Source organism: Calonectris borealis, chromosome 3, assembly GCF_964195595.1.
Source record: "Calonectris borealis chromosome 3, bCalBor7.hap1.2, whole genome shotgun sequence".
NCBI lineage: Eukaryota > Metazoa > Chordata > Aves > Procellariiformes > Procellariidae > Calonectris > Calonectris borealis.
This window is the reverse complement of record NC_134314.1, coordinates 100,878,012-100,940,572: the sequence shown is the minus strand read 5'-3', so window position 1 is coordinate 100,940,572 and position 62,561 is coordinate 100,878,012. Positions and strand designations below refer to the sequence as shown.

Below are 62,561 nucleotides of genomic sequence, written 5' to 3'. Positions count from 1 at the left end.
ACTCAACCTGGCCACTGTCGTGAGAGACAACAAAAAATGCTTTTATAAGTATGTTAATGATAAAAGGAGAGCCAAGGAGAATCTCCATTCCCCTATTGGATGCGGGGGGGAACGTTGCCACCAAGGACGAGGAAAAGGCTGAGGTACTCAACGCCTTCTTTGCCTCAGTCTTTAGTAGTCAGAGCAGTTATCCTCAGGGTACTCAGCCCCCTGAGCTGGAAGACAGGGACGACGAGCAGGATAAACCCCCCATAATTCAAGAGGATGAAGTTCATGACCTGCTATGCCACCTGGACGTTCACAAGTCTATGGGGCCGGATGGGATCCACCCGAGGGTACTGAGGGAGCTGGCGGAGGAGCTTGCCGAGCCACTCTCCATCATTTACCAGCAGTCCTGGTTAACTGGGGAGGTCCCGGACGACTGGAGGCTCGCCAATGTGACGCCCATCTACGAGAAGGGCCGGAGGGAGGATCCGGGGAACTACAGACCGGTCAGCCTGACCTCGGTGCCGGGGAAGAACATGGAGCGGTTCATTTTGAGGGCGCTCACGAGCCATGTCCGGGACAACCAGGGGATCAGGCCCAGCCAGCACGGGTTCATCGAAGGCGGGTCCTGCTTGACCAACCTGATCTCCTTCTATGACCAGGTGACCCGCCTAGTGGATGAGGGAAAGGCAGTGGATGTGGTCTACTTGGACTTCAGTAAGGCCTTTGACACTGTCTCCCACAGCATTCTCCTAGAGAAGCTGGCGGCTCACGGCCTAGACAGGTGCACTCTTTGCTGGGTAAAAAACTGGCTGGACGGCCGAGCCCAGAGAGTTGTGGTGAACGGAGTTAAATCCAGTTGGCGGCCGGTCACGAGCGGTGTTCCCCAGGGCTCAGTACTGGGGCCGGTCCTGTTCAATATCTTCATCAATGATCTGGACGAGGTGATCGAGTGCTCCCTCAGTAAGTTTGCAGACGACACCAAGCTGGGCAGGAGAGTTGGTCTGCTGGAGGGTAGGAAGGCTCTGCAGAGGGACCTGGACAGGCTGGATCGATGAGCCGAGGCCAACTGTATGAGGTTCAACATGGCCAAGTGCCGGGTCCTGCACTTGGGCCACAACAACCCCAGGCAATGCTACAGGCTTGGGGAAGAGTGGCTGGAAAGCTGCCCAGAGGAAAAGGACCTGGGGGTACTGGTTGACAGCCGGCTGAACATGAGCCGGCAGTGTGCTCAGGTGGCCAAGAAGGCCAACGGCATCCTGGCCTGTATCAGAAATAGTGTGGCCAGCAGGAGCAGGGAGGTGATCGTGCCCCTGTACTCGGCACTGGTGAGGCCGCACCTCGAATCCTGTGTTCAGTTTTGGGCCCCTCACTACAAGAAGGACATGGAGGTGCTGGAGCGTGTCCAGAGAAGGGCAACGAAGCTGGTGAAGGGTCTGGAGCACAAGTCTTATGAGGAGCGGCTGAGGGAACTGGGGTTGTTTAGCCTGGAGAAGAGGAGGCTGAGGGGAGACCTCATCGTGCTCTACAACTACCTGAAAGGAGGTTGTAGCGAGGTGGGTGTTGGTCTCTTCTCCCAAGTAACTAGCGATAGGACAAGAGGAAATGGCCTCAAGTTGCACCAAGGGAGGTTTAGATTGAACATTAGGAAAAATTTCTTTACTGAAAGAGTGGTCAGGCCTTGGAACAGGCTGCCCAGGGAAGTGGTTGAGTCACCATCCCTGGAGGTATTTAAAAGACGTGTAGATGAGGCCCTTAGGGACATGGTGTAGTGGGCATGGTGTGTTGGGTTGATGGTTGGACTCGATGATCTTAGAGGTCTTTTCCAACCTGTATGATTCTATGATTCTATGTTTTTAGAACCCAAATAATTTTGCCCTAACTTCAGTGTAATTTATCTCCCAAATCAGGGACATAATTTTTTATTTAGCTCTGTAATGGCCATGTACATGCACCTATTTAGCAACTCTAAAAATACAAAGCAGTATTCAAATCTTCCAGCATGTGGTTCTGACGTAACTTACAATGAATTACTGGGCCAAAGATCTTGGAGTTGTCTTTAACCTAGAGCAACAGCAATTTACAAAGAATTGTTATACGGTTTGCAGCCCCCAACCAGAGATCTGTCTGCAGAAGGGAATCTGATGTGTGCGTTGGGATTGATTTGCCTAATGACTTTGCCATCTCAGGGCTTGTTTCTGGAAAGGTGCTGAATAGAAACTGTCTGACTTCATGTGTGTGTGTATATATTACCCTAGCTTTCAAGCTTCAGTCAAAATTCTAGTAACATAAAAGGGAGAGTTTTTATGCACTTCCACACTTTCTGGACAACCACTGAAAATATTGCTGTCTGGATCCAGCATAAGATCTTTCTGTACCTAAGACCTGTAAGTCAGTTATTTACTCTGAGCTGCAGGGCAGATGTTAACTTTTTCTTCATTATTACTTTAAAATCAACAGTTTTACTTTGGGTCCAACCAGCTATTATTCTGCATACTTTGGTGTTGAAGAGTAGCTCTACAAGTACTTGTGTATTCAATCAGAAACAGACCAGGAGGTGATGACCTTCATTAGCCTAAAGTGTTCACTCAAGTGCACTCTGGATTATTAATTGAAAATAAAATAAATAAAAAGAAACCCCAAAGCCCTGAAATGTCTGCATTATGAACACAAACTGGTTTTGTAGGAATTTGTTAAATAGCTTAAGTAATTTTTCTTCCTTTACTTATATGCAATGATGGTGGGAGGGTTACTTTCTGTGCATCTGTTCTATAAAATAAATGTGGCTGGAGAGCTGAAATCAGAGTACAATGCATGTTTTTTGACAACAGAATGAAAGCATTTATTATCTTCATGAAACAAGATAAGATTTGTTTACAGGTGTGAATAAATGCTGTGTGGGTTTGAGGAAATTTACTACAACACACCTGATTTTACCAGTTTACTGATCCACCTAGACTAGTTTTCTGCTTCTGGGTAGGGTTTGTTACTTCAAAGGAACAAGCAAGATCTAAAAATAAAGCAAGCATGGAGGAAAAGAGTTCCTCTCTTGACTTTTACAAGCTGTCAATTTATGCATTGCAAGATGAAATGTAGTTAGCATTAGATCATTATCTTGCCTTAACTGTTCTGTGCTATTTAAAAAAAAAAAAAAATTGGAGAATCTTGAGCTCTGCTGTTGATCTGTGATATGTTTACTACATGATCTGTGAGGGTCATTGTTTTCCTCTTGTAGTTTTCTCAGACCCATAAACATATGTGATTTGCATAAAGTTGCTTTTTATAGGTCTTATTTCAATATTATAGAAACAGCTGGTAAAGACTTAAGCTTTGTTAACTGTACCAGGATTATTTCTTTTTTTAAGTATTATGATTACTTTGAGCAATAATAATTGTTTTGAACTGTTGCTGATGTATAATGTGACCTTGCTAATCAACATATTCTTGTTATTGTACCATGTTTCAACACATAATAAGGAGGAATATAGTGAGACACTATCAATTTATTTCCATAATTCATTTAAGTCAGCATAGTTCAAAATAAGAACATAAGTACCCTATCAGGTCAGACCTGTCTAGCCCAGTGGCAATAGAAGAGACTAATTACTTTAAATATTTTTGATCTATATTGCTAATTTACGTGAACTGAAAGACTGACTGTAAGATGCAAGATACTTTCTCAATTTGAAGTACTATAATAATGCTTATATCATTCATTGTACCATTTAAATGCTATAATAATAGAAATCAAAATAAATCAATAGCTAAAAAGGAATGATTTATCTTTCTCTTCACAAAACCTACCAGTTTTCTCACTGGGATTAAACATTTTAAAGGCACTGAACAACCACAGCCTCTCTTGATACTTTACTCAACAACTGGCAGGATTGGGCTGCATCACCTTTTCCCATTTGAAGTGAAGGGGAAAGCTCCTGCTGACTTCCAGGATAGGTGAGATTCAGGCTTGGAATAACTCTCTGTGGATCCTTGTAGGTAGACTCAAACTCCTTTGTGTGTGTTTCTAAGCTTTCAAGTCAACTCCAGCTTGTGATTCCAGAAAATCACGAATGTGTTTAAGGTAATAATTCATTTATGAAGCATGGTGCAGGCATGGCTTCTGGTCTGTGCAGGAATGGCTTTATTGTAATACTGCTTAGAATATATTTTTATAAAGGCTTTGCTTTTGAGTCTCGGAGAAACAGTGAGCAACATATAGATCGTCTATGCAAGACTGTAATAATGAAGGTAGCACAAGCCTGCCAAAATGTAGTAAGTTTATTACGTATCAGGTGACACAATATCTGTACGATTCAGATGGAAAACAGGTGCCCAAATCAGGGTGCAGGTGCACCTTGTATAGAAAGAGCTGTAAAAAAAAGTCATGTATATGCATAGAACATGGTTTTATGCTGGTGTGTTGTTGTGGACATGCATGTCAACAGGAGTGCATTAGGGCACTTTGCAGACAATGTGCCTAACTAAGTCTTTGCCACTGAGCCTGAAATCCTTCTTTATGAGGCAAGATTAGCATTGGAGTCCCCTGTGATCCCAACAACTCTGGTGCCAAAGTATCTACTGAGCTGACCACACGTACACAGAAACAGCGCCTAACAGCTAAAAGGACTCCATCTTGCATCTGGCCAACTTCCTCATAGGCAGAGGAGCATGGGTGCATCTAATTACAAACGTACCATTGTTGGGACAGTTTACAATATGTATAATACAGAGGAAGAATAAAGCACCCAAAAAAGACTTGCTGACTGATCAGGAGCCCCCTGGAACTATTTGAAGACTTGGAAAAAGAGAAGTTGCAGGTTTCTAAATCACAGTGGTTAAGCACCTTGGAAGGAGTAAATGACAAGTTGTCTCTGTGCTCTCATTTGTGCTTTGGCTACCAAATAATTATTGAATTGGGGCAGGGGGGAGGAGGAACAGAACAACGGAAACAATTCTCAAAAGAGACACTAGAACATGAAATTATCTTCTCCCAGTACTTGGTCTCTAGGCCTTTTTATAAATCTTCTCATACTGGTTTGATCCTGATTCTTAGGCATACTTATGAGACTGGACACCTCTTACCAAATTTTTAGATGACAGCAGCTCCTCAGAAGAAGTTAACTGATGATCTGACTGAGCTCTGGCTTAATGCTCCTGGTCTGGTTCTTGCTCTGATTTGAGGCACCTAGCACAGGACTGGTAGAATTCAGGTGTTCAAGCACAAGTTATCATAATAGGACTTCATCACAAATATAGTTTGAGTGGAGCCTTTATTTTAAATCCTTAAGTCTCTAAAGCTGGGAAGTATCTGATCCAGAGGTGCCTTAATTTTTATTCTGAAATTTCCATGGCTCACAGTGCCTCTGGATGGATGAAGAGCTGTTGATTATTCTGGACATTGTTCTATGTGTTGCTATGCTTTATACACTTACCATTCAGTGTGAAATATAGAAACATTTCTGTGATATGAAGTAAATCCATAAGTAGAAATGCAGTGGTTACCCCCAAACTGGTGGACTGAACATATAACACTTTGGTACCCTAAATCCCTCGACCATAGATGTTCACTCAGGGAGCAGGCAATTCTGCAGACACAGACACGCCAACACCGGTGATAATCAGATAAATGACTCCCTTGTTCAAAGGGAGTGTTATAGCTCCTTTTCATGTGTGATGCCTTAAGGACTGGGCTCAATCTCTCAAATTATGTCCCCTGTTATTAGGAGGATGTAGGAAAGTTCTGCTGTATGCTTTACTAGAAAAACTAGTGAACTTAAATGTAAGTTATAGATTAAAGCCAAGCCATCTGAGTCTTTCTCATCAGAAGAATGAACACTTGAATAAAGCATGTATGACATCTCAGTTTAATGAGCTTTGTAGGTGATAGATACATTAAAGAAATATTTTCTGAATTTAATTAGAATTACAGAAAAAATCAAGAAATGGTAACTTTTTGCTTTCTCAAACATGTAATTGATAATACCTGCAAACATTTAAGCAACCTGTTTTCTGATGTTAGTAACGTGAAGGACAGTATGTGTTTAAAGAAAGAGGGGAAAAAAAAAAAAACCAAACAAAAAAGCAACCACCCAAACAAAAACCCAAAACAACCAAAACAAAAACCCCTCTCTGGAGAATTCATGGAATAAAAGCAGGAAAAGATAATTTGACATTTGTTATTTCTCCAAGAAACCTCATTGTTCAAAAAGAAGCAGCATTTAGTAGAAACTGATTATAATTTTTCTGCTCCCTTGTCCCTCAACACACTTCTTAGGCTGCTCTGACTTGAGATTTCTGCTGCACAGGAACACCCATGACCTGGATGCTCCTGTGTTAGTCATATTGCTGTGCTATGTTCTTGATAGCATAATGCAGTGTCCAGCATGGTACGTGTGGCACGTTACTGATAACTGTGATTGATAATGCATTGTTGGATTTGGTAAACTGATAATAAGTTACCTGAAGCAAGTACATGGTGATTTAAGTAATGCTTGATGTTGTTGCAGGTACTGCTTCCCCCTTTACTAATGCACCTTCCTCTCTTTCACAAAGCACTGAGATCCTCGAGCAGTGCAGCAGATAGTTTGTTTTGCTTTTTAAAGTGCATTTTAGCCAAAGATCTCGGAAGATCTGTGAGCTACTGCCAATTAAAGGTCCCCTACTGTGGGCTGGGTAACTAATGTTATACCCAATTTATTACAAATGACAAAACTGAGACAAAGAAATGAAGACTGTTACCTAAGCAGGCATAACAGGATCTGTCCTATCTCCTTTTCTACAATCTTGTGGCAGACACTTGCATTTGAAAAGCCTTTAACTTATTCTAGATAGTATCATATATATTATTATATAAGTAATCTTGCTACTTGGATTTTCTTTCAGATAAGAACTGTTTTCATTTTCTTTCAGATAAGAACTATTGTTCTGTTTGTTTTTTTAAAAAATTACTGATTGTAGATTTTGCTGAAACTTTAACTACATGGGGAAAAAAGTTTTAATTGGGCACAGCACTTGACTCCACTTAATTCAGTGTAATCATTGTGTTAGACTATTCAAATTTCCAGGCATTCCAACTAAAAGATCATTAAGATAAGTAGGTTAAGACTTAGTTATCATCAAAGTCAACGGGCACAGGAGCTAGGTATAAGGCTGCTTGCGTTTTGGATCCTGAGCAATGCAGAGCGCAACACATTCTTCTGCTCTCTTCCAGTAGTACCTGGGGAAAATAGAAAGAGAGATGATCCATTGTGTATGGGGGGGAACCACACACTCAAACCACAACTAAAACATTGATGCTACTGAAAAGTAGGAGAAAACAAACAAGTTCTGTTCTGATTACACTTGTTTTCTTTCCATATTGGTATATCTTGTGATATTTCAGGAATTACTCTTCACCATCACTAATATAAGCCAAACATCATGACATGGTGGGGAAGAATGTATATCTACTTATGGATGAACCAAGGGGAAGGCGTCTATTCTGATCTTGGTGATGTGAGGATTGGGACAGAATCACCTCAGTACACATATTATTTTAACAAAATAAGTATCTACAAATTCAATAGTATTTCTTTTGTGGTCATCACTTTTGTATTACCTGTTTCTGTGCCAGTTGCAGAGATCATAGGATCATAGAATGGTTTGGGTTGGAAGGGACCTTAAAGATCATCTCCTTCCAACCCCCTGCCATGGGCAGGGACATCTTCCATTAGACCAGGTTGCTCAAAGCCCCATCCAACCTGGCCTTGAACACTTCCAGGGATGGGACATCTACCACCTCTCTGGGCAACCTGTTCCAGTGCCTCACCACCCTCATAGTGAAGAATTTCTTCCTTCTAGCTAATCTAAATCTACCCTCTTTCAGTTCAAAGCCATTACCCCTTGTCCTATCACTACATGCCCTTGTAAAACAGTCCCTCTCCAGCTTTCTTGTAGGCCCCCTTCAGGTACTGGGAGGCTGCTATAAGATCTCTTTGGAACCTTCTCCAGGCTGAACAACCCCAACTCTCTCAGCCTGTCTTCATAGGAGAGGTGCTCCAGCCCTCTGATTGTCTTGGTGACCCTCCTCTGGTCTTGCTCCAACAGGCCCATGTCCTTCTTATGTTGGGGGCCCCAGAGCTGAAGGCGGTACTCCAGGTGGGGTCTCATGAGAGCGGAGTAGAGGGGGACAATCACCTCCCTCGACCTGCTGGCCACGCTTCTTTTGATGCAGCCCAGGCTATGGTTGGCTTTCTGGGCTGCAGGCGCACATTGCCAGGTCATGTTGAGCTTCTCATCAACCAACACCCCCAAGTCCTTCTCCTCAGGGCTGCTGTCAATCCATTCTCCACCCAGCCTGTATTTGTGCTTGGGATTGCCCCGACCCAGGTGCAGGACCTTGCACTTGGCCTTGTTGAACTTCACGATGTTTGCACAGGCCTACCTCTCAAGCCTGTCAAGGTCCCTCTGGATGGTATCCCTTCCCTCCAGCATGTCAACCGCACCACTCAGCTTGATGTCATCAGCAAACTTGCTGAGGGTGCACTCAATCCCACTGTCCATGTCACTGACAAAGGTGTTAAACAGTGCTGGTCCCAATACTGATGCCTGAGGAATGCCACTCATTGTCCACTTGGACATCGAGCCGTTGACCGCAACTCTTTGAGTGCGACCACCAGCCAATTCCTTATTCACCAAGTGGTCCATCTGTCAAATTCATGTCTCTCCAATTTAGAGACAAGGGTGTCGTGCAGGACAGTGTCAAATGCTTTGCACAAATCCAGGTAGATGACGTCAGTTGCTCTTCCCTTATCCACCAAATGGATGGCCAGAGATCAATCAGTGTGCAACAGTGACACATACAATAAAAGGTGCCTGCTGTACAGATCTGATAAACGTCTTAATCCAATATGAACTGTGCTGGCAGATCTCTGCATGTGCATCATGCTCATTGATTGGACTGCAGGACTGGGAATTAATTTAAGACAAGCGGTTTCACAGGGTGGAAGAAATGGTGAAGGGAGGAGGTAGCTATGTGTTGGAATCACAGGTGCAGAGAACAGTTCTGTGCACAGCTGGACGGTTTCAGCTCTTTCAGCAAACGTTTTCAGTGCTGTAAAAAAGGTGCAAATGTCAGCACTACTATATATTAGATTTCTCCTGTAGGAAAGAAGGCCATTTTTATCATCTGCCTATAATCTTCTGCACTGCATTACCAGTGAGTGTACATCATCCTTCATCTTCTGCATGGTGGGCACTTTATCAGCTTATGGCACTCTTCACAAGAGTTGGCAAGTTCTTTCCCTTTCCATTCTCTCTGGAAACTATTTTCACTGTTCTTTTCCCTTTACATATATCACGTGTGTCAGGATTATAAAACAGCCATATGCATCCTACTCCAGGAAGAGAGCTGTGTTCTTACTCTGAACCCCAAATATTGCTGCATTGATGTTGATTAAGCCTGGTCTGAAGCTTAGAGGATCTGCTGTGATCAGTGATTGTGTATTTGTGCTGTCTACCTTTATGCATGGTCTTTTGCATGCTGCTTTTTCTTGGTAGTGCTTATATCTTTTTTATTTTTCCCACCTTTAATTGTAAGAGGTGAATTGGCTTTGTTTCCTCCTGAAGACACTTCTGCCCTGAGGAATAATGGAGGCTATTGCAAATCCTGCATTCACAGATGCTGTGTTTCTGCACCAGCTGATGCCCAGCCTGGTGTGGACCAAATACACAGAGTTTATGTTGTTGGAAGCTGGGCAATCATGCATTGAACCACTGTTCATCTTTACTCACGTAGACTGGGCACGGACAAGCAGGCTGTCACCAGCAGACAGAGTCAGGGTTTTACCATCCATGGTAACAGTAGATGTGCCCTCCTGAAGGCAAAGAACAGATAATCAGCTTTTAATTTTCCTTGTCCTGTCACTAGCAGAGAGAAAATGCTGCAGGTAAGTATAGAAATCTTTCCCACTGAAAGAGCACTTTAAACCTGCTCTGTTTCATGAGGCCCAGCGAAATATTTAGCTGATCCTCCCTGTCTGATATTATTAGCATCAATAAAAACATGCCTCATGGTTCATTGTTCCCCATCATAAAGCAGCAACCCACTGCCTGACTCTTGGGGGTTCACTGCTACCAATCTAACCTAGCAGCCTGCAAGTTGGTACAGCTCTGGAAATTACCGACATAACCTCCTGGAGTACTTCAAACTCCTCTTCTACTCTTCTGATTCCTAAGTCTTGAAAAGTAGTTCACAAGTCAGCAGGGAGCTGACAGAAATCGCTAATAGGAGTCCATCCACACTGGAATGGACTCATCATTATCTTGTCAAGCAGAGGAGTCAGGTTCTTGCCAGCAAGCAAGGGCTTGATTGCATAGGCTGTTGTAAGCTGCAGTGTAAACAAATGTCTTTCAAGATTATTATGTCTTTAATTAGTATTTGATAGCCTCTGCGAATTTCAACAGAACAGGAACCGATAGAAATATCTGCCTCCCAAGCTAGGTGAGTTGTGTAAATGAAAACTAGCTTTTCTCTGTTTTTTCCCCTTGGACTACAAGTGTTTCCTAGAAGCTAGTTGAATGAAGGACAGCTGGGTCACCTACCACTGTGCTTTAGTATAAACAAGTTCTCAGTTAGATTTTTATTAGCTTAGTCTACTTGATTTCAGTTTGACTTCAGTATGAGGACAAATGCTTCAAGACAGAAGTAATAGGTGATGCTTTTTTATCACTCAGAGGCTTTCTGAAGTATTTACAGGCTATACTCTAGGTAGGGTATATTAAAATCCCCACCAAGACCTGATGAAGGATGCCAATATCTCTGTCCTCAACATGTAAGATAAGACTATTTTTAGGGTGGCAGTACTTTACAGTTATTTTTCATCATAGTTTAAAGCTGAAGGATGGTGCCTGTTGATGATCTTTTCTACAAGAAGGAAGGTAATAATTTTAATTTCTGTTGCTGGTGCTAGAAGGCTTTACTATTGTTCTCTCTGCTCTGAACTGAAACGTGAACTCATCGGTTAACAAGTGTGAATTGTCACCTACCAGCTGCCATATCCAGATATCTGAAGTCTTTTTACTTTTCTCAGTTGTTCCTGGTCCATAAGCTATAACCTTTTAAAAAAAAAAAAAAAAAAAAAGAAACAGGGAAAAAAAGTAATAGATTCATCTCAGTGACCAATGTGTACACATTCATCTTCCTACAGCATTTAAAACATTCTGGTTTTATAGAAAAGTGTTCATAGACGATGACGTTATTTTTACAGACATTAAAATTCACATTACGTTTGGTATTCTCATATTGATTCCTACTGATAAAAAGGGAACTGATCACACCTGCCACTCCTTATGCTTCTCTGCATCCTCACTTATCTATTCCTTCTGCCTCCTCCCACTCTCAGCTTTGCATCTATATCCTTCCTGCTTCTGTTCTTGGAACAGGCACTTCCTCCTCATGAACTCCGGGCCCTGTCAAGAGCCTGTTAAGTAGAAAAGATTCTTCCATTAACATTAAAAAAGCTGCAGACCGGACCTTATTTTTCTCATTATCTGCCCTTTCTGTGTTCTTCCTGACAGTCCCACACTCTCTGTCACTTTGCTGTCAAATTTGTTGGATTCTTCAGGCCGTGACCACAGGTAACCCGGGAAAAGAATATGTTTTGTAAACTGTCGTGCATACAGCACAGCTATCAAATGGTGACAGCTTCATTTACACCCAGACTAGACTGTGTTTGACTAAACTGAGAAGTGCAATGCTTTAGTACAGCCCAGGCTCTCTGGTGCTGTCCAGTTTTCCTTGTTTCCACTTCATGTAGATTGAGGGGGAGGGAAAAAAAGTGTATTTACACACCCAGATTAGACTTGGCACCAAGAATGCTGTTCAGACATATAAGGAAGCCGAACACACGTGTGAGTAGCATTTGCATCACGCTGGTGTTTCTGATTTGGGAAATATGGGGGGGTAGGAGGTGGAGAGAGCGAGCTGTTTTAATCCCAAAGGAAATGAATGGAAATAAAGTTCAGGTTGATTCCGTGAACGGCAGCAGGAAGCCGTTCTAAGCTAGGAAGCCCCTGCCCTAAGCTAGTCAAATCGGTGGAGGAAGACAGGCACTTCCGAAGGGCAGGGCAGTTCCGCAGGGGTGCGTAACTTCTCTGCTGACTACATACTGTTCCCAGGCCTGGATTCACTCTGTCTGAACAGTAGGCACCTATTATCTGTACCTTTAAAAATATCCCTCTCTTTCAGAGAAATTAGAACTCCCTACCTCTGTTTCAAAGTTCTCTCCAAACATACTCAAGGATTTCTTCTGTTTTATTTCGCTGCGATGATCATTTAACCAGCCTTGGAAGTAAAACGGCTCCATAACAGAACTGGAATTTAGTGGGAAAGGTGTTTCTTTCAGGAGTTCATCTGTAAGCAAGGCAGAGGGCTATCAGTGACGCTTGCTCCCCTTGATCTTTGCAAACATTTTACCGTTGTTTACAGCTTGAAGGGTTCAGTTTTCAGATGTTATCTAGTCAAAAGTCAGTTGTAACAGCAAACAGTCCTATGGTCATTATCAGGACTTCTTTCTTGAGGTTGCAAGATGCATGTATTATTTGTGTATCTTTGTGGAGCTGCTTCTTTGAAGCTGTTGTCAGAACTGTTGTGCATCCACGCTTGTTAAAAATGCATTCAAACAGTGTGCAATAGACTACCTAGTTCTCGCTGGCATATTCTTCATTCTCTTTCAGACCAGTTTTTGCACTGGTACAATTTGATGTATCATTTCTGAGCCTTTGCTGAGTCACCCCTTGCATATTCCCATATGTGGAATTAGGCCCATAGAACCAGCTTACATCTTTCACTTAGTTAGTACTGGCTTTTAAATTTCTTCTCCCCTATGTGTTTTTAAATACACTGACCACAGTAGAGCAAACCGGTTATCACAACCCTAAATTTAATAAAATGCCTTTTTTATGGTGTTCCTGGAGTTGTAGCTGGATTTAATTTCCAGTAATTCTCCTTCATAACTGATTTGATTTAAAATAGCTGGAGGACCAAATGCAGTTTCAGTGAGCTGGTGAAATTCGAGATTTGTGCTGTGTGTTGCTGGTATATGAAATTAGCTTTAGTTATTTACCAGCTCACAGTGAAGTGCAGAGGCAGTGCAATCGCCTTGGTGATCCGAAGTCGCTTGTTCTGAGCGTGCCATGGGGGAACGCTCATGGAGTAATTTCAAGTAATAATGCCAACTGGAGGCAGGAAAAACTCACTGGATTGCTGTCTCCCAAATGCATTGAGGTAATCGTCTCACAGCCAAATCTTAGTCTCGGTACTAGTAATAGAGTAGGTCTCTTTAAAATATTAGTGTATTCATTATGCAATGTTCTTCTGGTTCTTTTTTAAAGCTGTATTTCACTGCTTTGCAGTGTCTTGAATGTATCATTTCAATTTTTCATGGAAGGCCATTTTGTATGCAGTCTTTGAACACTATGTCAGAAGGTCAGTGCATCCAAGGGACAGCAGTGTGCTGAATAAGCTACTGCTGTTTAACGGATCATAATAAGCACTGAGTATCTACATCCATCTCCAGACAAGCTGGATGGGATGCTAAGCCTTTGATTGTAGAAGCAGGTTTTGCCATTCAAATTTCTTCTCCATTATATTAAATTGAATGGAAGAAGTCAACATATTTCTGCAAATGATTTGTCTCAGCAATGCCTCTTTCAGGAAATACTGAAAGCAATCTGAAGAAATCTGCAGCAAAAGGAGGTATTTTTTGTTTGAAAGCTTCTTGGCTTCAAGCTTTTTTAAAAAAAAGCATCCTACTTTTACATTATTTAACTCAAATACTTAACATGCTTTTATTGAAAAGCAAACTCCCCAAAGAAATTAAGAAGCATCAGAAGGAAAAAGAAAATCTTTACATTAGAGTTACTGTAATCTGGGCCTGGAAACATTAACAAGATCTAGCCTGAACATTCTATATTTTATTGTTTGATAACACTAAAAAGTAGTGTTAAGGTCATTGGTGATTTATTTTCACACTGCAATATGTCTAATTTTTTTTTTTCCTTAATTTTCATAGGTTCATCAAACTTGCTTTGGAGGTAATTAGGAATACTTATACACTTTGTCCTTAAATTATGCATATGGTCAACCATAGCTGTATTGGAAAGTTGTTTTTTGGCTAGGGCAAGATACAAAATAAAGGTCTAAAATATTGTGATATATATTCACACAAAGCAGAGGAGAAGACAGACATTTTATCAGAAGGTACGCAGTGCAGTTAGTATTCCAATAGATTTTTAAATATTTTGTTTCATTAATGATACCTTCTCAATAATACCTTCTAAAATAATATGAAGATGATAGAGGTTTTTTCTGTTACCAGAATAAAACTGATCACTCTTGAATTTAGAAAAATTATTTTGGAATACAGGAAATGGAATACAAAGTTACCCATTGGTAGGGCTTTCTACTAAAATGCATGTCCTGGTTGAGATAGTTTAAAAACAAACAAACAAGGGAAAAAAAACAAACAAACAAAACAACCCCCAAAAAAGGGTATATAGCACCCGGTAGGGTAAGAGACACACACCCGAGAAGCCATGGGTATCCTGCTCAGCTCAAGGGGATACATCTCCACAGGTTAAGAATTCCAGCCTCAAACTAACAACTAAGTTCAGACTTCATATGCTGGAGAATGGATAGCAAAAGGCTGGGTCTCTAGGGCAGGCACTGTGATGATTTAGGCAAGCAGAACTATGAATGCTCCCCATGAGTTGCAAGGAATTTGGGGTACAAAAAAGCCAAAGTACTTGTTTGTGTTCTGACCAAGAAGCAAGACAAAACTAACAATGAAAAGTAACTATAAACTTCCAAGTTTGTAGTTCATCTTCTGTCACTTATTCCCTGTAAACATAATTTTGCTAGTTTTCCTCTTTCTAGTGATCTCTGACTCCAGCTGTCCTGATCAACAGGGACAACACGCCCAGGACAACAGTAAAGAGTGACCTATGCATACTTAGGTCGAATGTAAAGTGTAAGACATCCTACACTTACAATGGAGCCCTGTGATGTACAGGCACTTTCTGACAGTTTCATTTACTTCCAAGTAAAGGTGGACTTTTTTTTTTAATTTAGACTTTAACTTCTTCAGGACAAGAGCTGTCTTTTGACACTTGTCTTGTCAGCTGGCCCTGGTCTGTGATGGGGTTTTAGCTTATTACTGATTTTGATGTTAATGACGCTTGCCCGGTGATAGCATAACGGCCTTTGAAAACCAAGTCTGCACGAAATGAACCTTTAGATAATTTGATTACCTATTACTGCAGAATAAATAAGAGAGCATTGTGATGATGAAGTACATGACATATGTCTGACATTATTAATAGCCTACCTGACTGAGCCCTCATTTAACCCTGATACTTATCCCTTGCATGATGCTGAAAGCTGCAGGTGCCCTAGCGCTTGTGAACTTGAGCTAACGAGCTACAACGAGGAGGATCCAATATTTTGCGATCCCACACATATCAGAGTTGAAGCCTGGTACTTCTAAAGGAACTGAGTGTTTCTTATCAGGCTAATGGCTTATATTTATATATTGTTGCATATATTTCTGCTTAGCCTGTACATTAGCTTTCAACAATACCTCAGGAAGTGTGAGTTGTGTGTTTCCAGAGTTCTTGTGTTCTAGTAATACTGTGAGACAAGGAGACAACATGTTTAATGATGGTAAAGATAAAAATACACCAGCAAAATGCAGGAAGACTGTGATTCTAAGCTAGTCAGCTAGAAGTCTTGTGTATGTATCTCCAAGTAATATATCACTAAGAGGAACATCAAATCTAATATTTTATTACATGTTCAGGAGATCCATTTAAATAGTTCAAAAGTAAAGTCCATTTTTGTAGATCATTGCTATTAAATATTCATATCACAGCAAAGTGTTCTTTATGGGTTTTATAGCTCTTTTCAGCTTTAAATTAGAATGTGATGATACCATGCTAAGCTGAAAATACATCATGTTTACCGAATGAGTTTGTAAATATTTAAAAAAGGAAATTACAGGTTTTAGAGGAAGTTGATTTCAGTTAAACAAGAGACACTGTGCTGAGACTGAGAATATGAAGCTGTGCAAAAATGGAGGGAACAGATTGCAAGAAAACAGCCAGTGAACGCACAGGTAGTTACAGCCTCAACAGAGACTATCTAAGGAGGAGTTTGAACTTGCTGAGGGTACTGTACTTCTGATAGCCGTAAAGAGGACAGGTAAAAGAGGACTGCCACTGGCCTACCAGGTATATGTGGGTGTATTTGCTTACCCCAAACTCACATGTTACATGGAAGCTCCCCCTTCCCTACCCCAGAGACGTGCCTAAGCTTTCTTATCAAGACATCAGACCATCTCATTCTCCTGGAGTGTTTCTTGGCCCCTATTATCCCCAAGCTCTTCCCATAGCTCTCTTGCAAACCTTGTTTCTTTGAGATTTGTTGCAAAGGAAAAGAGCAATAAAGCACATGAAATACAATATATTGAAATAGTGTGAACTATCAAACTGATTACGTGTTGGCTTTATGAAAAACTGTATTTTTCAGTAACATGCCATCCTTCACTTCGAGGCAGCACATTCTAGATGGTACAATCTTTAAATCACCTTGTATGTTCTTACTAATTATGAGAGCCCCTCCATCCTAAGGCACTGTGCTGCCTCAGAAACAGTCAGTGCCTGCATGCTGTGACCCCATCTCCATGCAAGGATGTGAGAAAGTCCCTTTACAGAGGTGTCACCCTCTGTAAACGCAGAAGACATCCTTATCCAAAGTGGAGTTAGATCCTCTTTGTTTTGTTATCCTTTAACTGAGCATAAAACGGTCCAGACTAGGGATAAGGAGCTCACAGGTTATTTTAGAATTATGTATTCATTTATTTCTCTCCATTTTCTGATCATCCCTTCCATCTCTTAAAGAATACTGTATCATGATGAATTGTTCTGATGTGACAGTTTTGCAGCATTTCATGTTTAATTGCCAATGCCAGCAATAATACATACCCTGGGGTGTTTTTCCCATATGTGCCTATCTAATTCCTATGAAGTCTGCTTTATTCTCAATGTTAACAGAGATGTCAATGAGACTAGTAGGAGTTTAATACCTCTGCAAATAAAACCTGTGGACTGAGGGTCGTAATTTCAGGCATCTGGGTTTGAAAAAACAAGTAGTTAGCTCATTCCATATAAAAACCCAAAGTGAAAGCACTGGCAGTGACTGATTACCTTGGGTTAGTTGGTTCATTTCACTGTTGTTGAGTATAGATGCAGAAACAGTTAGCTGAAAATACAACACTCACTTGGTGTCATCATATATTTCCCTGTGTAACTGTATTTGGTTTTGTAGCATGCCCTGAGAACTGGCATGACTGCTAATTTATGACTTGTCCCTGTAATTATTTCTAGGCACATTTTTCTTTGTGTCATTAAATCTATGCGGGAAACTAAACAACAATTTTTTTTTTCCTAATTGAAACAAAGAAGTTTGAAGGCTTTGAAAAATATTTTTGTAATAAAGAAATATAGCCTCTTCAAAAGGAGATATCACCAGCTAGAAAGAAGGAAATAAATTAGAACAACAAAATTGCAAGACTTAGGCCATAATTCTGTTTAAAGGCTCTTCATGATATAGCTAGGTCATTGTAATTAAGAATGATAAACTGTATTGAGAAATACTGACCACTGTTCCAATCCTAAAATCAGGAATCTTAATTTTTGTTTCTGAATCACCTTTTTACATGACTGTGGGCATTTCATTAATCGTCTTTGTGCGTAACTTCTGCTTCCGTAGAAGAAGAATAGTATATTTTATTATAACAAGTGTTGAGACCTCACTACATTTGTGAGACAAGGATTTGTACAGCATGTGTGAGCTATTACTACTAAATAACCTTAGAAACACCAGTGAAAATGTCTGACTGACTCCATTAGTGAGTTTTCAGTTGTTGCTGTTTGAGAGCATTTAAGAGCGTAAGGAAGAAAGAAGCTACCTTATTAGAGAAGACATACCTGCTGTGAAACTGCGCTGAGCTTTAGAGCTCTTAAAAATATTAGATTTTTTTTGCACTAAAGTCTGAACAGAAAGGAAAACAACTTTATAGGGCATTTCTTCCAATTTCCCTGGTAGTTTTATTATATACATTATGTACTAAAGGTCAGTAGCGGCTTGGTTCCCATGGTGAAGCATTAGGAGAGCTCCTGGAGATTACAGTTTATGTTCTCTCTCTCTTTGAGGAAGCTCAGCTGAGAATATTGTGGTAGAAGCAAACTTCTTCCTGGAGACTTTTTTTGGTTTTTTTTTTGTGTGGTGCCTGTTGTCATTAGCAGTTCTGGGCTCTGGGAGCCTAATGAACTTCTGGGAGCGTTCCTGGCTCCAGAGAACGTGTAGCCTGCAGTCCTGGGTTTCAGATGATATGTTGTAGTTTGGGATTAAAAAGTTTAGTAGAAGTTTTTATATGGCAAACTATAGCAGCCATACTCCAGACATTGTAATTCTACTTTGTTTGTGTATTAAATGTTGCTGACTTAGGTTGGTTTGTCTGAGCTCTTCATCTCCAGCACTGGCTATGTACTCCTTGGAGACCGGTGTGGTGTGGAAAGTTCTTAAATATGAAGGGAGGGGAAATGTATGAAGCCAGTGAGAGGTTGCATGGTTATACAGGATTGGAGGTATATATTAGGTGATTCTATTCCCTCCTTCCACCTATGTACCCTTTGCAGTTCAGGTGGGCTTCAGGAGAGGGATGAATATGATTCGGAAGTTACTTAAAGGATTTAGGTATGACGGGATAAGGATGAACAGTGTATTTATGTGGGCATCTTTGCCAGAATGGAGACAATGAGGATGATATGAAAAAGGAGTAGATTCAAGTTGTTGATAAAAGTTATAGAGACAGTGTGTCAGAGAATTGTACAATTATGGTGGGTCCAGACAGTTTAAAATGATTGACTGCCTGTATCGGTTTGAATACTGTCCTGTCCTGGAGACCTCCTGGTGGCTGTTTGCAAAATAAATTCCCTAGAGGAACACTCCTTAATATCTAAATGCTCATATGCTGTTTCTTTTAATACAAGTACTCAGAGCAGAAAGAAGTAACATATTACAGAAGAGAAGGAGCAATCTACCTAGGTATGTTGGAAGTCCTTAAAAGATGAGAGAAAAGAGAATCAAATATTCAGTTTTCTAAATAGCTTCATAGCAAATATTTCCAAAACCATCATTCTTATTTTAAAAAAAACCCACAGTGATAGTATCTTTAGAATTATTTCAATGTACCTACAACAGAAAGGCACAAATATTTATACAGTTATTTTATGTTCAGAAGAATGGCCCTATATTTGCTCTAGTGTAAATGAAGACAGACTTTCTTCCTCTTGTTTTTTTTTATTTTTCTGAGGTAGGTTTAATTGAATTGCCCACTAGCCATTTATCTCTATTCTTTAGCTTTTTCTTATTTTCAGTTATTAACCCTCTTCTCTTTTGATCTGCTTGTTTTTATACACCAGTGAAACAAGACTGAACAGCAAATACTGTCTACAGAGGTTGCACTGGATTAGCTACAGAGGATGACAGTACAGAAGCTGATTTTTATAGAACAGAGCTCACACTTATAACTTGTTTAATAGCACTACTGAAACCACAAAACATTTGTTTATAGACCATGCCCTAGGCTGTATGCTATTCCTACTCCAGCTGACTGAAGAAAGCACCCAATCTTTCATACTTAGGTTTTGTCTGCTCTGAATCACAAGCATAGAACTGTGCTGTATTCTAACAAAACTAACCAGATTTTAAGTCCAGGCTGTAAATTACCCTAGATACACCCAGAATCGATGAAACTTTTGCTAGTGAAGTCACTACAGGACTGGTTTTTGTATTATAGATCTGTATGTCCACTGACAATAAAGTTTTTATGGGAAATAAAATTTCATTGATAATTAGAAGTAGATTAATTAATTTGGATAAACAAAAACCTGACATTCTACCTACACCACTAATGTTCTTAAATATAATTTTTAAACAAGCCTAACTTAGGAAAAGTCTTTTCTTGCACTTTTTCCCATCAAATTTCACATAAAAGAAGCCTGGATTATTTCAGTGACCATGGTAGGATAAAATTTTGAACTTCTGGATACTTTTGTGAACAATATTCAGCCATCACTGCTTATTAGAACTGAGGTTTGTCTGTCTGAACTGTCTCTTGTCCTCTTGACTATAAAATTGGGATGAAATAGAAACCTTGAGAGAATCCTGCTTCCAACTGATTCAACTGAAAGTAGCAAGTGTTGTTTTGATAACTGTGATTCCTCGTGTCAAAAATTGGATAAAGTAAACCAAACCAACCTATCCTGAGTGTCCCATGTTTAGGCTATATCCTAAATATATTCACTCTTGTTGATAAAAGGAGGGGAGAGTTTTCTCAGGTTTTATTTCTACATGTGGTAACAAAAGAAGCTAGTAATTCAGTACAAAACAGTTCTAGGGAAGATGTCTCAAGCAAGGATTGCATGCAATATATGTTTCTGATTGTATTTCACCTGACGGTACTTGGAAGAGTCCCTCTTCTAAAAATGTATCTTTCTAATAGCTACTACTGTCTTTTCATATATTCTGAGTACCCTGCTTTCAGAGGGACTTGCCCTACTGCTGGCTGAGCCAGAAACGATAAATAAATCAAGAAAAAGCCTGGACTTGGGTATTTTTTTGGTGTGGTGGGTTTTTTTTAAAACAATTGGAGCTTGGTCGATTCAATTTATAGCTTTCCTCTACAAGTGAGCTGCAATCAAGGGTTTATTTCAAGATGTTTTTCTTCAATTTTATTCCTTTTCTCTCTAATAAGGGGAGGCACTAGTTCAGGTTTATGTAGAGATGAACCTGAGAGCGCTTCAGCTGGCACTTTTAAACTGAGGGCATTCTGGATTTTCTGAAGAGAAACTGAAAGAAGAGGCTGAAACCCAGCCCTCTGCATAGGCCAGCTCAAATCTTGTTAAAATATGCCTTGAGTGAAACATCATGAGAAACTGGTGGTAGTTTGTTATATGTTACAAGTGTCACGCTGGCTGTTGAATTCTACTTTTTAAGAAAAAAAAAAAAAAAAGAGCTGCTGAGGGAATAAATGCAAAGCATTATTTCTCTATCCGTTTGGGTATGCCTCCAGAAGGAACATATTACCAGCTTACTCGTATCTCAGTCAAACTTCGTTTGATTTTTTTTTATTTTTCTTTTTTTTAAAACACAAGTCTCACTGTTACAGGAGCTGCTAGCTAAAACTTCTGTAAGTAAAAAATCTGGGGTATTTTCCTCATGTGTAAGACATCACTGAGACTTTGAGCTTCTTATTGTCCATGAGAACTGAAAATTGGAAAAATGGAGCTGTTCGCCAGGCTGAAAGCCTGCCATGTAACTTTGTTGACTGCTTTTTGCTTATAGCAAGAGTTAAGCCAAGAGCATTTCAAACATTTGTAGTCTTGACTTAGCAACTAACCCAAGAGGAGAATCCATTCAGGGGAAAAAAAGATGTATTGAGCTCCGAGCAAAATAACTACATTTGCTTGCTTTATTTTTTTTTTCCCTTGAAAAAAGCTTTTTTCAGCTTTAATGGAAGTCTCTCATGCCTTTTGGCCTTTTTACAGCTTTTGAATAAATTACAAGGAAAGAGCTTCTGTACTGTATTTATCAATAACAATTTCTCAGATTTCGATGTTTAAAAAAAGAAGTGTCAAGATGTATCATAGCTTCTGATTGATTGTCAGGTTTGTTCTTTAGCTCTGATCTTCTGCAAAAATATTAACAATATAAATCTTTAATGTTCGTTTTTTCCACACTGATATAATTAATTTTTTACTGACATGTAAGCTCTTAGCTCAGACTGGTGAGGGATGCTTATTGGAAATCACTGTATTGAACAGAAATCACTGTATATGGATAGTATGTGTGAGATGATATTTTTTTTATTACAGCAGCATCTAGAGGCTTCATCTGAAATCATATTTCCTCTGCTAGACACTGTATGAACACACAGTGAGAGAGACAGTACTTGCCCTACCTTATCCCCCCCACCCCTGCGAAAAAACCCCAAAACAACAAAAAAAAAGCCACCAACATCCAAACATGTCACACAGGTGACACGCTCAAATTAAAATAAGCTCAAATTAAAATAAACATGTTTTGATGGTGCATATAAAGAAAACTAAGATCTTGGAGATGACAACATTTTGTTTGTAAGAAACAGAGCCTTTTTCTGAGAAGTACATTTTCTAGTCAGTCAAAGAGCCAATGCCAAAAGCTCATTCAGCTGCAAAGTCTTTCAGGCAGGGTTTCTGACTGGCTTACCATTTCCTAATTGCAAAGGCTTGTAAGGTTGCTATCCCATACACAGGACTCTTCTGTGAACTTTTCATTTTGGTGACAATGATTTAGTCAACTATTTTCAAGAAAAGTGATGTTCATGCAAAAAACCATCTTTCCCTGATTTTAGGATTTGAGTAAGAACTTTGTCCCATTATTGATTGAGATGGCAGGCAGTGACATTTTATGGTGACTATCAAGCTGAGAAATGGGATAGATGTGGAAAAAATGTTTCACTAGAACTTTTGCCTCTATTAGAGTAATTCATAAAAATCATCTTACTTAAGACATTTGGGAATGAATATGGAGCTTAAGGACAACTGGTTCCAAAAAATTCTTAGAGAGGGGAACTAAAACTTATCTTTAACTTGTGGCAAGAGCTATGGAATTTAAGTTATGGGTGTGACTGAAGGATGACATTCAGGTTTGTCATGTAAGAGTAGCATAGCTGGGTATTACGGCTGTGCATGTGCGCACATGCAGTGCACCTGAGCCATACGTTTCCTGGCTGGTGCAGGACGTCCCCCAGTCAGTCATCCGCATAGGTTGAGACAACAGACTGATTTGAAACAACATACATACTGGAGCAATGGGATGGGATGGACTGAACTGGTGGCCTTCACAACGGCATTTGGATAACTGGTGCAGGAACTTTCCAGGTGGGAATCTCGGGCTATCCTGGAGATCTCACAGGCAGCTCCTGCTGTGCTTATGCCAATTTGTACTTTTCCACGTGTCAATTAAGAACCTGGCAATGTCACGGAGACTCTCCAGGTAGTTCCTGCAGCAGAACTGACCAGGTTGCACCTAACTAAAACACTTGCAAATAGTCCATAGAAACTGTTCCTTCAGGTGCAGAAATGGTCACATAGCGTAGTCTTTTGTACATAGTTAAGACAGGTGTGTGGTATTTTGCACACAGTTTACGTTAATCGATAGCAATGGATCATGCACATGCTGGATGTTCATGTAGAGCTGTGGGCCAACAGGACTGTAAGATTTCAGCAAAACAAGTTTCCCACTGAAGGTGCTGTTGCAAGTATCCTTGCTATAGCGATTTCGGTTGCCATACAGAAAGCAACCATAAAGTTTGAGAGATCTGATTCCTAAAGATACTAATAAATTAGTTTTCTTTAACAGTCTCTCTCTCTATGTCCTATGTCTCTGTCCAACAGACTCAAGGAGTATCTGCTCCAGTGTGGAAGTTGCAATCACCATCCACAAAGAGAGGCAAAATAAAAAATAGGGCAAGACATCATGGAAATAAAATGTTAAATGGATCAGTCCCTGCATGAACTAAAAGTATGTCTTTCTCTAGGTGTCCTTATTTCCTAAGAGTAGATCACAGTGTATAGTTATAGGTAAAGGAGTACAAGTAGGTGTAAAGTGTGTAGATTCAACTCACAAAAATCTCATTCTGCACAGTCAGAAATGAAATTTTGTTAGTATAAGACTTGAATGGCATGCAAGGATAGAGATACTGAGATTTCACACTGTACAGTTACCTGATGGGTCATTATGATGGCATCACATGAACAACCAAGATGCTGTTGGTAATCATGTATGTGGATTTTATCTGTGGTTGGGGTAATGAAAGGAATTACTTCCCAAAGTAACTTTAATTTACATAATTAGAAAGAAAAACAGAAACTTAGTCATTTTATGTGGAGAGAATAATTGCTGTTCAATCAGATACAATAATTGTTCTAATTCTGAAATTAATTTGCTTTACCTGGATTTGGTTTTCCAGTTTGATATTGTCTTGAATTGAAAAACCTGGAATAATAAACACCAGTAAAAAGTCACGTTCATGTTCTGTAGATTAACAAAGACTAGGCAGTAATACTGGCCATTAAGTTTTGTGCTGAGAATGGATGTGCCAGATCCTCAGCTACTATCACATGTATTCAACAGGGCCATACCTATTTTATCGACAGAGGGTTTGTCTGAAAGTCCTCCAAAACTCATATCACTAAAAACTTTCCTTGTTCAACCTTTAGCAACCATTTAACAAATTGATTAATTAATTGATGACATTCACACATTTCCTAGAAAGCAGCTCTCTACCAAATTCGCCAGTCCTGATTAGTCATGAATAATATCGAATAAAAGTACTTAGATTAAAGCAAGAGTGAAAGAAGCCCTAGGGCAATTTAATGTTTTACCTAGTTAACCTAGCATCAATTCAGTGTTAATTTTTCATTCAATTCTTTCTGCACTTAGCAGCAGTGTGCTTTTACTTGTTCAAAAAGTATGTTCCAGATAGATGTGAAGAATACTTGATTTTCATATTTTTACATGTGATTTAATGAGTTTGGGGTATACAAGATATGATTAAAAATTTGTAGAGCAGCAATTAACTTTTAACAAGTCTATGTAGGATGCAGCATAAATAGAAAATTAACTATGTAACTCACAGACTGATGAAGATCTATTAGATCATTTTAACTGTTCTTTTAAAATTTACACTGAAAAAAGCTTACTCTTGAATTATTGGTATAAGTTGAGTGCCGAGATCTTCACAGTGAAACCATTTTTCAAAGAGGACATTAGTTGATTCTCCAACATAGTATCTGACAAAGTAAAAACATTAGTCAATCCTTTTATTAACTGACTGATCAGGCAGTTTCAGTCTTTTCAAGAAAATAGCTACTTGATGTTGTGTAAGAACATGTTATTCCCGAGCCTGGTGTACTTTATTCTGAAGAATGGTTATTTAAGGAAGCTTTCTGTTTCCCTGGTTAGCTGACTTGGTGGGTGTGGTGCTCAAACTTCTGTGGAAGGCCTTGTAGTTCTGCTGATCAACCACAGATAAACCACCAAATTCCTTTAGCAAACTTTCCAGATTTAATCCTGGAAATTGGAGCCACAGTCCCTTGGGACCAATAACTCTCACTTTGGATGTAGTTACTGCAAAAATAACTGGCCCCAAATACCATTTCCAGTAACTGCTTCCATGCAGCTATGAGATAAATGCTCATATTTAAGAGAGTCATCTTGCTTATTGCCCATGCATGGACTGATAAGAAAACAAGGTGGCTTATGGACTTGTTTGCAAAAAATAGATGGTTGTCAGCTACCTAAATTTGGGAAGTGTTTTTTAGCTCACGCCTCTGAAGAGGAACTTAGTGCTTCACTTGCATTATTTTATGTCTTAACAAATAAATAAATTGTGCTGAGATCAACAGGTCAAGGTTGCTGTAATCTATGGAATGGCAAATATAGAATTTACCTACAGATTTAAAAAGGACTGCATGGACTGGCAAGGGAATGATGCTCCAGTACGGTCACTCATATTGCGACTGATTGTAAATAGGTCCTATGTGTCCTTTGGGCTAAAGTCACTGGAATGTGTGTTTGAAGAGGGAAACAAGGCTTACATAATCATACTGTGCGTATTTGTGTATTCATGTCTGTCTTATGTCTCTATATACATATAGTCCAGAAACTTTCTAAGAGCTCGCTGGCTCCTCAAGTTTTGCAAAAACAGGGTACTCGGAAGAGAGTAATGTTATTAATGACTCCAGTATGGAAAAAGCTGTGCTACGAGCATAAATTTTGAACACAGAGAATCTACAGAGAAGAGAGATGTTACAAATGTCTCGGTTGGGAAAAGGCTTTGCACCTGGGAGGACTTTGCACCTTACTAGGTGTTAAAGAATCCAACCACGCAACTAACATCAAACTTAGTTGTTTCTATACTTGTTTGCCATAGAATTAAGATTAGCTACTGCATTTTTCTGATAGTACAAAGCATGTAATCATGACTTAGGCTGAAACACTGGGGCAGGCTACTTATTCTTCACTTGTACAATAATTGGCATGCTGGGGGCTCTGATTTATGACTGAGGTTTGTAGGCATGATAAAAAATGGAACAGTAACGTAATATTAGACCTTGAGTCAGCATACTTCAAAGTTTATTATTACTTCCTCTTGTACAGTCTTTGCTGCAGGTGGCTGGGAGTGAAAAAAGTTTGAGAAGATTAGAGGTTCTGGTTGCAAATCCCCACTCTCCCAGGAGCACACAGAGAGACAATGTAAGTTCAAAAGTATGACATGATTTTTCACTTCCAAAACTTCAGGTGTCTTTGTTCATCATGTCAGTGTGAAAACAAGGGCACTAAAAGCCTCTAAGTGATTTATTTTCAGGCATCTGATTATACATTTTCAATTAAGAGTGTGCTTTGTTAATCCAATTATTTTTTTCCACCTGCAAACCATATGGTAGCTTTTAGTTTAATTTCTCCACAAGAGCATGACTATATTGGAGTGCAAATCTCTAGATCTACCTGGGATCCCTAAAAAGGCATTCAGCATGTCTCTAACTCATACCATTCACAAACTTTATGTACAAGGCAGGTTATTTTACTTAAAGTTACCTAAAGCTACTTATGTTCCTTTATTACAAATAAACATTGTTATCTGAATCACTGCCCAATTGTTTCTAGCTCAAAATATCTTTTTAATAATAGAAGTGCTCACAATCCACAGACCTGCAATGAAAGGAAAAAAAGGGACAAGTGCATAGATGAACGATGTTTTAAATGAACTGGATTTGTCTTTAGCTTGGAATCCAATCAGGTGGTTTTTTGAATGGTCCCTTTCTTAGTTTTTTATTTCTTTCTTTAGCCTTTTTCGTTTGAATGAAAAAGCATCTTTCTAGCTCCGCGTATTCGCAATCTTCCTGCGTGACACTGCCCATGCAACAATCAAAACTGTAGGCAAAAGGACAGAAACAGTACATTACAGATATTACCACAGTTTTAAATCTTTATAAATTACAGGAATAGCTGTAAACTCTCTTTGGTCAGTCGTATCTGATTAATATCAAAACAGCTTTTCTAACTTGGCTAATGTTACTGCTGTGACTTGCCTTCTTAAACTTATGAATTCTGTATGACCACAGGACAAGGCTTAGTACTGCTCCCACTAGAATAAAGTAAACCTCTCATTTCTTTGAAGATGTTCTCATAAGACAATAAAAGCTAGGCAGAGGTGTGTACAATGTAGAGGGGTTAGTGTTAAGAAAACTGACTTTTGTTTCCAACTTCCCACACACTCGCCAAAAAAGCTCTTAAACTTTTTGATTTCAGTGCTTACAAAGGAATTAATGTTCTGTTTGCCAAAATTGATAAAAAAATCTTTTTTGATTTGTGTTGTTACAGAGCTCTGAGATTTTAAAACTTAAGGTGATAGTAGCAGGCAATACGTAAGTAGATAGCTATAACCACAACATGCATTTAAGACATTTCAACATGTTCCTTGTTTAACTAAATCAAATGCTAAATGAAACCTTTGTTTATGTGTGTATAGATAAATAGATGTTTGGATAAAATTAGTACGAAATTGCCATGGTGAATCTGATAAATTATCAGGAAAGTAAAATACAACATTGTATTGACATGGGAAATTAGTTTATATTACAAATCCTAACAGATTAGCCAACAGTTTATATTTCACCTGAGCCCATCAATTTCTGTCTTTAATCTTTCCCTCTCGATCACAAGACCCACAGTGTTTGCGTATCTCTGAGGAGAATGAGGTATCCTAGCAGGTAGCAGGAACATCTGTTCAAAGAGATGGGAAAGCATCAGTGTCAGGAAGTCTTTGTTCTTTGTGTTGTCCTTTCCCTGCCTCCCAACCTGCAAAATCCTCTGCTCCTTGCCCCACTTTTCCCCTACTCTTTGTTGATCCTGTGTTGCTCCTTTGCAGCTGCACCCACTTCGGTACCAACAGCCCAGCAGATACTGTTTCTTGCTTTCTCAGTGAATTATGATCATTGACTCTGCAATCAGCACTGCCTTTATGGCAGTCAGGTGCTCCCCTCCTGGGCTGATCCTATTGCTAGACACAACTGAAATGAAAATCTAACCAGTTACTCATCTGGAATTTATAAATGTACCGCAATTTCTGAGTAGCAGAAATGGAAATAAAAAGCAAGTCAGCTCAAGAAAACATCTAAACTAATCAACTACATGTATCCCTCCAACACAGTGAGCACATGTGATTGCATGATGAGGAGTGTTATTCTCTCCAGAGAATATTAATATGAGGGGCTACTTACTCGTGCAAGTGACAAAGCGAATAGGCAACATTTGGTTGGGAGAAGACTATTGCTGAGAATAAACCTTTTTCTAGCAGCTATCTGACTATATAGGAAGGTGGTAAGCCTGTACTGTTCTTCAGCGGTACAGATTTCTTAGCCAAGTCTGGGCAAGGCACGACAATTTCTCTGTCGACAAAGCAGAGCTAACGATAGTGCCTCACACCAGGACTAGTGTCAGTCTTCCCACTAAGGATATTGTGTACTCCTTTTCATTAATGCTTCTGGTACATGCCAAGATCTTAGCTGGATGTAATTCTCCAGTGAGTTGTATTACCAGAATCTCACCATCTATAGGTTTGAAAACGTAGATCTCTTTCTTCCTTGAAAATGTCGTCATATTTTTAATGACATCAAGCTATGGGGTCTAATATATGTCTTCCATTTTAAAGGCTGGCCCCACTAGATCTAATAATCCTTTCAAAGTCTGTGACAATAATAATGAGTGTCAGTTGTAGCACATCTAATAACTTGTAGTAACATCAAGTAAAATATCTAGTCACGCTCTCATTAAGAGCACTGCAATCTATGCTTTAGCAAGTCCACTACTATAAGGAAAAACAAGTGAGTGCAGCTGGATACATTTTATCCATAAATTGCTCTTTTAAAACTGTTCTTGTATTGTGATGGTTGCGAAGGCTAGCTGTGAGGACTAAAGAAGGCTGAAAATAGCTGAATCTCTTAACTTTCTAAGTTCTAGGAAGTTTGCTTAATGGCGTGTTTGGGTGGGTGGGCAGTATGTACCTGACAATGTGTAAGTAAAAGACTGATCCACTTGAACTCACGTGGCAGATTCCATGCCACGCAGGGGAGTAGGAACTCCTCTCAGTGTATTCCTGACTATCTGAATGGGTATCCCAAATGCCCAGAGACATTTTTACCTGTTATTGGAATCATGAAATGTTGAACAGTGTATTGTAGTTTGCTGTTAATTACTTGGAATTTGCTATACTGTATTCAAGATTTTGTTTTTTTTAATCCCGATGTCACCTCTTGCATAGCAGGGATAAATTGATTTTTAAATACTTCATAAAATATTCATTTAACATACTTATGTACAACAATAACAGAAAAACAACCCTGTTTTACCTCCCCTTCTCGGATGACAATGTCTTTTTGTTTCCCATTTTCAATTATCTTCAAACACATATCTCCTTCAACCTGGTAAAAAAGCTGAAGGAATAGGGAAATAACATTAAGGCAACTACTTCAAAACATTCTGTACTTTACATTCTGTATATAAAGGACACATGTACACATACATTCAATCTGTAATTGCAAATATTTACAGATTTTTTCCTAACAATAAATTACAGACTTCCAATCTTTGTTGCTTTTAAAAATGTTACTAAATATATATTATTTCCATTATCTTATGTATGTTTGACAATCAATCTATCTAAGAGGTGTGTAACTGCTTATAGAGCTATTCTGTGAACGCAGTGGAATTCCATTGCGCTGTCTTTACTCCTGGAAATTACTCTTTGTGGGGCTGGGACATTACGCTTCAGACATCTGTTAATTACACTTTATATAAAGCTTCATTTCAGATGTAGCAGGGTCTTCGCTATTACATTCAGTCAGATTAAATGTCATTTTTCCAAATAAGCTCCAAATATGCATGCACAGGTTTTTAGGGTGTGTTTTTTCATTTTTAATGGAGATTTCTCATATGGGAATAATTGCCCATTTGGAAGCCATTCTGCTTTATTTCTGTGGATACTCTCGAAGCCCAGCAACAGCTGCTCCTCTTCCTACAGTGTATGTAAAAGGATTGCATTCAAAGCATGTGTAAGGACAGAACCCATAATTCTGTCTTCAGTGACCTTTCCACAGCTCTGTTTTCGGAGTAGCTTTGTGGGGGCTCTGAGGTACTCAGACCTAGCCTTGTGTTTCATGGCAGAACTGTGCTATGATCTGTAAGCAGGTCTCTCTTTGACCTGGAATAATGGGCACACTTTTCCTCATTTTATATAATACAGAGCGATAATACTTCAAAAAGTCAACTTTAATTTTCTGCCACTCTCTGCCAAGCTTCTATATGCTTTCCATGTTCTGTTTGCCATATCTAGAAACCAAACAGATTAATTCATATAATTGCTAGTGCAGCTGAAATTGTCTGAAACCTGATTAAAAGTTAGAAATATAATGAAGGTAATTTTATTTGTAGTAATTCACTACAATTTCAGCAAAATGGAAAATAAATAGGGGAAAGAAGAAACCACCGAACTATATAAAAACCCCAAACTAAGCCTTTTCCAACATTAGAAAAGCTTAATCAATTTTTTGAATCAGGATTATCTCCAAAACAGTTTTGAAGTATTAATACATGCCCCTGAGAATTCAAGAAACACGTTTATGAGCATAAGAAAGAATAAATATACTGCCAAGGAAACAAAACGGTAGAGAGAACTGAAGATGTACTGGAAAAGAGCTCATGCTGAGGGCTCTTACACGAGTGAAAAGTTCACCTTGTGCCAGGGACATCACCATGGATAAATTATAACTCTTGTCTAGGTGGCCACAGTGCCAGGCTACTTATCCTCCTTGCACTCCATTTCCCCATGTTCTTTTCCGTCATTTTCTCTGGTGTTGCTGAATGACCGTATAAAATGCTACAGCAGCCCTCATTACAGAGCACATCGGGCAAGGCTGACTGCTCATTGTACAACACAAAGTGGTCTGAGCGGGGAAATGATCTCTCCTTCATTTCAAAAGAGACTCATCTAAGACCTTAAGATCCTGATGGATCCTCACACAGGCCATTGTGTGATATGGCACTGGTAAAGCTGAAATTGAAAGATCTTTTTTGAAACGTTGAGCTTTGGAGCGTTATCTTCCCTAAAACTACTGAGGGAGCCAGTATGAACGCATGTACAGGACATGTAGAAGAGGGAAAGGACAACAGAGGCAGAGGCTTATCCTGCTTGTGACCGTGAATCACATGGCTCAGCAACTTTCTGGTAATGAGAGACTGGGGAGGGGAAAGGGGCCACCCAGTTCAATAGCCCAGCATCAGAGTCGTAAGGAAAGATTCTGAACACTGAACTGTGAATTCAAAGAATTGTTTTGCAATGGGAAAGGAGGAACGAGGTGGGTTACACACTGTCAACAAGTGTTTCTCTGACTGAATTTAAATAGTACCTTTCACTATAAATTATGGTCTTTTCTTCCAAACTCTTTTTTGAAAAATGTCCGAGTGCTTCAGTCATCCATAAATCACTTGATGTAACTGTGATTAATACAAGTGGCAATAATTATTGATTCTACTGCTGTGCTTATAATATACCCTGAACTTTTATCAAGAAAACTGTCAACTGTGTTCTCAGTGGGTTACAGTCCATGCCCATTTCACAGGACAGTTTGGCAATACAGTATTGTACTGTCCTTTTGCTGGAATGTTGTTTTTTCTAAATGCTGACTGAGCTATCCATTCTCCACAGGAGAACTGAAAACTAAGGAAATGTGTAACATTTTCACTCTATTAGCATCTTATTAATGACAAGGTCTCTTGTTACATGTAAAATATATATATATCTCTCCTTGCAAAAAAGCCTAGATTTGTACATTGCTACTGCATAATGCGTCAAAATCGGACATGGATTTGTCTTTCTGGGTGAAGAATGTGGCTTAAGGAAGAAACAAAGGTTGCTCACCATTCTTTTTATCCCTTTTTTTACTAAATGTACTTATTTGTTTGTGTTTTTTTTTTTTAATTTTAGTATTTTTACGCCTCCTTCTTTTCTTCCTTTCATTTTTCCAGACTTTTGCCTTTCGTTTAGCTTTTCTGCTTACTATGTGGCATCTTCTCATTACGATTACACTTAAACCACTTGCTCTTATTAATTCCCACCTTACCTCTAGAAGTTGAGCCATCTAGAAGTCATTTTTTACCCTACGCATAGCATTTTTTCATAACATTGCTCAGTATGATCATTAAAACTGCCGTTACACCTATGAAAACTAAACTGAAAGCCCCTTAAGATTGAGAGTTATTTTTTGACTCATTTTATTTTCCTTAAATTCTCTTTATTGTAGGAGAATTACATCCTCCTTCCTTCCTTAGTCTGCTTCACCCTTCTTGATCATGCTTCAAACCTGATAGTATTGTGTTAAGCTGCAGTGAAAGGCAGCATGACCAGTGCTGAATCATTGCCAAGTCTGTAAAGGGGTATTTTGCTCAATTATGCAGACTTATAAAATAAAGAATGCAGGCATTTCTGGAGAAAATAGGTGGAGATGCAGAGAGGTGGGCGTTCACTGTTCCCTTCAGTGGAAGCATCACTGAAGCTACTTGTCTTGGTAGGAATTAATTTCAACAGAGTAGTAGAAAGGGTGGATACTACCTTAAAAAGAACACTATCATCTCCACCATATTAATGTGGTGAGAATTGTATTGCTCCTTCATTCAGGTATGTGTATCTAGCAGAGTAAAGGAGGAAGCATGTAGTAGGGGAAAACCACAGTATTTCTAATTGGTTTGCATAGGCCAATTAAAAAACAAGTCTATTTTATTTTATGCACAGCAATGTATGTAATTTAATATAGATCCATCTTTGATATCAAACTCTGCCTAAGTGTAGGAGCCCAGAGCTCTGTGAGGGTTTTTGTAGTGGAGAGCTTACTCACAGACCTCTAAAGATACCTGCAATGTGCAGTGTACTTTGAGTACTGACTGCTTCTGAAAGTGGAGTTTGGGATTGCTCAGCCATTCTGGGATTAGGCTCTGACTTGGCATATCCTGGCTTGTATTGCTGTCAGATTGCTAAGTACTAAATTAATTTGCAGAGCAAATCAAATTCTGATGTGGGAGTAGAGCCTGGGTGTTCTCCAGACTTCAGCGGTGATTGATCTATTTGAGCACAGAAAAACAATTTTCTCCCTCTCTCATCACAAAGTTTTTCAGCCATCAGAAATCTGGGAGGCAAACACATGAGGAAGGTAGAGAAAACTATGTTGTGGGGTCTGTTGTTGTTCCCCCCCACCCCCACCCCCACTCATGTCATCTGTGACACCTGAGTACTAGCCATGACTCATCCCAATGATTTTATGCAGCAAACTTATTTCTGAAGACACAATCTCCTTGTGATGCAAAAGAATCATCACTCTTATTACTTTGTAACAGGAGCTTTGTTTCTTATTAAAATGAAGAGTTTTCACCAGATAAATGTGGGGATTTTTTAAATGTAGAGAAGCAAAAAGGTTTCTCTTGCTTTGCAGCAACTCATGTTCTCAGCTTTATCTGGGAGATAAGGACCACAATACCACCTACTGGAATGCTCACCTAGCCCCTCTTTCCCCTCCTTCTTAGGCATGCAGTATCCCCATACAATGCAAAGGGAGAACTGAGCTGCTAGGGAAGAGTTTCTCAAAAGCAGGCTGCCTAGAGCAGCACATGCTAGAAGAAGGGGTCAGGCTTCATTTAAGCAGGTAATTTGTCAGAAACTGGAGCCAAGTCTTACTTGTGGTGTGTGTGTGAGGGGGAGAAAAAGAGAAATCGAAACTCAGGTTAGAAAACTCAGATGACCTCTGGCAGATGTGACATCAAATCTGTATCCTTTCAGAGCAAGATGTTACTACATCTCAATCAGACCCTGTAAATATGCTCAAAGAAGCTGAAGAGATTGGCCAAGATGATCAAAGGAGAGGGAATTTCTGTTCTGAGAGTCCTCTTTAGGACTGCAGTGTAAGGGCTCTGATCTGTGGGGCTGCATGAGTACCTAGGTGGCTGTATCCATAGGAAACAACCGAGATGTCGAGTGCAGAAACAGGGTAAAATACACACAGCAGAATGAGAAGCAGGGCTTTTAAAACCAAGCAGAATATTGTGCCGATGCAAATGTGTTGCAGGTGGTAGATGAAAGGCTGATTTGAATTTCTCTGCATGGAACTGCACTGTTTTATGTAGACTCACCATCAGAATATAAATTGTTAAGAAATTAAAGTCAGATAGTTGAGATTCATTGTGTTTAAGTGGTGGACTGAAGTGGGTTACAAGGCAGGAGCCTAACTACTTTTGTGATCCTAGATTTAGCTGTTAGCATATCTCACTTTCCCCCAAAGCAGCCCACATGATGCAGTAAATAAAATCCGAAATTAGTTTTACTATAACTAAGCTTTGTTATGATCACGGTTTTTATCTGTCATTAACTTCCCCCAAAACATACAGTCCCCTTCAGTTGTCACTTACCTTATTTCAAGAAATATGGTATATTATATGGTGAATTTATAAAATAAGACTAGAGAGTTCCCCCCCCCCCCCCCCCGCCCCCCCCCAGGCTTTGCAATGCCGAAACTCACAAATGCTACTGTGTGATGAAAAGTTCAAGAGACAAAGGGACGTCCAGGACTGTTCCCTGGTACCTGGAATGCACCTGCCACCCCATACCCCTGAGGGGTTGAGTATTATGTCAGGACCGCCATAGAAGCCTTCAGTGGTCTCATCAAGTTGACTACACAAGAATTGTAGTCACTAGTCCATGTAATCCAAAGCTCTCTTGACAAGTGAGGTACATTGGAATAATGATTCCTATGAAAACTCACAAAACTAGCTATATAGCACAAACACTTTTTTTCATGCGTATTAAGAAATGTCTATATAGCTGCATTCTCACAAGTTTTTTTGCCGTGTTTCAACAGAAGATGCATTTCCCAAAGCAATTCAGTTTCATTTTGAGAATGAGTCTGATTTAGAGGCAGAGAACGTCCGAGTAGGTGTTTGTTGATTCTACGTCTGTTCTGATGGAGAAGGGAGCAAGGGGGAACATAACATTTACAAATAATAAAAAAAAATGAATATGACACGGTAAAGTCAAGCCGAAGAATGTGAATGGTTTATCTCTTGTAAGGTGCAGTTTGATTTGGCTTCTTATAAAACCTGTCCAATGGAAAACAATGTCTCAGGTACGAGGCAGTACTTCTGTGCAGAAGGATGGCAAATAAGTAGTGCGCAGAAAATTAAGAAGGCAGTGAAGTAGTACAGAGAAAATTAAGAAGGAAGAAAATGTCGAGTTACGCATTTAGGAAACTCCTGCTTGCTGAGAGGAGGGAAAAAAAATGTGCGAGACTAGCTGCTGTTTTAGCCTAAACAAATGTTCAGGAGACAATCCTAAAAGTCTTTGAAGAGAGTCCAAATCAAGCCTCCAGTTTTTCTCATAATTAGCCAGCCACAACTGATCTTCCCGAAACACCTGCACGTTAACGGCACCAGCAGAGAACAGCTCGGCAGCAGGAGGATGCTCCTAAGCCCTCACCTCTGCACGTGAACCCCTTGCTGCTGTCAACTGCAGGCTGACAAGCGCAAGTGCTGCCACAGGACACGCTATAAGCTGTGTGATAACAGGCATAAAATAATGAGTGAATATAAGCATCCTAAGTTTATCTTTCTTTTCTAAACCAACACTTCTTTGCTGTTAGAATAATACTAGTAGCGTAGCATCAGCTAAATTTGTGTAAAGGATTTGTGGGTTTTCACATTCATGGTTTGGCCTGTTAACAGTATGCCTATATAGTTTGTCTTTCAAATTATCACTCAGAACTATAAATGACCTTTTACCTGCCAAATAATGAGCTGAACACGGGTTTGAATGTTTTTTTAATCCCAAGTCTAATTTAGGAATATGCCCTTTTACTAAGATACTCTCTGCCTCACAATTCTTCTCTAATGAAAAACATGGATCTGAAGGCTTAATTAGATCACAAGAATGTGCAAATGTGTCTGATAAAAAGCTATGGTAAAATGCAACATACGGCTATATTGTACCTCCATAAAAGCGGACAAAATTGGCCCATACGTTAAACCGATATGTAACTGATAATGCTTCTGATGTGTATATTGCCAATTTTCCTATCTGATAGGAATTTTATGTTTCCATTTTTGGTTGCTGAGTAATTGTGGGAAATTTGCTATGTAAATGAGGATTTATTGATACCTAAAAAATCTTGTATCCCGTTGAATTAGTAATAATTTACTATACTGTTGCATACTGATAGAAATTATGCCTTTATAGCTATGGCTAACCTTTTATACTGTTGGAAAGTCATATAATGGATTTAGGCTTATTAAAGGTAGGCCAAATTCTTTTCCAACACAGGAGCACATTGCAAAATAAATTAAAAAAAGAGGTAAATTATATTAATCTGATTTTTATTTTAAGGGAAGGGGAGGAGCAAATAAATTTTTAAAAAATGAAACAGCACAGGAATGGGTCGGGGACCAAGGATAATCCGGTATGAACTGGGATATGCAGGGAGAGACAAGATCATAAAGAAAAGAAAAAAAAACACAATATATTTAATATGATAGTGCAGGCTGTTGTACCAGTTAAACTTCAGCTTGTTTTTGTGTGTTCCTCTCCTAGTGTAGAGCTCTAATGTATTCTTCAGAGCAAGAAAATAAATTAATTGTATAAAACTAAAAAGGTTAAGTTACAGAAAAAAATATTTGGAATCATTAACTTCCATATGTACCTTCACGTACTTTCATTTTATGCTTTGCCAAACCTTGATGTCGTTGACCTTGATAACAAAATTCACTCATTCTTCTTTCATCTAACATATAACACTTAACAATATGCCATAACAGCAGCGTACAGATTAGATATCCTTCTCAGTTCTTTCTGAGCAGTCATAGTACAGATGTGATTGCTCCTTTCCCAGGCTCATAATCATATTGACGAAACCGCATTTTGTTTTCCCCAGCTAAGTATCTCCGGAATTTCCTTGTAAATATGTGATGGATGCTAAATTCTGCTGGTTAGTAACAATCACTTCACACGCACTGCCCTGAGACCTGGCTTGCCTCCTTCCCAGCCCAAGCAACCTGCCGGCATGGTCCCGGCTGCTGCCAGAGCTCCCCCTGCGCAGCCGAAGGGAAGGGAGATAGTTGAGCGTGTTGGGTACCCCGGTACGTGACCGGAGGTGCCTGTGCCCACAGCCGCGGGCGGGCTGTGAGACCGTGGTGGCAATGCAAAGCAGGCAGGAGTCTGACAGTGATAAGGTAGCAACCGCTCTTTCAGAGCGGTACAGCTATAGTAACTATAGACACCTGCACGGCACAATTATAACAGAAAATTAATGAAGGCTGTTGTGAAACGGTTGGGTTGGTTTTGTGAGAAATGATTCAATGACAACTAAACACAATTTTTGTTTCTTTTTAAAAGGATTTATTGAACTTGACTCACTTCTGCCTTGAACTATGTAGATGCTTAGGCTTGGGTTTCCAAAGGTACGTAAAATTAGGTGGCCAAATTTTACTGGAATTATGTGAAATTAAATTACTCTGCTGGCAAGCAAGGCAAATTGTGTCCCATCCTGAAATCCTTACTGCCAGGCCTGTAGTGTCCCCTTTCCCTTAGGGTTCCTTCAGAGCCGGTTGTTGATACCTCTGACTCAGAGGAGTCCTCAGGCCAAGCAGACAATTCCATGAAAAAGGCAGTAAACGAAGTAGATGTAAATTGTTACAATTTTGATAAGTTTCTACTCTTTCTTCCTATATTCTGCATTTGGCACAATGGCTACTCCCAACTCGAGGCAGTGGGACAGCTTTCTTTTGATACACAAGATGTGCAGCGAAGGGGACTGATTTGAAAATTATTTACAGACTCTATTCTTTAACCTTCCGAACCTGAACGAAAGCTGAAAATGCTGGTATTTTTCACAAAGTCCAGAAAAATATAATTTCAAGCCAATCAAAACATTTAATTTTGATTTTTGAATTTCAAAGTTACTTTTGAAATATAGATCGATCTTCTGAAATATAATATCACTTTAAAAATATTGTTACCTTTCCAAAGTTTTGTTCCAAACTGTTGAAATGAGACATTTAGATGTGTCAGAACACTTTCTCTAGTTTCCTGTTGGAAATGAATTATAGCAAAACAGATCTGATCTCATGTGCTTGTTTCAAAGGAAATGCACAGATGGTGTACGGTTCCGGTGAATGATTCTGTTTAAGTCTTTGAATAGATCTAATAAATACAACATCACTGAGCCTGGCATTGCTAATCTGGAGCTGTAGCTTCACAAGTAGCTGCGTTTTAATCATTATAGATAAATTAAAACAGCAAAATATAAACAACCTATAGGTTACCTCTTCTCCTTCTTCAATATGATAATCCTTTCTTTCATTCGGCCCTCCAACAAACATCACATTCAATTGATGGCGATGCCTAGAAAAGAAAGTGACATTTTAAAGCTACCTCCACTCACAGCGTTCTTTATTTCGTGTAAGTTTTTTTAATTCTTTGAGGACAGTGAGTCAACAAAACAATACTGAGTGACAAGCAACATCCAGAATGAGAACTCAAAAGACCTTGGATGCACCTCTCCGCTCTGCCACTGTCCTGCTGGGTGACCAGCTACCTCCCTCCTAGTGTTTCAGTGCCTCCAGCTATGAAAAGACAATGACAACTACCAACTGTGGAAGGAGCTTTGAACTGTAAAGATTGCTACATAAGAGGCAGAAACGACAGGAAAATGTCTTTTCAACGTGAGCTGATTAGATCAGGATTCTGTAAAGGTAAAACACTTTTTAAGGTTAATACAGGTAAAATCATACTTTTTTCCCATTGGTAGAATTTACTAGAGTTACTGATGGTAGGAATTATCAGCTAATTTCTCTTCTATTTATACTGGTTTTGCTAAGGCGGAACAACGTTGTAATGGTTTTCCTTGATTCAGAAAAGGAGATTCAGGCCCTTTATCTTAACTCTGCCCCTTTTAAGAGCCCCAATGAGCACTTCTCTCAGTTGGCACAAAGAATAGATACCATCCCAATTATCTATCAGTCCACTTACACTAATAAAAAGATAAGGTAGCAGGTTTTCACTTGCTAAAAAAAACCCTGTAAAACAGGCCTGTTAGCTGTGATTCAAAATTTGTCCTTAAGCTCTTTTTGACATGTGAACTGGGGGGTGTTGACCTCTACTTTTCAGTGAGGAGATTCTGGGCAATACTTGGGCTAAGAGGAGATCCTAGTAACACAGAACCAGTAACACACTCCCCTGCAACACGGGGAAGAACGATGCGCCTCTGGGTCAGCACCTCCTAAGTCTTAATTGAGAGAAGCTATTCTGAACTGCTGAACATAATCATTTGATCTGCCACTATTACCATGTTTACTTTGAAAAGTATTTAAATGATAATGAACAACACAGTAGGGATTAATAAAGCAGCAATAACAAGTAACGGCGACAAATTCCTTGGTCAAATAAAAGTCTAAAGAATTAAATTAGATTACAATTCTTAAATTGACTATTTTCACACCATAGGAAGCTGTATACATTACAGCACTTGGCTTCATGCCCATATCCTAAAATAAGGAACCGAAATCAGAGCTGTTTGTACCATGCAGATTTAATTTTTGTTTTCAAGAACGCACTGTAATACTTCTGCATTAGTGAACCCTTCTACTAAAGAAGGGCAGGAAGACCAAAAGAGTAAGAACACAACTAATAATTAATGAAATAAATTTAAATCAACCCTGGGAAATAAAATAAGAGAAAGACAATCTATGGGTATCTTGTAGCCTACTTTTAAGATGAGTCATTTTTTTACAGAAACCTATACAGTTTCGATATTAGGTCTATAACTAAAAGTGAAAATATTGCTCTAAAAATCATTGTTGCTTAACTTTTTGTTTGGCAAATCTACCATTAATTTCTACTAAACCCTATGGATTTAGCTGGGTTTTACGTAATAAACAGGCAACCATGGGATAACCATTCCTATCATTAACAATTATATAATGACGCCATCAAAAAATTCCAGCTATCAAATACAAACAGGAACTCCAATAGGTTTGTTTGTCCACACTGCTAAATAAATTGTCTGATTAATACAGTTGCATTAAGTTAAGAAGAGAAATCATAAGGAAGGAAAGCAGTTTCAGTTAAGACTGCCAAAATGCAGAGAGTATCATAAAGTTTTCAAGGGGGGGTGAAAATTTCTTGATTGCACTATTTTTAGAATGAGGTGCTAATCAATGGCCTAATAAGTTTTACATACTCTTATACTTCTCTTCTTAATCATATAAAGAAAACAGTACCGGCAGGCAACCTTTTAAAATGTCTCAAAACCATGAAGAATCAGATAGTCCATGACAACAGTTAGGTCTCCTTAGGGTAAGTATCATATTCTGAACTCAAAGAAGAGCTTTAAAAGTGCCATGGCTACCTGGTAAAAATCAGCCACGTCAAGGGTTCTGATTTTGCACTAATTGCTCAGTGTTGAGGTTAAAAAGCATTTAAAATTGCAAGATAGTGTCATTAAAATACATCTAGTTAAATTGTATCTTTTTCTTGACTCTGGTAAAACTCTAAACAGATTGGTGGTGGTGATTCAGGAATTGAGGTTTTGTTTTGAAATCCCAAATAGGTATTTAAGAGTTTTGATCCTCTCAAGTGTATGGAACACAACTGAATAAAAGCTTGAAAGCCATAATAGATTTAGACACCGAAAGTCCTACTGATTTGCTGTAAGACCTAGATTTTAACCGTTAATCCTATCTTGAAACAAAGTTTTGACATGGTTGCCTTCCAGTGATGTAGAAGGCAGTGAGAAAATTGCCTTACACATCTCTACTCAGCACATAAAGGATCAAAACCTTTGGAAAAATATTGGAAATCTATTAGTCACTTCTTGGAAAATCACCTAAAACCTTTCTGGAAAATCCTCAAAACATTTAGATAGCACCAGGAGCAGGTGGTGAGAGACTCAGAATCCATATAGTAGATGGCTTTCTTCTCCTTCTTCACAGGCTGAAGCAATGTTGGAAAATGGATTTTTTTTTTTAATCTATGCAATTTTTATCACAAAAATTGTTCTTTGTTTCACTGTAGTTTCTTGCAATGTTTATGGGGAAGACTTGCCAACGCCGAGTATTTAGGGATCTATGTGACTGTCTGACCTCTGATAGGTGTCACATTCCAGACTTACTTCAGGATTACACAGAACTGCTGGTAGGGGGTGCAGAATAGTGCAATAGTGACAAAAAGCTTCATCTTACTGATAAAGAAAGCAAGCCACGAATATTCCACATACTGTAAAATACTAAAATTTTGCCACCATCACTGGTAAGCTTCAGAAATGACTATGCTTTACAAAATGCTTCCTAAATCCATTTTGAAAATGAAAAAAATGAAAACACTCATAAGGAGAAGACACTTCCCTCATTCTCTCCCACTGTGAAACTACTGTAGTGATTTAAGTTTCATAATTTCTCGGTTAAACATACAACTGTAGTTTCAACACAGTCCTCTCAGTAAGGATGTGTCCTTTATCTTGTTTTTGTCTTGCAATCATTACTTTGAAAAGTAGTCCTTGAATCTATGAATGGAAATTAATATCGCTGCTACAGTACTCTCCATTCAGCTTTTGATTAGAGGTAGCACTTCAGGGTAGGGCAAGAGGCACATTCTTTGGTGCTTTTTTAATGATTAAAGTTGCAAAACAAGATTTAAAAAAAAAAAATAAAAGCAAGAAAAATGCTTTTTATTTTCTTTATAAAACCTGGGTTTATATCACTCTTTACAGAGAATCCTTTCTTATGAAAGCCTTCTGTATATAGAGTTTTGGACAAAATATATTGTCCTCTACTTCACTGACCAAAGAAATCCTTGCTAATGTTGTGACTAGAAGGTGCCACACGTTGGAACATTTACGCTGGAATTTGCTCATGAGTTTTGACACTGAGAATATGCATGCTATACAACTGCATAATGCCCCCACTTTTTTCTTATGTTAGTCTCATTCAGAATATTGTTGGAGCTCTAAGGTGCCAGTCAGTGCTCTAAAACGCTGCCTCTTCAGCCTCCCACTGAACAAAGGGTCCTACCCTGCCTTGACAGCTGTGGAAATGCCCTGGAAACCTGCTCCTCCAGTGCCCCTGCCCTTCCTTTCTCCTTATTTTTCAGTGATATGTCCCACTGGTTTTGATTGCTCCTGCAGCTTTGGCTCTTCTGCAATGTCGGAATGACTCTCAGCAGCTCTAGCAGCTGTTTCAGGTTGTAATTTGGTAGCACTAATCTGTTAGCTAAATCTTATCATTTGTGGATGTGATGCCACCTCCTCTGATTTTTATGAGTTTATTGTCACAGGGCCTGACACAAATTCCCTTAACTCAGCCTAACCGCCTACAAGAGACTCTGAGTTGAGGCAAATATTTTGTATTCAAGTTGATCTTTACAGCTTCTTCAGAGTTACGGCGAAACAGATTTCAGTCACTTTCTGTTATTTGAAACAGCACTGACGGCAGTCTGAGAGGAACTACAGTTCCTTACTAATCTTCACCATGTATGCATTTTAGCAGCTTCCTCTTATAGCTAAGAATATATATATCTCTCTCCCTAAGAACTGAGTTTAAAAAAAAAAAAAATCTTAATTTACTTACATAAGCTTATTGCACACAGGTGGCAAAAAGGCAGCTTTGTTTTCTTCTATCCATTTTCTTACATTTACAAGAAGCTCCATGGTCCACCAGCTATGAAACTTTTGACAGGGTTGTTAGAGTTTGTAGAGGGCTCTTTCCATGAGCAAACTGCGTGTGGCTCCGTCCCCAGAGCTCAGGGATTGGCTGGTAGAAGAGGTGTCTTCAGGCTTGAGTGTCAAAGGGGATGGGTCCATCAGCCAAAGGTTACTTCATAAAGAGTACTAATGCTCTAGCAGCTTAGCTAATAATTGACTAGTGTTTTTAAAATGTATCTGTTCATCGGAGACTCATTCTGCCCACAGGAGGTCTCTTAATTCTCTTTACTGCATCAACTGGAGTGTGTATGTTGCCTCTCTACAGAAATTGGCTGGTTACATAGACAAACTGAGAGTTGGGAAAACGGGCAAGACTTGGGCATGCACACCCTTCAAGTCCAATATAGAAACAGGTTTCAAAGCTAACTGCAAGTTGAGAGCAGTTGCTCAAATTTTAGTTACACATAATATATATAAAAAGTTTTTTTATACATGCATAACTATATATAGGTGTTTCAGGCTTGATAATAGAGCCCCATTTCCTTTTCCCACCCCCCTCAACCTTGTTAGGCTGAATGTTTGGGGGCGTGTGTTTGAAAATATTGGGATCATCTTCTGCTAGATAACAAAACCAAATATGTCTCTTGCACTTCTAAGACCAAAAGCCATTATCCATAAATGCTCATTTTAATTTGATCCACTCTTTGCCAATGTTATAGCAGGGCTTGTTGGAGAGCTGAATGTTGTTCTGTGATGCCCTTTGGGAAAGTGCACCATATTGCCACCAAATTATCAGGAAAACAAGAAACTGAGAACTACCAGGCATTCCAGATCTGTATTAGTCTTTATTCCCTCACTAGTTTCTGTTCAACATTTACGTAGTTCCTACGGGATTGCTCACTCTGTTCCCTGCCACCTCCATTTTTTAATAAGAAAATGTATAAACATTTATTTTCAGACTTGAAATACATTAAATGGGTGGTAAACAAAAAACCCTAAGACATTGCGAAATTTTAGCATTTTTCAGTTGCTTTTGACGTAGCTTAGTTTTCTGATTATATCTACGCTGTGCTTAGTGGGTGAATGTGTATGGGTATAAGGTTATAATATGATTTACCTAAAAGTGAGTGGTACATCCTCGTGGCTTGCACATATAAGCAGTGTAGGTGCTGGACTGAAGAGTCAGTATGCTGGGATAGCACAAATTTGGGAGTTCTTTAGCTTATACCATTATAATTTTGCAATGGAAAAAAAGCCATGGAGCGTGAGTTTGAACTACTATCGTGCTCTTATTCCAGTATGTGTGAGGATGACTCTGTTTTACCTTCATCTCTATCACTTCTTTGCAGTTTAGTTTAAACTAATCACATAATTGATCAAGAAAAAATCCATTTATTTTGGGATAAAAAGATCCACATGCAGATTACAGTTTTACTATAATTAGTACAATCACAATGGGATGGGCAATAATTTCCTCTGAAATAAGCCCAAAGTAATTATTATTTCACTGAAATAATGTAAGAGGTTTTTTTATAATTTTTTAGCACACGAAATTTCTACCATTAGAACGGCTGTGGTGAGACACCAGTGCATAGCAAAGTCATCAGGTTTTGGACCTACAGACAGGAACATTTCAGTGCTTTTTGTACTGTAGGCTGCTGGCACAGTATTTAGCTGCAAAGGAAAGAGATCTTCTACTTAAAATGCACTTTCACCTAGGGGATTGTGACCCAGCCTGGTGGGACCAGGAGAACTGAAGACACTCTATTTTAATGACCATGGTTTTGTAAAGCTCTACGTCATCATTACTAACATGTATTGCAGAGGAGGACTCCATTCGTCGGGCATGAAAACCAAGAGATTGTACAAAGCCACAGTAGGAGAAAACACAGATCCTGGAATTGGTAGCGCCAAACCTTGTTCACCACAATACTGATGTGCCAGTTTTAACTGCAGGGCTATTGTCCGCAACCCCTACTCCAACCCCTAGTCTCCACTTATTTCCACTAGGCAGAATACAAGGTACTATCACCTGCAGAGGAAACTATCTCTGTCGCAGGCTGATAAATCCATTTTGTGGCTAGAGTGAGGTATGAAAACCCAACAGCTAGACCTACCCAGGGAGGAAACAAATGAAGTTCACTTATAAAATTCACCATTAGTATGAAGCTGAGGTTATTACCACAGGGTAGCATTTTCTGCAACCTTCTGACATCAAGGGGTTTTGAAAAAAGCAGTTAATGGCCTCTCCACGCGTAGAACAGGTATAAGGGAACATTGTTTGTTTGGTTTGGTTTTTTTTGAGGCGGGCTAAGAAATGGTCTGCATGGCCTGGAAGTAGTGGGCCATGAAATCCTATTTCTGCGAAGTGTATTGGAGAGGCAAAGAAAAGAGCCAGCGTTGCAGTCTCTGTGAGACTCAAGTAAACGCGTATGCCTCGTGACCTGGCTGGGGCCTGGATTTTTCTTGCTGGTCTACTTCGCAATGACTCTTCACGTCCACCAAAGCCTGTTCCAGCAGCTGGGTTTCTGCTGTCACTTTCGGCTCAGATCCTTCCCTTTATGCAAAGGCAAGGACTCGATTTGTCAGCTTTTGCTGCCAGAGAAGCGCAAGACTACTGAAGCATAAAACTGCTACACAGAAATAATCCATCTTTTGCATTGAAGGTGCAGGAAAAAAGTGGTAGTGGAAAAAACTGAGTTTAGGACAGCACCTACTCTATTTTTCTACTTTCCTCAATCACCAGACCTATTAGAGACTCAAATTTACTAGCTGGTGTCCAGCAAGCAGTGTGTGTCAACAAAAAGCCCATAAGCTAAATATTGTGTTTCTAGTTAGAAGAGGTATTCAGGTTTGTTGGCCAAGATTTTTATCTGTATTAAAGTGATATTTGGTCATTTTTCCATTACTTCCTATATTAATTTTTTTTCACCTAAATGACTGATGATAAAGACCTAGAATGGCTTAGAGCCCCTGGGAAGGGGAGAGGGAGACTATAAAGCCAGCAAGCATGGATGCTGCCTGCTCCGCTCTGCCCATTCTACTCTTGAAAGCAAACAGCATTGTGAAAATTGGCTCTTAAGCCTTGTTTTTTCACACTTAGTGCTAAGAAGTATTCTGAAAAATCTTCACCAGGGGAGGTTTGCATTCACCAGCAATTTGAGGACAAAATCCTTTTAGTATCATTTCAACTTTGCCTTTCTGTCCCTGTGCAATAGAGAGACCGATTTATCTATGTTGGTGTTAAAATAATGGAGCTACACTGAAGTGATAATCTGGAGATTCTGCAAGCAGCAGGAAGCAAGTAACTTTCTGCAGCATTAGGAGAGCTTTAATGTCTGCTTTTTTTCTTTTTCTTTTTCTTTTTTAATATTGTGAAGAAATGGAAAAAGACGACATAGATATGACTAAATAATCCATTTCACCCGGTTGAACACGCTTCCTATTTTTGATCAATTCTGTGCTTTTGCTGTTTGTTCTTTGAGAACAAATACAAATGAAGTACTTTTTTTTAAAAAATGAAAAATTATTTATATTAAAAAACCCTATATAGTTGCTGAAAACAAAAATTCAGATCCGTTACAAACGTACTACTTGAACCCACGTACAGTTATGTTCCCACAAACTAATTCACGTGGCCAAATTTCACTGCTGTATTCATAAACATACTATCAAGGGCCTTAGTCTCTATGGGGACAAACATAAGAAGCAAGTGAATCATATAACACAACAGAAGAGTTAAAGATCCCACAAAAACTACTAGAATCTTCACCGTTATCACTGTTACTTTTATGGGAAGCCTGATTAAAATACAAGCAGCAGTGACTATCATCTATATAAACACCAAAATTAGAGTCACTGAGTCCTCCCTCTTGCATGAGTATAAGGTTAAATCTGCAATAAAGAGCTTGTCTGTACGTTCACAGCTTCAGCTTTGATTCTTCCCGACATTCTTGTATTTGCCAAAAAAGCACTTGTTTGGATGAAATTATGTTCACAGCAATCTTTGCGTCGTATAGAATATTTTATTTTCTAGTGTAATGATGCACTGCTAAGGGTAATGAAGGCAGCTGCCGTTTTCTGGTATGCCAACTAAACCTATGTGATGATGGAAAATTTCTCTAAAGAACAAACTGTCAGTTTTCTTTTTCTCCATGCCAGCCACCTTCATCAATGGTCAGATACAGCAACTGCATGTTACTACACCATGTCAATGGTGTATACCACTGAAACATATTCTAAGTAATGCCTACAGTAATAGTACCAACAGCAGAACAACTTTCTTTACCAGTGAGAAGCACCTCGTCTCCATTCAAAACAGTCTCAGAAGGTTTCAGCTCATTCATGGATCAGAGGTGGGGGGAGGAGGTAATGAAGTCACACATAACTGCCACTCAATCTGCCAAAAGTACTTGGGAGATCAGTGCTATTTACTTAAAACTGGCCGAATGCCTGTCACCTGCTGCTGGGCCACCAACAGTTCATTTTGAGAGGCCATGGAAATCCAAGTGCTCTGGAGCACTCCCTACAACCATCTACTCCGTAATGACTTGCCCAGAGTTTGTTGCTTTGTACACAGCAAAGCAGCTGTAGAAAGGAAAATGCTTTCTAGTACTTACGTCATTTACCCAACAGAGATGTCTAGGAAAGTGAATATGGTGACAATGCCTAGCCATGGGTGGAAAAAAAGAAAGAGTATGCCTCTGTCTCAACTGTGTAACAGTGCTGGAGCATTGCTTGGGTTTAAGTATCTGCTGATGCCAATTATGTTTGCCACCTTCCTGCCACATAAGGATAAGACAGATCTGACTGCAGAATAAATCCATGTTAGCAGTATATTTAACAATAAACATGTGCATAAAGCTGTGTGTTTTCTTCTAGTAACTGTTTCTAAGCATGTAGTACATTATATAGACTATGTTCTTTCTATGTATAAGTAATGTCAGCCTTTTAGGTCTATTCAGCATTTTCATATCTGAGCACCTGATTCCATCCTTGAATTTTAGGAAACAGCAAGACAAAACCTTCAGGTATTGAAAAAGCAGTTTAGACCCTGTATATGTGATGTCTTTATATTACGGGTGTTCTGTACTTCGTAAAGTACTTGTACTACAGCAAAGTAAGATGAACTCAGTGCAGAGGTAAAGCAAGCTCTCAATGAATTATCCATACAGGATAAACCCCAATATTTTTGGTTATTTCTATCAAGCATCATTCAAAAATAATTTTGTACGATTCCTTTTAACCTGTACTACTTGTTTCGAAAGTGCCAGGGCATCCCTCGTGTTGCACTCAACAGCGGTGGAGTAGCAAGCGGACTGCAAATCCCAGGGCTGTGCAGACAGCGATACTACAGGGATAATAATTTAATGTACTGGCAGTACTTAGTTGCTTTTCTCTCTGGCTTGGACCTGAGCAGGACCGACGGGTACCTTGTTTCCCCACCGATGTGAATTAGCGTGGGGATGAACTTCGCTGGCCTGGAGGCTAATGCCTTTTACCAAAGGCCGTCCGGAGGTTTGGTCGCGCACGACCCGAGGCCGGGGCCGAGCCCCGCCTGTCTCCTCTCCAGGTACGGAACTGCGGGGGCCGCTTCAGCCGGCAGCAACGCCTGGGGGGGCGGGGGGGCGAGGGGGGGGCAGGCCGCTCCCACTGTCCGCCCGCCACCTGCAACCGCACTCACGGCGCCGCCGCCGCCGCCGCCGCCGCCGGAGGTCGCCGGCGCCTCCGCAGGGGGCGGCGCGGCGCCGAGCCGGCCGCGGGCCGCGCTCCCTGCCCCGCCCCGCCCCGCGCGGCAGGCCCCGCCCGCGCGGCGGAGGGGGCCGGGCTTTCCCCGCCGCCGCGGCCCGCCGCGCCGCCCGCCATCCCTGCGGCCGCCCGCCCGGCGCGGAGGCAGGGGGTGGGAGGGCTTTGTCCCGGGCACCGCAGCCGCTCTCCTTCCTCCCGTGCTTGCGGGCGCCGCCCTCCCCGAGGGCCGCAGCGTCCACCAGCTCCCTTCTCCCCTCCCCGCGCCGTTGTTAACCGCCGCTAACGACGAGAGCGCGGCCCCGGTAGAGAACCGGGGCGGCCCAGGGCCGCTGCCCAGTGCGGGGCGCAGGCGGCTGTCCCTCGCCCTTCCCCCGCCGGGGCCGGGCGAGCCCTTGATAAACCGTTCGGGAGGAGTTGGTGTCAGGGCTCCAGTGGCGCAATCGGTTAGCGCGCGGTACTTATACAGCAGTACAAAGCCGAGCAATGCCGAGGTTGTGAGTTCGAGCCTCACCTGGAGCACACAGCTTTTTGGGAGGAAAAATGGGCTTTTTTGGGACTTGGCCGCGCGCCGGAGGAAGAAAGAAAAAAGTTAACGGAAAAATTATGCAGCTGTGGCAGCAGCGTGGGACCGCACGCGTGCACCCTGCCGCACCCACAGGCCTCCGCCGGCGGGGCCATGCTGCTGTGGGTTTGTGGTGTGCCAGAGAGGGGGCACGCCTGGCCGTGAAAAGTGGCCGGTGGCAGTTACAGACATACGCAAAGGGACTGCTTGCGTGGGGGGTTTTATTGTCAAAGTTTGCATGTATATGTTTGGTTATAGGGACGTGTGCTCACGTATGAACGTCAGTTTGGTGTGTTCAGAGCAGCTTGTCAATATGGAATAACGAGGAACACTTTCCTGGTAAGAGCTGCTTGTGTGAACTTACAAGAAATAAAGGTTATTTTATACTGTGTTGTTTAATACAGAGTGCAAGTAAATATTGACTGGTGCGGTCACTACAACTGAAGGGTAACAAAATCTCCCTTACTTTGCCTCCTTGGGCAGTGACAGTCTTTATAACTGCTCATTACCTTGGTAATGCTTTACAAATGTGTGGGCTGTAGCAGGAAGGAAAATAATTCCGATAATTTCAGATTTCTTTTCACAACTTGAGAGGCGGCAGGGCCATGGGAAAAGGGCAGCTTCCTGAAAAAGAAAGTTGGGGGATACTGCCTGAATGTTTAGGCCCAGGTCTGGTGAACCCACCTCTACGTTAACATCTAGTCAGCTACTTTCACGGTCCAATTTATATCAACAAGCTCAGTGAAACCCTCAAGATCATGCAGCCAGAGGCGCCTTTATTGCCCAAACCAGCCCATTAATGTTTGTACTGCAGGCGTTAACTCCCTGAAGTGCTGCTTTAAGGTTTTTAATTACCACTTCCCTATTCCGGTTACGGCTTTGTCCCCTCTGAATTTTGCATTAACTTCGCCATTGATTTCAGTGACAGCACGGTCATGCCTAAAGCGTGCGCCATATTAGTATAAGGAAGTCTAAGTCAAGAAGAAGGCTCTGCAGTATATCGAAGGGTAAACAAAATTCATCCTTTACTTGCAGTGAGTTTCGCGTTTTCTCCTTCATGCAGGAGTGCCACGTCACAGTGCAGGGGAGTACTGACAGTACAGAGGAGTATTTGCAGAGGTACTGGAAATACTAAAAAATGAAAATGCTGCTTTTGTGTAACTGGAAGAAAAAAACTAGCAGAGGGAGCTGCTCCATTCCCTGGACAGAGACCACTTTTTTCAGAAATTGAGTGGGGACGGTGCTGCTCCCTCTTCCCTCTCCCCCTTCCCTGCGCCCCTGCGTGCCTCCGGGCACAGGCGGTGGCTCCTGAGCTCCCTCACCAAGGAGGACCCGCTGGTTTGCATTTGGGGTCTTGTTTGGGTGTGCTGGAGGGGTGATTGTGCAATTTTTGCCAAACACGAGGTGCACGAAGCAGAGGCTGTTCGTTGCCTTCACAGCTTTTTAGTGACTTGCCTCTGCAGTGCCAGAGAGCAGCTGGGACAAGCAGTGAGAGCTGCACGGTGAGGTGGCCTTCTCCACAAGACCTCTCCATCTACCTTGGCTTTTACTCTTGCTCCAAGATGATTTTTGGCTTGTCTCCGGGGAAAAAAAAAAAAAGAAAAAAAAACCAAAATCACCTCACCAATGTGAGGCAACACTTGTTTGCATTCCTGCAGCGGAGGCCTTACCTCCTGATTGACTCCTATGCCTGACACCTGAGGGAAACATGTTCTGAGTTGGGGATTTCACACTGAAAATCGTGCTAAGTCAGGACAATTTATGGGGATTTACTAGAAATACCTGTACAACGAAATAATGTTATTTATCTAAGGGGTATTTACAAAATAAAGTGAACCGCTGCCAAAGCATGAGGGCTCCCTGACGGAAGCAGGGCTGTGAGATAAGGTGGAATAAACCCCCGCGGAGCGGTGCAGCTCACGGTGGCTGTGGGCACCTGGGCAGGGGCGGTGCTGGGGCCTCCTCCTGCCCCGGCCCCGTGGAGGTGCTGCTGCGGGGCTGGTGCTGGGGAGGCCTCGCAGAGCCTGAGGAGGAAGGGCGCCATGTTGGAGCTGAGGTTAGTGAGTCTGGGTTTTATTTACTGCCCCAGGGGCTGCTGCGGGGAGGAGGTGGGTCTGGGTGACCCTGGGGGGAGCAGCCATGCCCTGGGGAGGGGATGAGGTTTGGGCCTTGGAGTGGTTTCTTGAGGGTGTGTGAGGAGCCTGTCCTCACGCGGTGCTGAGCTGGGGCAGCCATGGTGCTGCTGTCGTAGCCTCGCCAGCTCTGATGGGGTGAAGTGTGGAGTGCCCTGGGCTGTCGCTTGAATTTACAACTTTTTTCCTGAAAATTAGGTGTCTTACAGGTATATGAGAAGAAGGTATATGCTTTTGTTTACACTAAGGTGTTTTGTTGTTGGGCTTTTTGGTCCTGAGTTGTTGGTTAATGCTTTAATGCTAGTTGGCAGTGGCTTTTATATCTCTATAAACGTGTATATTTATATATGTATGTATATCAATATATGTATGTGTAGAGATACCTTTACACCATTATGGGAGAGCTCCCAATGTCTGTGTGTGAGTGCTATCTTATTTTCTACATCTTTAATGTATGCAGATGATGCATTTGGAAAACACCTGTGTGTGAGTGATGCAAAGTGCCAGCTGTACGGATGTGATCTAGAGAGAGGCAATCCCTCCTTCCCCCTCGCGCCTCTTCCCAAATAATAACATGGTTCACCTGTGCCTCGTTTTCTTTTTGAAAATCAACTGCCAGACCTCGTTCTTGCCCCTCTGAGGCACTGCCTGGCATTCGTCGCTGTCCTCACAGGCAGTGGCTGGGGAGCCCTGGCCTCAGCCTGGGGGCTGCTGTCAGCTGGCGAGGGGCTTGGACAGGCCATAGGTGCTCCTGGAAGTGCCCTTGGGAGGAAAGGTTTCCCTATGGTGAGTCTTCCACGCTGCCTGGTTTATCTGGCGGCCTGCCTCTTCTAGCCTATGCCATGTTCTTTATTTCTCTATTAATTGTGTGGATGGCATGCCTGCAGGCCTGTATCTCCCTAGCTCCTCTGAAATCCTTCCAGGGTCCCTTTCAAAAAGGTCCCTCTTCATAAAATTTGTGTTGCTCTTCATTTAACATTGAGTATGGACTAAGTGTACTCTACAGGCTTATTCTGGTGGCTCTCATTGACTGTGGAAAGAAAGAGGGCTCGGTTACAGGTGAAGATAAAGTTTATGTGCCTGTTGCTTATTGCTGGAGGGAGAATTTACAAAGATCTAGCTATTGCCTGATTCTGGAGAATTATTAGTAATCAGGTTAGGGAGCAGGCTTTGTGTTTATCCCTATATAATCTTGCTCAAACAGGGAGTCCCACTGGAATGGGAGATGCAGGATCTAGGAGAAGGAAGACAGGCTCACGCAGGACAGCCCTTCCTGATGCTTATTTCCGAAAGTGGCAACTTTTGTTTGTTAGTACAGTTTTGGTGTTTGTGAGGCTCTGAAGTGTTTACTTAACTTAAGTATCTTTGAATGTATCAGCCAGGAACTTTCCATGATGTTAGAGCTTGCATATCCAAACATATCTATAAAAGCCTATGATAAAGACTTGGCCCACCTAATTGTTTTGAAACCGAAGTAATAAATATTTTTAGTCTTAACTTTACAAATAGTAAATAGCCAATGAGCGTCTGCTCTTCATAACTTTTCCAATAGATGGCACTGTGGTCCCACGAAGTGAAAAAGAAAAACTAAAGCAAAGCATTCCCAGACATCCTAAAAATAGAAAGCACTTGCCAAATGCTCCGTTGTGCACAGCAGAGAACAATAGGCAAAAATTCCAAGGGTTGCTTAGAAAACAAAGTCCACTGGGGGTATAGATGCGTTTGGTTTATGTTTTGGGTTTCCCCCTCTCCCACCGCTTTGTATGTAACGTCTTGAGGACCTTTCTGAAATTAAAATCTATTGATTAGTTGTGTTTGGAGTAACAGAGGTGTTTGGGATGTATCATGTTTTTTGAGGTCTGTATGAATTCAGTACTATGTCAATGTGCCAGCATAGTAGGCTTAGATTCTCTTGAACAAATTTTTTAAAGAATAGCTGGTGTTAGAGGCTTTCATGCAGTGCTGCCTAAAGTCAAGGTGGCTGCTTCACACTGACGGTGCCCATGCTATGGAGGTATTAGGCTTGGAAGCAGCAGCTGGGAGGAGAGGAAAAAAATGTAGGTGCTTGCAAACTGTGGGGAAGAACTCCTTTAAACCAAATAGAAATATGCTGCTTTTGTGAGGGGAAAGATAATGTAAGGGGGTGGGGGGGAAGTTAGATGGTCACATGGAAGCTTCCTTGGTGAAGAGAAGGGCTGAAAGATTAAGGGGATAGTTGGGCTCATACAGGCTGACAGAAGGAGGAGAAGTGAGAAGAACTTGTAAGATCAGTAAAATAGCAAGCTCAGAAAGAGAAAGAATTGGTGCGTTGCTCTCTGAAACCAGGAAAGTGAATGCTACAAGGAGAGAACAAGAACAAACGAGAAAGGAGGGGAAGACAAAGAAAGAAAAGGAGGAGGGAACAGAGGGAGCAGGTAGAAGAACATATGCAAGGAAGCTTTTTAAAAAAAAAAATATTGGGTTATCTGGCTATAGCTATATGAATGTGCTTGCCTAGGGCAGTGAAAAACAAATGAGTAAGTGTTAGCTGGTCAAGACAACCTAAGATTTGCTGTAGAAAGCAAATTGGCCTGTACATTTTGCTTGAGCAAAGAGTGATCTCAAGAGGCAGGTTTTTCTTCTCTGTGTGTTTTGAGTGGGTTACTTTAGTGTGGCAATATAAGAGACCCCTTGGTCTCTCTAGGGATTGAAGCTGGTGTTGGGAGGGCTAGAGAGCTCAGCTTTCTGGTTTGGAAAAGGAAGGAAATGGACAATCAGTACTGGATTTTGTGCCCATTTAATCTTCTTGCTTATGCTGAGTTTGCTGTGTTAGGCTCTGCTTTTAAGGTGGAAAAAGATTCTTGGTTTCTTCAAATAGTTTTGGTGCAGCCTAAATATTTGAAACCTTGGAAAAGTCTCAAAATACAGCAAAACAAACTAAACCAGACCCAGAGAAAGAACAAGCTGGGGAAGTGGCTGAAATGGCAGGGGATAGTCAGAGAGTCTGTAATTAAAAATTTTGGAGGAGGGATGCTCACTTGAAGGAGGTAGTTGAGCCTGCACTGCCTGCTTTAGTTGAGAGATCTTTATATAGCAGATTTATGGTAGTGCTAAGAAATATTTCTAGAAATTTTACTATGAAGTTATACATATGAAGACTGGGGGGGAGGATAAAGCAACATTTTTAAAACATTTGTCTTCTGAAAGGACTGTATAAAATTCTTAAGAGGCAATTGTGCTGCAGGTCATGTGGCTATATGGTGTAACTTAGAGACTTAGATGGTTTTCTGGTTTTGTGAAGAGAGGCTGTCAAATTAATCATAAACATGAACATCCAAAATTATTTGCAAGGTCTCAGAGTCAGTTGACTTCACTGCTTGCATTTATTTTCCATGTATCCTACCCATTGAAATGGGGATGAGAGTTGGTTAACTATACATCTTAATTTTAAGCACTATTTACGTGCTATTTAAATGAAGAGTTTAAAGAAGGATATCTCTATCTTTAAGAAAAGTCACATCAGACTTGTGCCAGCATGTATGAAGGCCATTTAATATTAAAAAGCTGTTAATAATGCAAATTTATGTAGCTTTGTCAATGAGCTGCATCCTGGAAAATGACTCTGTCACTTTTGCAAAAACTCATACACTGTTGCAGCAAGCTGAAAATGTCTTAGAAGTGAAAATACGCCCGCCTCTCTCAGGGTTTAGGGGAGTTTTGTAGGAAACGGATGCTGGATTTGAGGGTGCTTTCAGCCAAGGTGAGTGAGGGGTGTCTGTATTAAGTGCCCGGATGCAGGGTTAGGAAGTTACTCCTTTGCATCCTCTGGACCGCTCTGCCTCTCTCTCCACTGACCTTGCTTCTGCCCCACCTTCCCCCTCATGTAGGGGCTCCAACAGATGGAGCGTTGCCTTGAAGCTGGCACCGTTATAGGGAAGGCAGGAAGCACCCATTCGGATGCTTCCCTCCCCACCCGCACTTCCCTGTACTCCCAACTGCCTCCTGAGGGGCTCAACTTGTCTCCCACCTTGGTCAAGTGCTCTAAGGGTTTCACACTGCAATGTGAGGTCCACGCCAGTCGCCTTGTCTCAGTGCAGCTGCAGACGTGTTCCTGTAAATGCCTGTGAAGTGGCAGGAGGTGCTGCGCTTCCCGGGGTGGCTCAGGAGGGGCTGCGTGGACACGGATGGCTGTAGGATGGTCGCGGCTTGGGCCAACTCAGTGGCCAAGTCCTTTGTTGGATCTAGCCCTAACACCTCAGGAGTACTTGTTCCTTCTTGAGACTTGCAAAGTCAGTTAAGCTTGGTGGCTGTGTCCCATTGAAATCAATGCCAGTAAAAAATGCCTACATTCAGATCTATTGAGATTTATAGGTGCTTGCATATGTATTTAAGACCCTAATAGCTTTGAAAATTTGACTGCTAATACTGAACTGTTTACAAGGCCTATAGTAGCCTACATCTGTTTAAAATACTGCTGTGACTGATGGGTGTATCTGATTGTGTCTGTCATTCAGCTATTCTGCACCTGCAGTGTAACCTAGCCAAAAAAAATACTTGCAGCTATTTATTATGATAAAGGAAATGTTTGGTGTGCCTGTATCGTTATTTCTTAAGTTCTTAACATATAGTATCTTTGAAAATCCAATTTTTTCTAGAGTTGGAGACTTGTGTTTCATTGGGGGTACCAGGAGTGCTATGGTGTGTCTTTGTGTCTGAAGGCAAATTTGTTAATAGAGAATTAGGGTATTTCGCCCGTTGTCTTTAGGTTCCTAATAACCGTAGCCCGTTGACAGGATTCTTACAACACTTGGACAAATTTTCAGAGCTGTTTAGGGATGCCTGCCTGATGTTGATGTTTGTCTGCCTGCTTCTAAGCATCTGGATGTTGTAAAGAATATCTAGCAAACAGACCTCTTATTGCAAATGTAATGTATTTGAAGTATTCTTGCAGGAGTAGCCTCTGTCATCTAAATACCTCTGAAAGTAAAAGCCAAACTGTCAAGGAATCAAGATTGAGGTGACTGTTTTTGAAATGTAGCATTAATGTATAATACAAATGGGTGCATTTTCACTGATGTCAGTGAATTTGCTTCATGTTCCATAAGAGAATAAAAGATTGGCCCAAAGTAATGGGAAGCTTATGTCTGGCTGCAAGGAAACCAGGAAATTCATGGGGCTTTAAAGTATGATCCACTGCAATATTCAGTATATGTGATTTTTGGCATGATTTAGCAGTAAATACTAGTTGAAAACAGAAGCACAAATTATAGGGTAAATAATTCAGGCCAAAGAGAGGCCTCCTGCTTATGCATACATAGTAAAGGAAATGGAAGTAGAACCACAAAATACAATTGCTGGGAAGAACAGCAGCAGTTTGGAACATTCACGGCTAAAACTGTGGAAACAATCCTCCTGGATGACACCTGAAATCAGAAGGGCATAATCATCTCCTTTGTATGTATTTGTGTGCACTAACCAGTAAATTGTGTGAAGACTTTTGCGCTTGGCAGGCATCATTTTGGAGGGGACTTTCTGTTCTGTGGCCGCGGGGTTGGAGGATATAATCAGCATAATGCTTTTTTGGTAGATGATCTAATAAACGTCTGTGACTTGACTTTTAAAACTTTTTTTTTTTTTTTTTGTGGTCATTGCTAGATATATCATGCACTGGAAGAAGAGAACTTCTTTATACTAAATTGTTTTTCTCATTTTTCACTTTGCATTTTATTTAGTATTTAAATAGTAGCTTTGGCTGCTGACATAAGGCAGTGCTTTTCTCCTACTCTATACATAGAGAGCCACCTAAGCAATGTTCTTACATGTCATTTGATATGATAACATTTTTACCATCCAGCAAAAAACAGAGTCAAGGTAGTCCCAGCAGATGTGTTTGGCTAGCACTGTGGCTGGGTGATCTGGCTTCCGTTTGCTTCATTTGGAATGAGGCAGACCTTCAGAAATCAACAGGTCCCTTCCACAGGTGAGGTGCAAATTAAGGCAAATAGCAGAATGAACCATTAGCACAGTAAATTCTCTAGCTTGGGCATCTTTTAGTTGCTCTTGGAGCTTAGATTGCCTTGGCTTAATGTGTACCAGGCTTTTCGCAATGGGGAGGGGTATTACTGGTGTGTGACCTTGGTAGAGCCAGCAGTTGAGAAAGACGGCTAGCAGCGTTGATCAGGTGTGACCCATGGTGAGCTGTTGCTTCAAGATTGCTTCCTTGTGCAGTGTGATAATTGGAAAACTACAATTCCTTGATGTCTCCAGTGAATGCTGGTTTGAAATACAAATTGGACTGTATTTAATTTTTATATGGAATATTTCTACTTATTAAGTTGCTTGTTTTCTCTGGAAGCTAATCCGTGGGATAATGGGGTGAAAATTCCTGGAGCTTACTCCATTAAATGACTGCTGGACAGTATAAGAAAATGGGTTTTAAGGGTCAATTTGGAAAGTAACTTAGACCAGAAGTTTCCAATAACAACTGTGGTTTGGATACAGTTGAAATAAGAACAACACATCTAAATTCAATTGTACTTGCACTAGCTAAGTAATAATCTTAAAGTAGATGTGAACAATACACGTTGGAGACTAACAAGCCATATCCTGAAAGAAAATTATAACTGATACAGACAAACTGGGGGAAGAAACTGGTAGTGATTACAAGCTATGAAAGTGCTGGTCTTAGCTGTCCCACTTAATAAATAATCCTGAAGGGGTATTAGCAGCATTAATAGTAGCAGCATTTAGTCATCTGGCTTGGCTTCTGTGGGAGTTTAACCAAAAAAAAAAAAAAACAACCCACCCAAAAACAAAAAACCACCAAAACTCACAAAAAACCCACCCCAACCAAAACAACACTTAGTGGAACTGCATCCATTGAAATCGTAGGATAACTTGGCCCTGCCTTTTAATGTTTCATTTCCTTGTGTGCTGTACATCCTGCACTTGGATCTCATGTGATCATTTGATTTGATAGGGCAGATGTTTTCTTGATGTTCATGGACCACCAAAGGTCCGTGAAGTCCTAGTTAGTGGTCAGTTCAAGTTACCGTGCATTAGTCTAACCATGCTGGTGTCTGCAAGAACCTTGAGGTGACTTCAGACCTATTAACCTTTGTCCTGTAGCATTGGTGGCTGCAACTTCAAGCTTGTGTTGCCCATTGCACTGCGGACCAAAAAAAAAAAAAAAAAAAAAGCTGTTCTGTCTCTTGTGTAATCAAATCTACTGTCTTTACTGTTTCCTTAGCTTGGAATTGTAAACATGAGTGTTGATCTGGCAAAAATGCTTCTTGCTCATTCTTTACTGAGTGGGTATTTATGAGCTACTCTGAGTAAATGAGTCCTTGCTGTAGCTTAGTGTTGCTGTGACTGCGTTTCCCACACGTTCTGTTTGTGTCTTGTACTGATAAACTCTTTTAATCTTGTGTCTGTGTTAAACAACGTAACGTTCACAAATTATCAACTTAAGTGTAAAATGCTAGCTTACTACATCTAATATTTTTGACTGACATTTAATTTTTTTTCCTAAAATTTGGCTTTCTTCATCCTATAAGAAAATGAAGCTAAGGATGAACGTTTTAATCTCTGAGCAAAGGCTTTTTTGCCTTTTCTTTGTGCTACTGCTAGAACTAAAACTGTCTTGAAATATGTAGTTGATCGTATTTATTGATATGTGATTCATACTGTAATCAAACTGACATACATCAATGGAGCACTTATGAGTGTATGCTTGGAATTAAGTCCAGTAAAATGCTTCTGGAATCTCCTGGTAATTTCCTTTTATCAATGTAAGTGATGCAGCATGAATCCATCATAATTACCGTGGAGCTGCACCAAATTAGATGATATGATTGAGGCTGAATTTTTCCAATGGATTTTTTGAAGAAATGAGAGATGGTAACAAAGAAGCAGGTTGTGTAACATTAATCATTTGATGAGTTTGTTTGTCCTCCTGTATACAGAGGAGACCTATTTCTTCTGTTCAGTGTTCCCCATTAGATTGCTTACAATCTGTTCAAAGTGATTGTCAACTACTATTCTAATACAGTAGTTGTATATTATAATTCTGTTCTTGTTTACTTCAGTGCAAGGCATAGACAAATCAGGCTTGTACTGTTAAGTATCTGGTAAAGCCATGCGTGACTAAGCTTGGTGCAGTGTGGCTCACATCCTTCATTTGTTTACGCTGAGAGAAACTGAGGTCCATGTTCATTCAGCTAAGCTGAGTTATTTCAGATATATACTGGTGAAATGGGAACAAAATATCTGGCGTGTGCTTTAAGTGTTGTACTAGGGTAAACTCTTTAGTCTCATTTACCTGAGAAGTGACAGTCAAACAGTAGAGGACTGGGCATGAATGTCAGAGTGCTTCATGGGTAATGGTTGTGCAAGACAGGCCTACTACCTGAGAGCTCTGTATGTGTACCTAAATTTAGTTACCACAGCTAATCTAGGTCACAGTGAAAATGACGTTGTGGTACTTTCACATGAGTTCCTTTTTTTTCTTCAGCAGCTTTTGCTAGGAGAACAACTTTGGTTTGGCCCATACATGAAAAATGTTGTCTCTTGGGAAATTGGATATGAATTTTGGCAATTACAGCAGGCCATATCCATCACTTAGAAGAGAGGAAAACTCATTATTCCATGACTAGATGCGGAGAAATAAAAATCAGTTAAAAATATGGACTCCCAAGTTTTCCAACAAGTCTACCACCCTTGGGTGCAGCCCTGGTAACTGGAACACTAGCCCAAACTGCTGGAGGGGATGGTGTCCACTCTAATGTACAGCTTTCCTTTGTGCATAGCCAGAGGAACCTGCAGGCTTAGATGTCCTATTCCGGAGTTGTCACTATGCATGAAACATTACTTTTGGGGCCTGCTGCTGACAGGTGGAACCTTCTGCAAGGCTACAGTGCTGCGTTGTACACAACACATGGAAACGTGGGTTATTACCAAGTGTTGGGTGGCCATCCCATTAGAGGGAAGTAGGGCTACTGTACTCGACTACAGCTGACCTTGTATTTGTATGCACAAATGCTTGATCCAAAAATATTTGTTATTCTTCCTCAAATTGATCAGATTAAGTAGGTCTAAATAGCTTTGAATGTTCAAAGGCCTGTAATTGAGACTTTGGAAATAGTAGTTAGACCATTAAGACAACCAATTTTCAGCAGATGGCAGCATTGCACTCTGTAACGTCATTTTTCCGGCAATGGTTTTGCAACTCTTTCCTGCTTAGGCTGGTAGGAGGCTGCCAGCTAAGAAGTAATCCAAAACCACTTCTAAAATGTTTTGAAATACAGGTCTTAGTAGATTATGATAATTGGGTATTGTTTCAGACTCGGAGCTTTCATATGGAAAATACCACAGTGCTGCATAAGAAAATATACTAAAAAGCAATGCGAGTACACCTAAATCTTTTATGTTAACTCTTCACGTAATTGTTTTGAGACAGAGGAAGGCTGTTCGATAAAAGTGTTCTTATTTGTAAAAATATTAGCAAATCACTTAAAGATGCAAGAGTTCAAACTGGAACCATGTGTGTAGAGCTGTAAGTGACTTCCTGCGTATTATGTCTTTAAGACTACAACACTCCCCCATTCCTTCCTTAGATAAAGCATGCCGACTTTTCTAGTCCTCTTTGTACTATACCTTTTAAACAACGTGCAGCCTGATCATCAGAGTTCATAACTAGGCAGATGTTCAAGTGGACATGCCCTCGTTAAAAGTTATCAACTGTTTGACAGTGTTCAGATGCAATAGTTAATTTTTGTCTGTGAGAACTCAATTAAGAATATTGCATTGTATACGAAGCACATCCTTGATTGTACGTTCAATCTGGTCAATTTATAGAAATTATGGCAAAATTGGAGAGGTTCTCCCCTCAGCCCCACCTCCCCCATGGAACCAATGGGAGTTCCAGTAAGATAGTGGAGGAGATGAAAGCTGTTCCTGCTACTGAAGGAAAGGGCTTCAGAGACCTCTTTAGGAAAAAAACCTTCTAGTTCCAGGTAGACATGTCTGTGATGTACTACTATATAAATAATCCTAAGCTGCATAAAAGATTTCATTTTTTGTGTCTTCTCTTAGTGAGACTATAAGGCTATTCTTAGATTTGGCACAAGATGCACTTTGAGAGTACTGCATTACAACCAGCTAGCACTGATGTACATGGCAACACAAAACACAAGGCAATAATAAATGGAAACTAGGTTGACCATTGCAGCCATTCAGTACGAGGTTAAAAAACATACTTCTCTTGCAGATTATGCCCCTGCAACTCCTGGGTAGAAGCGAGTATATTGATATAAATTAAATTAGTGGTCTCTTTAGGAAGCTTTATGCACCTACTTCAGAGTTTGGCTTCAGAGTGAACGAAGAAAACTTCATCCTTTTCCTTTCCTTTTTTTTTCCTGCAGGACAAAATAATAGTGTAAGTAAAACCAAAGTTCAGGCTGAATCATTTGGGTTACACGCTGGTACAATTCTGCCTTTTGTCATGCAAGTGAACAATGAAATTTTTGAATTACTCTGTTTCTTGGAGTCAAAGTAGAATACTGCAGGTGCCAGACTGTTTTGCTGAGATGAATGAATAGTTCTTCAGCTATATGCTGTCAGGATGTGACCATCTCAGTATTCTGCAACAAACTAAGCATATGCAAATTTCACTTGAATGGGAGAATTTCAGGAATATTCAGGGAATTGGTATTTTGAATTGAGAGGGTTCCTCATACTAGTCACATCCTCAGAACATGGTCTGGTGGTCAGAGCAGTCTAATGCACACTTTTTTTTCTCAAACCACGTAAAGGCATTAGTGAACAAAAGTTGTGTGTTATGTAGTAGGAATCTGTGGCAAGGGACTTTTTGGCCTACCTGGGCTTCCATTGCAACTTGAGCAGAGCAATAAGAATTGGAATTAACTTCTTGTCTTCATCAACGGTTAAATGGAGCTTGCATAAGCCTGTTTAAAACAAAAAGCAAAGGCAAAACAAAAAAAAAACCTTGGTTAATGTTGCAGGAGGAAGTACTTTGAAAAGATTAGCAAACTTAATATTTTATCCTTTAAATGTGCATCGAGACACTGGGATTCACTGCTTTGTGTGCATATACTGTGAAAGGGTATTATTAATTGTCTTTCATCTTGGTCACATTTTAAGTCTTTGGCATGATTTTGGATATTTCGAGTAGAGTCATCCTTTATTTCTGCTCTTTACAGTTAAAGACA

The 62,561-nt window shown here is 40.4% G+C and overlaps 1 protein-coding gene and 1 non-coding gene across 2 annotated transcripts; one reads left to right on the top strand and one right to left on the bottom strand.

Annotated features, from left to right (window-relative positions):
* Window positions 1-5,823: 5,823 nt before the first annotated feature.
* HAAO (3-hydroxyanthranilate 3,4-dioxygenase) lies at window positions 5,824-42,991 on the bottom strand. Its single transcript, XM_075146935.1, has 10 exons — window positions 42,839-42,991; window positions 38,540-38,618; window positions 29,539-29,622; window positions 27,807-27,913; window positions 24,829-24,918; window positions 24,078-24,121; window positions 12,228-12,373; window positions 11,008-11,076; window positions 9,754-9,836; window positions 5,824-7,198 (listed from the first exon to the last, which is right to left on the bottom strand). Exons 1-10 carry the CDS (start codon window positions 42,916-42,918, stop codon window positions 7,120-7,122), a joined length of 861 nt encoding a protein of 286 aa, XP_075003036.1. The 5' UTR covers window positions 42,919-42,991; the 3' UTR covers window positions 5,824-7,119.
* Window positions 42,992-49,085: 6,094 nt separating this feature from the next.
* On the top strand, window positions 49,086-49,179 carry TRNAI-UAU (transfer RNA isoleucine (anticodon UAU)). The gene is made up of 2 exons: window positions 49,086-49,123; window positions 49,144-49,179. It is a non-coding gene; the product is annotated as a tRNA-Ile (tRNA).
* Window positions 49,180-62,561: the final 13,382 nt, after the last annotated feature.

Excerpts from the sequence above, each read along its gene's own strand:
- HAAO (XM_075146935.1), bottom strand. The coding sequence starts at position 42,918 with ATGGAGCTTCTTGTAAATGTAAGAAAATGGATAGAAGAAAACAAAGCT. Across the intron at positions 24,122-24,828 it reads CTTATACCAATAATTCAAGA|GTTTTTCAATTCAAGACAAT; the intron begins GTAAGCTTTTTT and ends TTATTATTCCAG. Across the intron at positions 9,837-11,007 it reads ATATCTGGATATGGCAGCTG|GAGGGCACATCTACTGTTAC; the intron begins GTAGGTGACAAT and ends CTTTGCCTTCAG.